Genomic DNA, 68,092 nt, shown 5'->3' with positions numbered 1-68,092 from the left:
CTCAGTCTCAGTCTTACCCTCTGCCTCACCCTCAGTCTCACCCTCACCCTCTGCCTCAGCCTCTGCCTCACCCTCTGCCTCACCCTCTGCCTCAGCCTCAGCCTCTGCCTCACCCTCAGTCTCAGTCTCACCCTCTGCCTCAGCTTCACCCTCACCCTGTGCCTCACCATCTGCCTCAGTCTCACCCTCTGCCTCAGCCTCTGCCTCACCCTCTGCCTCACCCTCTGCCTCACCCTCAGCTTCACCCTCTGCCTCAGCCTCACCCTGAACATGCCAGTTGCCATATGTTTGTGTTAGAACCACTAGCTCCATCAAGACTGTATATTTACCTTACACTAATCTAAGCCTGTTTCATATCTAAGGCTCTGTGTGTGGATGGGGCAGGACATGTCGGGACAGTGGAGTTTGGGGGGGGGGGCATTTTTGGGGCCCTCGACTTGACCTTGTGAGAAAAGCAGTAGACACTCAGACAGTAACCTGATCAGAGCTATGAAGTCATATCTTTATTTAAGGTGGTCAACAACGGCGTCTGGGATATCCCGGAGAGACCGGGGGAGGGGATAATTGGAAGAAGAAGAAGAAAAAACGTTTGAGTGAGATTTCTGAGTAAAAGGTACACGCTTTATTCTCCTTCAAACACATCTAAAAGTAGTAGTGATAGTTGTAGTAGTATTTATTAGCATAGCAGCAATGAAAGTAGTATGTTTAGTAATCGTAGGAAAGTTATTTATTGTGTTTTATTAAGTCATTTTATTCATTTATACAGGGAAAAGCCAGTTTGTTAAAACACGACACAAAATGAACAACAAACAAACACAGGACACTAAAACACAAATAAAACATTCAATCAAATCAACCCATACATAAAAACACATTTATACATACAATATGAGATACAATTCTATAAAACAAGTGCATCGACACTGAGGGTCGTCCTTGACCAGTTCTTTAAAATCATTAAAAGGCACAAAATGATTTAATTTTAAAAGTCTCTGTGTTTTGTTCCACAGGAGCGAAGTTGTTGAAAGCCTTTTGTCCTGTCTCTGTATTGACACGATGGGATTGTGAGATAAAAATGTCCTGAGACCTCAAATGGTGAATATCTGAACTTGATAAATAATCAGGCAAAATGCCAACTTGAGCCTTATACACGAACAAAAGGCCGTGCTGTTCTCTTCTTACATCCAATGATTGACATTCTACTTTAGAATATAGTTCATAGTGGTGAGTTATGTGTTCTTTTAACAGTCATTTAATCATTTTAACAGTTGAATTCTTGATAAAACAGCTATGAACCGTAGTGACAGGACAGACTGGCCAGTATGGTTTGACTGTACAGCCATTCTTGAGGCGAGACACTATACAAGCAAAAAATATTATGTTTTGTTTGTTTGCTCCACTCTGACTGGGCCATAGTATTGGGCCAACGATAGGGTTGGGCCAACGATAGGGTCGGGCCAACGATAGGGTCGGGCCAACGATAGGGTTGCTATGGCCCATTACAGAACTATCAGAATAAACAAAGAATTTTGGTTTCAGGTGAAAATCACAATGTAAACAAAAACAGGACAGTCTATTATGTGACCAATGTGACTATGGACCAGTAGATTCACTCTGTCACTGCATCCAACAGATCAGTTTGTGGATGCAAAACAACTTTCTCCAGCTGAACTCAGACAAGACTGAAATAATCGTTTTTGGCCCACAGAAACAAAGAGAAAGTGTTAGCGGTCACCTCCAGAGTCTCGCTCTAAAACCTACAAACCAAATTAGAAATCTGGGGGTAATAATGGACTCAGACTTGAACTTTAATAGCCACGTCAAATCAATAACATCAGCAGCTTTTTACCATCTAAAAAACATTGCCAAAATCAAAAATATAGTGTCAAAACCAGATTTAGAGAGACTTATCCACGCGTTTGTCTCCAGTAGATTAGACTACTGTAACGGCCTGCTCACTGGTCTCTCCAAACGAGTTGTAAAACAGCTGCAGTACATCCAGAACGCTGCTGCTCTGGTCCTGACCAGAACCAGGAAGTATGATCACATTAGTCCTGTTCTCAGGTCTCTGCACTGGCTCCCTGTGGCTCAGAGAATAGACTTTAAAGCAGCTCTGCTTGTGTACAAGTCTCTCCATGGCCTAGCACCAAAGTACATCTTGGATATGTTAGTGCCATATGAACCATCTCGGACTCTGAGGACCTCAGGGACCGGCCTCCTGCTGGTGCCAGAGTCAGGACAAAACATGGGGAATCTGCGTTTCAGTTTTATGCAGCTAAAACCTGGAACTGTCTTCCTGAAGATGTGAGACAGGCTTCAACTCTGACAATGTTCAAATCTAAGCTAAAAACAGTTTTGTTTAGCTGCGCATATGACTGAAGGGATTTTTTCTTTGCACTCTTCTCTTTTGTTTGTGATTTTATTAGTTTAGAAAATCAGTCGGATTGATAATTTTTAATTTAGTTAATTTTATTGTATTTCTGTTTCTGTCATTTCTTTGTGATTTGAATGCATTTTTCCTGCTGTGTGAAGCACTTTGAATTGCCTTGTGTATGAAATGTGCTCTACAAATAAACTTGCCTTGCCTTGCCTTGCCTATTATCCGGGGTTCCACCCGGTGGGCGGGGCTTACTCAGAGAACTCTAAAAAGCAACTACACAAAAATGTAATTGTACTGTAAAAACTAATTGTAGAGTTACATTTGAGACTACAATTACAGTTTTATTTATTTATTTAAATATAAAATACATTTAAATTAGGATTCTTCCTATATGCTTTATTACGACCGGGCACATGAGCGTGACATTGGGATGAGAGAGAAGGGAGGACATACAGTAAATTGTCAGACAGGATTCAAATTCTCGACACTACAGCAGGTCACACATGCTGGATTTGTATCACCAACATTCAACAAAGAAGACAAGCACTCGTCCACCGAGCTACTGCGCAGATACAATGTTACATTGACACTAATTGTACTCCTACTGTACTACTTGAAAAAAAGTAACTGTATCTGAGTACATGTAACAGAGTAAATGTACCTGTGCAGTAGCTTGGTGGTGGTAGAGCTTGGTGGTGGTAGAGCTCATCTTCTGATCTGAATCCCACTCTCAACATAAAACATCCTTGTAACCTGAATAAAGAACCATGAGTTCTTAAGAGTACAATTACTGCATTAGCTCCAGAGTGCAGCTAAAGTTACTTAATTCGAGTATAGTTACTGCAGCTTTTGTTGCAGCTAAAGAAACAGAGGGAAGCTACATTATACCATGACAGTGCAGACAGCATGAAGAAATAATATATATATATATATATATATATATATATATATATATATGGCCCTATATCCTTTCACAGGTTCTGTAATATTTCAATGAATCACTTCATCGTTCAAGCTTTAAAACACCAAAATAGCATTAAGGAAACTATTCCATTGGCAGACCAAAGTGGCTGCTTCCGTTACATTGATTCCTGACTCTGCCCCTTTCATCTCCAACAGGAATTACACTTGTTTGGAATTTCAGGGAGTTTTTTTGGCACGCTTTATCTTCCGCTCAGTCCCACTGCGGTGCCCTGCTGGCCTCAGTCCTGGGAGAACAGTTAGGCTTTGACTCCCAGAGAAACTAACACACAATGACCCTGGCCTTCCAACAATGACCACACACGCATGCTGTTATGGTTCGGTCCCATGTTGCACCCCTCTTTCCCCTCCTCCTGCTGCAGTGGGACGTCCCGTGATGGATAGCTCCGGTGTCTGGCGTGTGCAGTGGCCTCTCTGGACTCCTGCTGTGGACCTTTGGGATCTGGTCTGTTTTTGTTCGGGCAAAGTCCAAATCTCAAAACAGACTGTGCTTTCCCCTGTAACAGTCTTCCTTAATTCACTGTTATAATCACTGTATTTTGACAAACAATTTATTTAAAAACATGGTTAAAGTTGAAACGACAGGCCTGTTCAGACTGTCCAGCACCAACATACTCGCAGCAGTCATTTTGGCACCAGTGGTCGTTTAACATTAGTTTCCATGGTATTTAAAGGGGGTAGAAACAATTCATAATATTGGCAGTCTTTATGCTCAAATAAGTTCAACTCCATTTTCTTTGTCATGTCTTTTTAGTCTAATTTGTTTTGAGAAGTTTCACTGTTAGTTTTTCTTAACTGTGGGGGTCAGGTCAGGTTTGCAATGGTCAGTCAGTATTATGAAAATTCCAATCAATATGGGCAATAAAAGAGGACTTTTTGTAAATAAACAGGGTCTTCCTACAAAGAAATTTGAATAAAAATGACCCTATTTCCTGCAATTTGATGCATTTTTAAACATATAAAGTATTTCAGCTCACAGTTTCCTTTTGTATTCTTTTGGTCCTGTTCTAGTCCTGGTTTAGTCCTTGTCATGTCCCGGCTTTGTCCCAGATGTGGTGCGTGTTCTCAATAACCAACTGAATGTTTTTGAATGTTTTTTCCTGACATCCAAGAAGCGTCATTATTCAATATATATCAACATATATCAAAGTATTTCTAAATTCAAACTGAAACGCTGAAAAAGCTTTAGAAAGTACATACATTTGGTAACTGTAATAACTGAATTGAATGAATCACTCTTAATAAACTATTTAATTGTATGAGCTTAGTTTTTATTCATGCTTTTTTATACAAGAGTTTTTTTCTAAGAGTTTTTTTCTAAGAGTTTTTTTTCTAAGACTTTTTTTCTAAGACTTTTTTTTCTATGAGTTTTTTTCTAAGATTTTTTTTTATAAGTTATCTGTTTTTTTATTATTATACTTCTGTGCCCCTAATCCGTGTTGTGAGACGAATACAGGTTATCTCATTTTATCTTATCTTAGTTATGACTAATTAAGAAGCAGATATTATAGTTATTATATCATTATGTGGTTGAGTACATTTGTATCTAACATGGAACATCACAGTTAGATTTTCCGTAGCAGTTTCGTGGGTTAAACCAGAAGCTCTCGTCTCTATTTCGGCCTATTTTCATTTCCCACACTCCCCCAGATACCGAACAATCCAGGGGCTGTTGAAACTCCATCGCCTCCTCGCACTCCCCGTGCCAACGTGCTAACATGCGTGCCACGGTGTGCGCGCCACACGGGACAGAGGAGCCGGTTCTCGCTTTCAGGAAGGCCGAGGTGTCACGAGAAGTCAGATCAGTCTCCGCTGGGTGTGCGCGAGCCCTGCATCTGGAGAACGGCTGCTCCCAGAGGCCTAATCCTGGGGCTTTAGGGGGAGACGAGAGGAGGGGGGCCCGCGCTGGAACAACCCTGCACTTGTTCCTTAATAATGTAATCTATTGGATGGGATCTGAAAATAGGGTTTAGGCAATTTGACAATCTGGCAGTGTGTTAATATGACCTCAGGATTTCAGCGGTGACCTTATTTAAACAACTTAAGAAGAGGAAATAAGTAGTAACATTTAAATTGGTCTTTCATTCATAACTCGTTCAAATATCTGATTATAATAAGTATGTTCGTGCTCAATTTTTGTGACATTTAAAGTCTAAAAACTACCATATACATATGTCCCACAGGAGTGCAGAGAGTTGAATTTCCGGCTTGAAATGTCTTGGCTTGAAAATAGTCCGACGTGTAGTATCTTTGTGGTCCAAAGCAACTGGCGTTTGGAATGATTAGATTCTTTAATATGCAAAATAACAACAACAAAACAAGGTAATATATTGTAGTTAAAAAAAGTGTTGTCTTTCTTAAGAGTGTTACAGGTAAAACTAGCTTCAATGGTCTGTGGCAGAATCGAGTTTCAGCAAAAGTAAAAAAAGTTAAAGGTACACTATAGTAGAAAAAGCTTCAGTTGTAGTCATCTGGACTCAGTTAGAAAAAATAGACGTTTCGACTCTCATCCAAGAGTCATTGTCAATAAAAGAATTTAGATCGAGAACTCCGATATTAATACTGTTCTGTGGTAAGACCCGCCCATTGGGCGGAGCCTTCCTGAAGTAGCAAGAGTTGTTTGTTTCAACAGAAACTCCCCCTTGTATCTACCGAGCTAGCCTATTCAGAATTTTAATGGGCTATTAGAATCCTCTGTGTCTTTGTGAGACCCTGGCTCAACCACCCTGAGTACCTGATTAGCATCTAAATGTCCTGGTCTTCTACCTTTCCAGGGGTTCAGTATACCATTATAGATACCAGGAAGATTGAATCTTAGCCCTCCATTCCTGTTTAAAGAAGGTCTTTCTTTTTTAACAAAAATAGCTTCCTTAGCTCCTCTTTCAAACCATCTTTTCTCCCTGCTTAAAACCTTCACCTCACCGTCTTCAAACGAGTGATTAGAGGCTTCAAGATAGAGATACACGGCGCTCTGAGGCCCTGAACTTGTATTTCTTCTGTGCTGATAGAGCCTCTTGTGTAGAGGCTGTTTAGTCTCACCTATGTACCGTTCTTTACAGCTTTCCAGATGACTACAACTGAAGCTTTTTCTACTATGGAACACGCCTGGACGAATGAGGGATTACACCGACAAAGGTACACTATGTAACTTTTGGTCCACCACCTGCTTCTCTCAATGGAGCTATTTTTTTTTTTGCCTGGGATCTTCCTAAGCATGACACTAAACTGATCAATCTTTTTTCTGTGTTTGTCAAAAATATCGTGCATTACTGTGAGCGGAGGCGCCTCTCCACAGATCTGACTTGTGTGGCATCACCTGCTTGTCTCACAAAGGGATAGACTCCATTACACAAGCGTATACAGTTGGTCTTACAGTTACACGCAGACGTAGATAAATGGAATAGTCCGGAGCTGCTGTGACTAAGCGTGCTGCCACTGTCTCTGCCAACCTGACCATCTGTTTACTGTGGGAAACCGACTCACTCAAGCGCAGGCAGAACATGCAAACTTCACACAGTCTGCTATGAGACATGGTTCACCAGCTCACCATCGTTCTGCCCCAAAGCTCTTGCACTCTTTTCCCCCTTCTGTGAGCTTTTCTTTGCCGAGAAGGAGTGTTTAAGGACACGGGACCGTCCTCCATTCGCTTATTTCCTGTTAACGTCGGTTTATCTCCTCGTCTTTATCGACCGTTTCATTGTTTGACTTTCTGTCGGCGAAATTAACAACTTCGCGTAAGCCTGTTTTGACCGCCGCCTGCGAAATGGAAGTGGTCCGCGCTCGTGAACCTGACTTAATTCATGTCGCGGCTCCCGTTTGCGTGCACGCACAAGTTCATATTGCTTCCCTTTGGAGCGGAGCCAGCAGATGAAGGCCGGCGGAGCGTGGGTGGGTGTGAGGGATTCTGACATCATCCCTCCCGCTCTCCCTCTCTCCCGCCTCAGCACTGACAGCTCCTCCATTGTTCCAGCGCTGCGTGGGCTCCCCAAGGCTCCCCATGTGTTAGAAATCATCCACCCACGTGCTCCCTCAGACGGCGGCCCGGGACGCTGCGGCTGCGTAACTGTAGATGAGGAGCGAGTGGGTTTGTGATGAAAGACAGTGAGCGTGTGGGGAGGGGAACACACGCCAGGCCAGAGGCGGAGAAAGCACTCACTCACGCACCAACACAAACACAAGAGCCGTGCCAAAGGGTTAATAACTGCATGTTGTCATTAGGTAATTAGTCCTGTACTTAGAGAGTTTTGTTGGCTTTAGCGCGTGTTTGCAAAGGCTATGTTTGCGATAATAGAACGATCACATTATCACTGACTGCAACCTCGATTGTGAAGATGTATTATGTGTTTTTTTCCAGTAGATAGATGATAATGTTACATTTAGTTGGTATAGAAACAAGCCCATCAACAAAACTGATATTGACAGTTGTTTTTCACTGCAAACAGAAGAATTTCATGTACCCGTATTTTCCGGAGTATAAGTCGCACCAGCCAAAAAATGCATAATAGACAAGAAAAAAACATATATAAGTTGCACTGGAGTATGAAATAAAGTTACAAGTGGTAAAATAACAAATAATATCATATATACACATACTTTGGAGCGACTTATAAGTATAAGTATATAAGTAGAAATATAAGTATAAGTTGCACCCAGGCCAAACTATGAAAAAAATATGGTACTTTTTGTTTTATGTGTTGAAAATGGCTGTGTGACATTTTTAACCATACTATTATTATTATTGAATTATCACGTCAATGCAGAGAAGTGGGCGGGGATAGGGGGCAGGTGAATACGCTTAAGTTCCAAAAGCAGGACAATATAGGGTTACTCAAACAAGCGTGAATCAAGCAAAAACACAAACGTATAAGCTAATGATGAGGAATCACCATTATAACATATGCTGGATTTTACTTTCTGTCTCCTTTAATGCTTATTTCGGTGTTTTAGATCGACTATAATCAGCGGTTGATATTAACTAGTGAAATTCTGGTAAATCATACAGCATCTCCATGTCCAAATTAGAAAATGAATCTGATGTTAGTCTATTTATTCTTCCATTATCATCAAAGAAAAAAATACTTACAAAGAAAAAATACTGAAAAAACAAAACAATTACCTGATACTACAGTGTGATAAAGCAGTGTATCATGATGTGCCACCACATTTTCACTTACTTTCTATTTCTCGTCAAGCACGTTCCTCTGCCAAACGTGGGCGATTTTGTCAACAACATTCGCTTTTTTAGTGTCCGATCCCAAGCTCAAATTTAAAATGTTCTTTTGCAGCACACCCACAAGGAGCATAAAGTGGAATTACAATTTGAAAGAGGGACTATCCGCAGTGGCCAGAGGATGGATCAATACTCCGCACACCAGATGTTGTCCAGGTTGGCAGATGTGCTCGCGGTCTAACACAAAGACACACAAACAGCTCTAAACACGGAGTCACGCTACAGACGGCCACAGCCAGACTCGCGGAGCAGGGCGGCTGAGAGACGGACAGACCACTGGAGATGGATAAAGATCTTGTTTTCTGACCCGACCCGCTTCCTGTTCATTTGACAGATTATTTGTTCGAAACGAACCCCAGACCGTGTTGGACTGGCACAGGTAGGGACTCTCTGGGTTTCGGCCCGACCACAGTCCACAGACAGAACCGAGAGCTGTATATTTTCTCTGGAGCTCGGAGCCATTGTGTAGCTGCATCTGTAATTATTAAAATCATCTGCAGACCGGCTGAATCAAACACAATTTGCAAATATTTGGTAATGCGTTTCTCATTGTTCTTCCAGATGTTTTGTGGATTTTCACATGATTGCAAAATGGATTGAACATGAACTTGTGTTAGCGTGTGGATCCTATGACTTATGACACCATTTACAATCATTATCGTTTAAGGTAGCGTTAATCTCTGACGTAATGAGAGCGTACGTTTGAAAATACGTCTTGATATACAATTTAATCTCAAAGTTGGTTGGTTTGGTGGCTGTTTAAGTGATAGGATTTTATTTATTTGTTTTTTTGTGTGCCAGAGGAGAATTCAGTAATGTCATAACAATTCTAAATATATTTAAAAGTGCATTCACAATACACTTTTGACTCAAATAAGGGGCTGTTTGCCTGGAGAGCCCGGTGCATTTGGGTAAGAGTGAATTTTGTTCTGGTTGGGTTCAATTGGATCCTCTGACGTATTTTTCTTTGACAAGCAAAACGATCCGCATGTGGAGTATGATAATTGAGCAAACTTAACCAATTAAGTTTGCTTTTTGTGTATATTACACTTGCACTATCAAGACATGATTGACAAAAAACAAAGACCATAACAGACGAACAGAATGACGGCCGAGTGGCACTCTGGCTTCACAGCAACAAGCCCTGGGCCTTTCCGTGCCGAGTTTCCATGTCTCTTCCTGAGTCTGGGTGGGTTTCCTCCAAGCACTCCGGTTTCTCCATCAACCCAAAACATGCATCATAGGTAAAATCCTCCTGTCCAAGCCTGGCTCAAGATGTGGAGGTCCCCACTGCTCCTGGCGGGTTGTGGCATTGAAGGATGGAATGAATCTCCCTATGAATCTCCCTCAAGTGGGATAATAAAGTTTACTGCGCCAAACTAATCTGTGTAATCCCTCATTCGTCCAGAAATGGTCTATGGCGTCCAGGAGCGGTCTATCGCATCCAGAAATGGTCTATGGCTTCCAGGAGAGGTCTATAGCTTCCAGGAGTGGTCTATAGCTTCCAGGAGAGGTCTATAGCTTCCAGAAGAGGTCTATAGCATCCAGGAGTGGTATATAGCATCCAGAAATGGTCTATGGCATCCAAGAGTGGTCTATAGCGTCCAGGAGTGGTCTATAGCGTCCAGGAGTGGTCTATAGCATCCAGAAATGGTCTATGGCATCCAGGAGTGGTCTATAGCGTCCAGGAGTGGTCTATAGCTTCCAGGAGTGGTCTATAGCTTCCAGGAGAGGTCTATAGCTTCCAGGAGTGGTCTATAGCTTCCAGGAGAGGTCTATAGCGTCCAGGAGTGGTCTATAGCTTCCAGGAGTGGTCTATAGACGCACCACCACGAGCCGCACGCACCACGAGCGAGCGGCGCCGCTTCTCCTCCGCTGCACCGGCGTTTCCGTGTCCGATCACCGGCTCCACCACGAGCGGCACGCACCACCACGAGCCGCACGCACCACGAGCGAGCGGCGCCGCTTCTCCTCCGCTGCACCGGCGTTTCCACGCCCGAACACCGGCTCCGCGCTCCCGCACCCGCCGCCCCGGAGGTCTGTACCTGGGCGAAGGTGTGGCCCCAGCCCGCCACAGGAGCAGACACGGAGAGCGGGGCACCGGCTCCACCCGGAGAAAAGCAGCCCCATACAACCAAGGTACAGCCCCGTTTCTCTGCTTTCCCCGCTCCACAGACGGGGGCGATCTGGTCACAAAACTGGACTCAAATGCGTCTTGATTGGGCTAGAGCAACGCCGGCGTCTGGTATGTGGACTGCCGCTTCTGTCCCAACGTCTTTGTTTTGTTAGTCGTTTCCATTGTTTTGTTTTGTTCCCGCGTCTCTGTGTTGTCTTCTGTCTACATCCCTGTTCCTTAACTTCATCGGACATTACTGCACCGTCCATCGCTCATCTCCTCCCTCACTCCTGGACTATCTACTGCCCTAGCCGCCAGCTAACAGCTGGCTTAACACCTGCGGAGGTCCGTCATGGTATCGCGGGGCCTCCCTGCCGTGCAGACAAGGTCTGGGGCAACCAACGCCACTCACTCCACCAGCTTCAACACCCGGTCCACTGCTGCTTTTTCACAACTCTCTGCCCACCAGCTTCTAGTTAACCAGCCTCTAGCCACCGCCAACATTCTAACTGGATTACTCTCATCTGCTGCTACGTTCCATCTCCTCCTCGGACTATCACTCCCACGCCTCCAGGCCACCGCTCCACCAACTTCTCGCCTACTCACCTACACCGCTGCTGACCTTCACCTCCTCAACCATAACCACCGTCTCCCAGCTGCTGCTGCCTCTGCAGCTAGCTCAGCTGGGATCCTTCGCCGGCCCCGCTACATTCACAGGGGCTCTGGTCTCTCCCATAACCAACACTCCAACGACGGCTCACCTATCCCCTCACTCTGGACTAGTTTTCGCCCCCCTGTCACCCCCACCTGCCGCACTGCCAATCTCAGCAACCTCCGCCCCCCCACCCCTGCGCCCCCATCCATCTCCGCGCCCCCATCCATCTCCCTTGCACTGCTGAACTGCCGCTCCCTCTCCAACAAATCACCTGTTATATCTGAACTGCTACTGGACAATAACATTGATCTGCTTCTCCTCTGTGAAACATGGCAACAGCCCCTGGACTTCTATGCTCTCAACCAAGCCACTCCCTCCAACTACACTTACACTGCCAAACCCCGCCTCTCCGGGCGTGGGGGAGGTCTTGCTGTTATTCATAAAAAATCTACATCCATCACTGAACTGAACCTCAACCTTCCATCCATCTCATCATTTGAATACCTCGCCTTCTCCCTCCCCAACTCTATCACCGCTATCCTGATCTATCGTCACCCAAAGCCCCACCCCTCTTTCCTCACCGAATTGTCTGAACTCCTCACCATCGCATCCTCTCTCTCTGCCCGCCTCCTACTCACTGGTGACTTCAACATCCACATTGACTGCCCCAACGCCCCACTGACATCCGACTTCCTCTCTCTCCTGGACTGCTTCCATCTCACCCAACATATTGACTTCCCCACCCATACCAAAGGCCACACTCTGGACTTAGTCTGTTCCTCTCTCCTACCCATATCTAAGCCCCACCCCCTCCCCTTCCCACTCTCTGATCATCTCTGCATCCTTTTCTCCGCCCCCCTACCCTCGCCCCACAACCCAAAAAAACGCACCATCACCTACCGCAATATCAAGTCAGTCAACCCCCTCACGCTCTCCCAGCTCATATCCTCTGCTTTCCCCCCTGACTCCCCCCCCTCTTCCCCCGACGACTATGCTGTCATGCTCAACACCACCCTCTCCGACTCCCTTGACTCCCTAGCCCCCTGGAAAACCTCCTCCGTCTCATACATCAACCCCGCCCCCTGGTACACCCCTGAACTCCGCACCATGAAGCAGACTGGCCGCCAACTCGAACGACTCCTCAAAAGAACCCGCCTCACCGTCCACGCCGAAGCTTTCAAATTACACATCTCCTCCTACCGTGACGCTCTCCAAGCCGCCAAATCTGCCCACCTCTCCACCCTCATCAACAGCTCCCACCGGAGCCCTCTCACCCTGTTCTCCACCGTCAACAAGCTGCTCCAGCCACCGGACATCACTCCACCCTCCTCCCCTGACCTCTGCAACTCTTTCCTCCTTGCCTTCAATGACAAAATTTCCAAAATCAACAGCTCCATGACTGCCGTCTCCATTAACTCCATCACCACCCCCACCCCTGCCCCCCCTCCTCTCCCTGACCACCCACCCTTCCCTGCCCTCACCACCTTCTCCTCTGTTAACTCCTCTCACATCATAGACCTCATCACCGCTTCCAAAACCACCACCTGCTCTCTCGACCCCCTCCCAACGAATCTAACCAAGGCCTGCCTCCCTGCTCTCATCCCCCATCTCACCACCCTCTTCAACCAGTCTTTATCCCTCGGCCATGTTCCTTCCATCTACAAACTGGCCTCCATCACCCCCATCCTCAAAAAACCCACCCTAGACTCCGCCAACCTCTCCAACTACCGCCCCATCTCCAACCTGCCGTTCCTCTCAAAAACGCTGGAACGCATCGTCGCCGCCCAACTTCACACCCACCTCCAGTCAAACAACCTCTATGAACCCCTCCAATCTGGCGTCCGCCCACTTCACAGCACTGAAACAGCCCTGGTCAAAGTACTCAACGATCTCCTCACCTCTGCAGACTCCGGGGCCCTCAACATCCTGTTACTACTAGACCTCAGCGCAGCCTTTGACACTATAAACCATTCCATCCTCCTACAAAGGCTGCGCCAACTGGGTGTTGAGGGCTCTGCACTTGACTGGCTCACATCCTACCTCACCAACAGGCAAGAGTTCATTTCCCTCTCCGGTCACTCATCCACCCTCTCCCCAGTAACACAGGGGGTCCCCCAGGGCTCAGTCCTCGGCCCCCTCCTCTTCATCTGCTACATCTTCCCCCTTGGTCACATCCTCCGCCAACTCAACCTGGACTTTCACTGCTACGCTGACGACACCCAGATATACCTCACCACCAAATCCACCCAAAACCCTCCCCTCAGCCACATCGAAATCTGCATCTCTACAATAAAATCATGGCTCACTCTCAACTTCCTCAAACTGAACAGTGACAAAACAGAGCTCCTCCTCATTGGCACCAAATCCACTCTCAATAAAACTGGTCCCTTTTCACTCAGCATCGACACCTCGACCATCACCCCCTCTACCCTGGTACGCAATCTCGGTGTCATCATGGACCCCACCCTCTCCTTCACTCCCCATGTCAGCCACATTGTCAAGACCTCATACTTCCACCTCCGCCGCATCGCCAAAATCCGACACTGCCTCACCCTCCCCGCTGCTGAATCCCTCATCCATGCCTTCATCTCCTCCCGCCTTGACTACTGCAACTCCCTCCTCACTGGCATCTCCTCCCATTCCCTCCACAGACTCCAAATGGTCCAAAACTCCGCTGCCCGCCTCCTCACCCACACCCGGTCCCGTGATCACATCACTCCCGTTCTCCGCTCTCTCCACTGGCTCCCCATCAAGCAGCGCATAAACGTTAAAATACTCCTCCTCACCTTCAAAGCTCTTCACCACCTTGCCCCCCCCTACCTGTCTGACCTCCTCATCCCCCACCGCCCCACCCAAGCTCTCCGATCCTCCTCCTCTCTCACCCTGACTGCACCAACATCCCGACTCAAAACTTTTGGCGACAGAGCATTCTCCCGAACAGCACCCCGACTCTGGAACTCCCTCCCCCAACCTGTCCGCCACTCTCCCTCACTCACAACATTCAAATCCCGCCTAAAAACATACCTCTTCACCCAAGCCTATGACCTCCCCTACCCCTAGCCTCCTCTACCCCATTGCCTACACTTCTACCCCCTGTTACATCTTTTTCTCTCTACTTCTTCTGTCTTGTTCATTTTATCTGTATATTAATGTGTTCTGTACGTGCTGTCCCCCCTGTCTGTAAATACCCCCCCCTTTTTTATTATGTTCAGCGTCTTTGGGTCACTGAAAAGCGCTATATAAATAAAAGTTATTATTATTATTATTATTATAGCTTCCAGGAGAGGTCTATAGCGTCCAGGAGAGATCTATAGCATCCAGGAGAGGTCTATAGCATCCAGGAGAGGTCTATAGCTTCTAGGAGAGGTCTATAGCTTCCAGGAGAGGTCTATAGCATCCAGGAGTGGTCTATAGCAGGGGTGAGCAAACTAAAAAAAAACACGTTTTTTGTTTTTGTCTGGACTTGTATCCTTAATAAATATGACATGAAATGAATTAAATAATATATTCAATAGCCTATATTTGACAGAAAAGTTATATTTTATTTGATATTTTATTTTTGGGATTTATTTTTTTCACACCAATGATCACGGGCCGGCCCTCCGCTACTTGCCTGGATTCGAATATGGCCCTCAGAGGAAAATAATTGCCCACCCCTGGTCTATAGCGTCCAGGAGTGGTCTCTAGCTTCCAGGAGTGGTCTATAGCTTCCAGGACAGGTCTATAGCGTCCAGGAGAGATCTATAGCGTCCAGGAGAGATCTATAGCGTCCAGGAGAGATCTATAGCTTCCAGGAGTGGTCTATAGCGTCCAGGAGTGATCTATAGCATCCAGGAGAGGTCTATAGCTTCCAGGAGAGGTCTATAGCGTCCAGGAGAGGTCTATAGCATCCAGGAGAGGTCTATAGCATCCAGGAGAGGTCTATAGCTTCTAGAAGAGGTCTATAGCGTCCAGGAGAGGTCTATAGCATCCAGGAGAGGTCTATACCATCCAGGAGAGGTCTATAGCTTCTAGGAGAGGTCTATAGCTTCCAGGAGAGGTCTATAGCATCCAGGAGTGGTCTATAGCTTCCAGGAGAGGTCTATAACTTCTAGGAGAGGTCTATAGCTTCCAGGAGAGGTCTATAGCATCCAGGAGTGGTCTATAGCTTCCAGGAGAGGTCTATAGCTTCCAGGAGAGGTCTATAGCTTCCAGGAGAGGTCTATAGCATCCAGGAGAGGTCTATAGCAGGGGTGAGCAAACTAAAAAAAAACACATTTTTTGTTTTTTGTTTTTGTCTGGACTTGTATCCTTAATAAATATGACATGAAATGAATTAAATAATAGATTCAATAGCCTATATTTGACAGAAAAGTTATATTTTATTTGATATTTTATTTTTGGGATTTATTTTTTTCACACCAATGATCACGGGCCGGCCCTCCGCTACTTGCCTGGATTCGAATATGGCCCTCAGAGGAAAATAATTGCCCACCCCTGGTCTATAGCGTCCAGGAGTGGTCTATAGCTTCCAGGAGTGGTCTATAGCTTCCAGGACAGGTCTATAGCGTCCAGGAGAGATCTATAGCGTCCAGGAGAGATCTATAGCGTCCAGGAGAGATCTATAGCTTCCAGGAGTGGTCTATAGCGTCCAGGAGTGATCTATAGCATCCAGGAGAGGTCTATAGCGTCCAGGAGAGATCTATAGCGTCCAGGAGAGATCTATAGCTTCCAGGAGAGGTCTATAGCGTCCAGGAGTGATCTATAGCATCCAGGAGAGGTCTATAGCGTCCAGGAGAGATCTATAGCGTCCAGGAGAGATCTATAGCGTCCAGGAGTGGTTTATAGTGGAAAAAGCTTCAGAGGTCGTACTCTGGACAAAGTTTTTTAAATAAGACATTTCAACTTACTAAATAAATCAAAACTATTCAAAGGACTATCATTAAAACTTTCTACATTTTCCCTTGTACCTTTTTGCCGTATTTCGATGGAGAGGACAAAACATAGGTAACATCACAAGCTCTGTTCAAACAAAACTCCATATTTAGTCCAGTCCAACACACCCGCAGTGGAATTTAAAGCCCCTCTGTGTGATTCTTTCCAAAGTGGAACAGCCCTGGCTCCAGACCGTCCCGTCCACTGCGGGACCATAAGCACTGACCAGAGTCCACCCTGTCCCCCTGTCCCACCACAGCCTCTGCCTCCGAGACCCCCTTTTTTTTTCATTTCTCATCCATCGGAAACTCTTACAGGAAGTCTCTGATAATTTAAAGTTGTCCAGCTCCTCAAGTTTTGGCCTGTCTTTGGGCGCAATGGAAGTGGAAGATTTATAACCCCTTCTGGAGACGCTAATCACCGGAGACAAGAGGAGTTGGCGGGGGAGGGGGAAGTCTCTGGCACCCACAGGTACATGCTATGCTCTTTTGGACATGACAAATACTTCAAGCTAGCATGCATGTTCTGCGCAGTATTGTCATGGGAGGAAGTGTGCAAGACGCAGAAGGCTTCCTCTCAGCTTTCTTGCACTTCGGTGGGTTCTGGACCGCATCTGCATTTGAGAACAGAAAAAGAGATTTGCAGGTGGGCTGGAATAACAATGAGGATGAAAAGAAAGAAAGAAAGAAAGGATGCAAAGAGTGGGTTTTCTCTTGGGGGAGTTTTAGTTTGACGAAGAGCAGTGGATGGGCCATGTTTTGTGCAGGTGACAGAGACATGGATGAAGCAGAAATGAAAGGAAACCACAGCGATGACAAATGACAATAAACAGGCCCAAAATCCTGTATTGTTCCTGTTCTGGATCTGTCTGAAATGGTTTTGCTGACGGGACTTTGAATGACGCTCAAAGTGTAAAGTATTAAGGAAAGCTCAGGTGAACTGCGGACATTTGTTTGACTTGAGATATGACAGTTGGCGTCTGGTTTAATCTGATTTCATCTTTCCTGAACATAAACGTTGAACACAAAACGCAGTCCAGTTTATTCTTCCATAGTTTGAACTCTGCTCCAAACCACACGCTTTCCCCAAAGCAATCGGATCTTGAGTTGATTTTGTTGTTTGTTTTTCTTCTTTTTCTTCTCCTGCTGTTCTTATACAACATTTTCTCCATTGTGCATGGGACAAATAACTATTTTCTGATGTTATCTTAGACACAAGATAATTCTCACGGTATAAACACAAGAATAGTTTGAACATTAGGCAGTGGATAAGAATATGGAGTGAATTATAGATGAATAATCGTTAAATAATGAAAATAACTATCAAAAACAGCGTGAAAAACAATGTGCTTTCATTGCACCAACACAACAGACGTCCACAATCTGTACGAAAAAGTAACAGTTTTGTAACAAGGGCTGGTTTATGTTGGTTTAATATGTGTTATAGTATCATAATTACCTTAAATTCTAACATTGCTCTTGGCAAAAGTGCCCAGTAAATGATTAATCGGCAACACTTATAAGTTTCCTTAGTAAAGTATTTATAAGCTGTTAATAAGCTCTAGTTAATTATAAGCTCTTACAAGGCATTTATTACCATTTACCACTTCATCGTTGGAAATACTTTGATAAACAGCTTATGCAAACATTTATTACATGTTTATTGACACATTATTTGTTATTGGATATTAACATTTATGGTATATAATGGCCTATAACTGTATAAACAAATAAATAAAGCTCATTATCGCTTTATATTTACCGGTAGTTTATTTAGGAACCTTATTCTAAAGCGTTTCCGATAAATCCATGACTTGCCCCTGAACTACAAGAAAATCCAAACATTTTAAACTCAATCCAATTCAAATCTGTCAAACCAATCTAAGCGCGCACGGATCTCATCCAAAACCTTTAAACACATCTAATGAAATTAATTTGTATATTATTTCAATCTATTACTTTAATCTAACTGCCAAAACGACACGTCCATTCAAGCCTTCCCTGGACACACTTCCTCCGGCTCCTTTTTTCTTCAATAATATTATGAAGTTTGGATTATGATCGCCCGTCTCCCAGCAGTGCTCTTCCATATTGGCTTGTGGGCTTGTGAAAACAGTATTTGATGTGACCGGTGCCCGCTGTCCCAGGACAAAATAACACACACACACAGACATCGGGAGTTAGCGGCGGGGTGTGTGCACAGGGCCCGGCAGGAGGACCACCCCATGCCTGGGTTTGTGCGCTCACCTCTCCCAAAATTGACCTTCACACCTCCGGAGATCCATCAAATTGTGTCCCGCCATGAAACTCCAGTCAAAGCAGAGCACGCCGGGTTAGACAAATAAAGGAGGTGGAGTCCAACATGACACGCCATTGATTGAACATTTAGGATGTTTTACACAATGTAAAAAACAACAGTAAGTATTTAAAAAAATACATTTATATATGACAAAGAGTGACATTCAAACTATTCACTAGTTTATGTGGATTATTAGCTAAAAATGCACTAGCTTTAGCATCTGCCCCCTGCTCGTCTCCATGGAGATGTTATTGTTTTGCAAAATATCCCAAAGAATGGCATTTAACTTATTTTATCTACCTAAGGAGACAAGCGGGTGGCAGCATCATACGAGTTACAAGTCAGATCTGTGGAGAGGCGAGCGCACTCTCAGAAAGGACACGTTGTTTCTGTTTTTCATAGATTTTTAACAATAAAGGAATAAAACAGTTTGAATATATGGAATGAGATGCTACTGCGGAATATATCTGGTAAAGAAATAACCTTTCCATGGAGACGAAGAAAGGGGGCGGACCCTCCACCTACCTGAAAAGTTACAGAGTGCACCTTTAAAGTGATGTACAAAAAATGTGTCAAAGTAAAGTAAAACTGCACAAAATGAAAAGTGTGTTGATGAATATAAAACAAATAAACATGTAACAATTAATACAAGAAAAACATGCATTTATTTATTAATGTTTATAGCGTATTTGATACAAAATGCTATTCAATGTAGTCAAATTCTCTTTTATTTGCTTCACAGCTTGTAATAAATGCACATTTGCAACTCGCAGTGGAAATTCTCCGGAGCTGTTTCATCAGTTACATTACTCACCACTGGACGGGCTTTTCAATGGAAACACTGAGGTTTGGCCACAGATGCTTCGCTCCTCATTGCAACATGTTTAGCGCTCTGCATTCATGTCTGCTCGGCTGCCTTTATTCTCTTTTTAACATGTACTTTTAGTGGCCATGCAATACCCGCGTCGACAGCTCATTTTGAAGAATGAAGTCACCAAATATTTCCCTGTGGTTGCACTAGCCGGTCTATTTTCTTATACAGCCCAGCGAGTATTTTTATTTTCACTGTCAAGGCGACTTCGACCACAGGGTGATCCATTGCATAACGTTCCCTCGACATCCAAGAAGTTAATTATTTAATCCGAAACTAATACAAATACACTCGAACATCTGCGTTGACATCTTCGCTCAGGTAAGCGAAAGGCTAGCGCCGACTTTCTGGTTTACGTGGGCGCGTTTCGCCGTCTCGCTTGTCCCAAAATCAAAACGAAATTAAATCTAATCCCCGATCCTGGCCACCCGTGTGCTCTTAAAAGATCCCTCCATGGTGCAAGAACAACATTCCTGCGTCGTTGGTTTACACTGCTGGATATTAATACTATCATTACAATTGGACATGGTTTATTTTGACTACTATTACCACTAATACAATAATAGACCTTAATAGAGGCTCACGACGAGGGGGGCGAATTTGGAGTTGTTCCATCCCCTCGCAGCTGCGCACGGGGGCCCACCGAGGTCAGACGTACAGTAACACTTGACCCCAAACTCGATCCCCCTCCCATCGCGGGACGTCCCAGCAGAGCGGCAGCAGCACTAAAGGGCAGTAACCCCTGAATGCTTTTGTTTGGTCGGTCCGGAGCACATATAGACGCACCATTGTAAAGTCCCGGGACTCCCTTACGCTGTTTTCTTTGGGAAGCAGGAAATTGGATGACTGGCTACCTGCTACAACAACATCCTGCACTTGAGAAGCCGTCTTTTCACCCATACCCACCTATTATTTCCGCTTTCCATCATACGCAAGTGGTCAGGCAGCAGCGAAAGACAGAGAAACAGAGCGAGAGGCGTTTTTTTTCTCCCCCCTTCTCGTCTGTGCGTGGGTTGGTCTCGGTTCCACTCAGGTTGAGATCAAATTGGCCCCATCCAGATGCTTCCGTTGAAAATAGCTCGGGGAGGGCAAATATTTTGCCTTTTTTTTTCTTTTCAGAGTGACTCCACCTTGTCCAGGTTAATAGCCCTTTGTGAGGTGGGGAGACATTGTTTCTGCTGGAGTGCAGCCCTTCAGGTCCACTTACAGCCCTGTCAGTGGTTGTCAGGGAGGTTTAGACCAGCAAAGGTGATGCGAGCTAGAACGGCGGGATACCTATTTCCTTTAAAATATCACTTTATGGAGTGTTTACGAGGTGCGTATACTCCCTGTGTTCATAGCGTACAGTGCAGTGGAGGAAGAAGTACTCACTTTTGTTACTTAAGTAAAAGTGCAGCTACAGGAGCAGAGCAAATAAATACTCAAGTAAAAGATAAAATCTACTGAAATGAAAGCAATGAAGGATGTGTGTTCATTTTACTTTTAAGTATTTTGCATGGCTGTTTTTAGTATATTTTTGATTGCTCAAAGCCAAGACTTGAACTAAAAACCTTTGGGCAGAATGTCACCATGAGGATGCAAAAAAACAGAAAAACATTTAACCATGTGAAAAGTAACACAAAAAACATATAGAAAGTACTTTTTGGTCCTTTTTGATAGAGCAGAAAATACAGGTAACTGCTCCGTTATGTAGTAAAAGTATCTACTGTAAAATTTAAAGTAAAGTACTTTTTACTTTTGTACTTTTGTACTTTTAGAGAGCAGAAACAAACTCGCACAATTTTATACAATTATACAATGAACTTAGCACTTTATGCATTTTATATATATATATATATATATATATATATATATATATATATATATATATATATATATATATATATATATGGCTGACATTTCATTTCAACTCAAAAAAAAAAATCTTGAACAAGTTCCAATTCAATGATTGGAAGCTCAAAAAATGGTCCCAGAAATGTCACCGATGACTTGATGGGACATTTTGACCTGTCAAGCAAATTGTATATTTGGCAAGAAACGTGTGTGTTCCAAAACCAAATGCAGTTGTAGTTTTATCCTGTCGATCCTCATTCCCACTGTTCAAATCCTCCCTTTTTTACTGTGCACCTGCTCTGCCGTTACACCAGATCAAGACCTTTTTTTCCATCATGAAATATAAGACTTCGGAGGAGCATAAGAGTTTCCACATTGGAAAAGTCTGTCAAGGAGACAAAGTATAGTCTATCCTCAATAAAGCACATTATAGCAGACAAATTTAGTTTAGGTTTGTTGTCACTATTACTACTTAAGTTAGAGAACGTTACCATCAAAAATATTATTTTGAATAATCATAAATACAGATATATGGGCAGAGACAAGGGGTAGGTGTAAACCAAGTTTTTCTGGGTTCTCAAGCCTCAAATGCAGGACAACACAAGAATAATCAATCAATCAATCAATCAATCAATCAAAATACACCTAATGTTAAGGGAACATCATAACAACATGGTTAAAAGGTCATAAAATATAAATTATATTACAACATTTTACCTTTAACTCAAGTATTACCTTTTTAACTTTAACGCTCACCTTTTTTGAATAATTTTTTATTTTAACTTAATTAGTCATAAACACTGAATATTCTGTATTTAATGACTATGTTCCTTAGTCGTATTACTATTGCTATTTCAGTTTTTATTAACATGGACAGAAAGGGTAAAAAACCTAAGAAAAAAACAAGATTACAGTAATAGTCATGTAAAAAAGAAAATAAATAATAATAATAAAGTTCGGACTGACTTCCTGTTGAGTACTGTATATAAAAACCTCACCCACTCCTTTGTTGCCCATTAAGCATACACACAGTCCATTATAAATCTGTTATTGCTGGTATAATGTGCTTTAACAGTAAGTGTCCCGGTGGCCTGAGGAGGAAGATTACTCAGATGAGACTTCTTATACCGACATGCAGCTACTGTCCCACATACAACGCTGAAAAGTAGAGGAATAAACTCACAAAAGAACTAATCTTTCTTATCATGAAACAAAACCCACGATGGACAAAACAGATGCACGTGATAAGAGTTACAGCCAAAACCACAAATCAAAACGTCAGTCATTTGTTGCAGTTGAAAGAAATTATCAAGACATTTTCCCCCGTTTTGCAAAAGATGATTTATTCTCTTTGCAGAAACAGACATCTGTATTTGATCACTAGTCAAAATGTATAAAAACATCGAAAGAAGAATCGTAAAAATGGAATAATGAAGGCACTTTGGTTTGGCAATAGTTTGTGCAAGATGCAGCTGGCTGTAGTCACAAAGAAGCATTCAAAGACGTCTGGTTTAATTCCTGTTTAAAATGTCCAGAAACCAGAAAATAATCATATTTACAACATAAAAACATCGTAAAAACTCTCCTTATTTTCATCCAAATCTGGAAAACAGTTCACTTTTATGCCGTAAAAACGTTGCCACCAAACTGTGCGTCTTAGAACCAGAGTTACTTTTTTGGTTACCTTAACAACATTGTGGTTCAGAAACATGAGAGTGGTGCCGCCCACCTAAAGCCCACAGTCGCTGGTATAAATCCCTTTCACTCCAACAAGATTAAGCACTAAAATGAATGCTTTGTACAAATTGTGTTGATTTTTAATTGTCACTGCTCAGCAACGACTAATCCTGGTGAGGTATCATTTTAAAACTGGCCCAAGATTAATAAAAAACAAAAACAAACATCAACAATAAAAACTGAATATTTACAACACATTATAGCAACAATTAGTGGCCTTGATTTCATATAAAACGTCTCTTGAACTTGAGTCCCACAATGGCACTCGGGTGTTGTTATTCGGAGCTGGGGGAGGCAGCAGAGTCTATGTCGTCGTTGTCCAGTTCGTTTGGGGATCCAGACTGTCCTCCTTTGACCCGCTTCCACTTCATCCTCCTGTTCTGGAACCACACTTTCACCTGGGACACAAAGTAAGGAAGCAGCTCAGTCATTTGCAAAGATAATAAAGCAATAACCACACGTTTAAGCACATTTCTGTCATTTTGAATGTTACATTTTTCTCCTTTTGTATAAGGACGCAGAGATCCAGCTTCTCTTTTTTAATACCGTATTTTCCGGACTATAAGTGGCACCTTTTTTCATAGTTTTGGCCGGGGTGCGACTTATACTTATATTTATACTTATATACTTATACTCCGTAGCGACTTATATGTGATATTATTTGTTATTTTCACACTTGCAACCTCATTTCATACTCCAGTGCAACGTATATGTTTTTTTCTTCTCTATTGAGCATTTTTTGGCTGGTGCGACTTATACTTCAGTGCGACTTATAGTCCAGAAAATACGGTATATATATTTGTTGTTTAGTTTTAGTATGTATAATAGCTAGACAAAAAAGAACACAGAACTCGACACAGAGAGAGGGAGTAAAGGATAAATAAAAGACATCCGAAAAAGCTGAGGCAGATGCTGGTCAACGTGAAAGTCCCATTTAGTCCAAAATAATTCAAATTTGTCAATTTATTCCGATCAAGTCCGACTGTGATTTTCTCCATTTGTCCCAGATCACGCTTTTCAAATAATTTCAGGTTTAAAATGTGTTCAGTTGAAATTGTACATGTCCATTTTTCATAAAAAAATTTACCGAATGTGCTTAAAAGTAGTGAAAAATATACATTACATATTTAGGTCAACAATGAAAACTATTTTTAAAGGTAAAGACGATCAACGCACATGTTGAAAGGATCAATATCAAAAAGTATAAAAATGCTATTCTAAAATCAAATTCGAGCTGGGGAGGAATAAATAACTATAGTCAAGGTCAAATTCTTTATAGAAGTATTCAATATCGAGTATTTCTTTGTATTGGATCAAAATAAAAATAACTGGTATCGTCCGTCACTATTTAGAGCTCTTTTTCTCGTGCTGGTTCCCTGATACGTGAGCTTTGTGGAGTATTTAAAACAAAATGTACAACTAAGTCAAAAGAAAAAAAGACGGTTAAACCTCGTCCATCTTCCATTTGGTTTGACAGGACGAGAATGATTGTTTCTAAACGTGTGGGTCAGGACCACAATGCCAATGTCTGTCATGGTTGTTATGGTTTAAGTGCAGGATTGAGGCATAAATATTGCAAAGAAATTGAAATAAATGTGTTTGGGGTGAAGAGTAAAAACAACTTTACGCCAGGAGAAAAGTGGTATAAAGTAAAATAATATTGAAAAACAGTAAAACAAACTACTAAATCAAAGGATTATTTAAGTGTGACAGACACATATGATTACAGATAATGGAAAAAACTATATTAAAATGAATAAAATGAATAAAATGAATAAAATGAATAAAATGAAATTGATAAAATTGATAAATTGATAAAATTGATAAATTGATAAACTGATAAATTGATAAAATTGATAAATTGATAAAATTGATAAATTGATCAAATTGATAAATTGATAAATTGATAAAATTGATAATAAATAAAATAAATAAAATAAATAAAATAAATAAAATAAATAAAATAAATAAAATAAAATAAATAAATAAAATAAATAAATCCAGTTCTTATTTGGTCCTTCCATTTCCAGTTGAGTGAAAGTCTGGCAGGGGCCCAGGACGATGGACGACCCAGACAGACTGCAGAGGGATCTCAGAGTGAGGATGGGACCGTGATTTGGGAATGTTTCGGGAATGTCTGCGTGTCTTTGTGCGCGCGTGTGTGTGTGTGTGTGTGTGTGTAGGTGTGTGTGTGTGTGACGGAGGGAAACCTGGCAAACGCATTTAGGAGCAGACGGCAGTATGTGTGGTCAGTGTGTGCCGGTGTGGCCCGAGACGAGGGGGGAGTATCTGTGGCCACATCCGAATGTTACAATACGACCACGAGATTTGGAAAAGCATAAGTGAAGCTGTGCGTGTATGTAACTTATTTCACTTCATTCATTCATACAGGAGAAGATGAAAACAATTCTCTCATATGATTCTTAACTGAGCACAGAAAAGTGGATGATGAAAACTGTTGAATTGTATTTGAAGATTAAATTTATACTTCTGCATGTTTAGTCAGAGTCAGAAGACGATGCTTTGATTGTTTGCATTTTCTATAATCTTCACTTTCCTGTTTCATGCACCATTTTGATGACTTTTCCCCATTCAGAACATTTCACACATTTTTTGTATTGTTAATTGTTCTGGCAATGGTCCTACTTTTTCCTTCTTCTTAAACCCTTCATACTATTCATACTACAACTTCTAAGTTAATTATCTGTAGTATAAGAAGTCACTTTATCTGCCATTTAATCGGGTCCACATGCTGCACTGGTACATAAGCATAATCAGAGCCACTTATTGAACAAAATAATTTTGCCCTGGCTGCACAGTGTTTTTTTTTAATTCTCCTGCTGCACTAGAATTTCCCCTTTTTTGGACGAATAAAGGTTCTCTTATCTTATCGTAACTGTTATTTGGGGCAAAAAAATGAAAAATGAGTTGTAGGAGAGCATCAACACACAAAGATATCAAAGCAGAGCCAGAGGATTGTCCTTAAACCAGCCTCACTGACCTTCTCCCCTGTGTTTTTGTGTTTTTATGTTATTACGTCTGCTGCCGTAACGTGAAAATGAAACCAAGAACAGGTCAGGAAAAACTGCTACAGACGGTTCAACTCATCACACCTTCTCAAACGATCCCAACACATTAAAATAAGGTAGAAAAAGCCTCTTGTTCACCTGTCTCTCTGTGAGGTCCAGGTTGACAGCGATCTCGTAGCGCCGCAGTCTGGTCAGGTAGTTGTGGTGCGTGAACTCCGCCTCCAGCTCCCTCAGCTGCTCTTTGGTGAAGGCTGTGCGCTCCTTCCTCGCCTTACAGCTCGAGTCCACTTTAAAACTGGAATCCTGCAGATCTGAACAGACAAAACACGATCAATACTAATGTCATCAGAAAAAAGAACATCAGTACTTATGGGAATTGTTGCTTTTCCTTCTCATACTTTTGGTGTAGTTGTAGTGAAGCAATATGTAGTTTCTATATCTATCTATAATATTCAAAACTTACAAATCACTGTTTCTTTTGGTGGAAAGTAGTAGTAGTAGTAGTAGTAGTAGAAGAAGTAGTTGTAATATCATCAGTATCAGTAGTAAAGTGGTTGTAATACTGGATTTACCTCACCGAATACCTTTTGTCAGCATTTTGGAAGTCATATTTTACTTTTAGCAGTACTTTAGAACAATGTAAGTGTTCATAAGTCAACAGTAATAATGGTCAAGTTGAGATAGATGCTAGTAGTAGTAGTAGTAGTAGTAGTAGTAGTAGTAGTAGTAGTAGTAGTAATAGTAGTAGTAGAAGTAGTAGTAACGTCATCACTATCAGTAGTAAAGTGGCTGTAATTATGCTCGTAGTAGTTGTAGTAGTAGTGGTAGTAGTGGTAGTAGTAGTAATAGTAGTAGTAATAGTAGTAGTAGTAGTAGTGGTAGTAGTAGTAGTAGTAGCAGTAGCAGTAGTAGTAGTAGTAGTAGTAGTAGTAGTAGTAGTAGTAGTAGTAGTAATAGGAGTAGTAGTAGCAGTGGTAGTAGTAGTGGTAGTAGTAGTAGTAGTAGCAGTAGTAGTAGTAGTAGTAGTAGTAGTAGTAGTAATAGGAGTAGTAGTAGCAGTGGTAGTAGTAGTGGTAGTAGTAGTAGTAGTAGTGGTAGTAGTAGTAATAGTAGTAGTAGTAGTAGTGGTAGTAGTAGTGGTAGTAGAGGTAGTAGTAGTAGTAGTAGTGGTAGTAGTAGTAATAGTAGTAGTAGTAGTAGTGGTAGTAGAGGTAGTAGTCGTAGTAGTAGTAGTAGTAGTAGTAGTAGTAGTAGTAGTAGTAGTAAGATCATCAGTAGCAGTAGTAAAGTGGCTGTAATATGCTCGTAGTAGTAGTAGTAGTAGTGGTAGTAGTAGTAATAGTAGTAGTAGTAGTAGTAGTAGTGGTAGTAGTAGTAGTAGTGGTAGTAGTAGTGGTAGTAGTAGTAGTAGTAGTAGTGGTAGTAGTGGTAGTAGTAGTAGTAGTATTAGTAGTAGTAGTGTTAGTAGTAGTAGTAGTAGTAACATCATCAGTATCAGTAGTAAAGTGGCTGTAATACTGGATTTACCTCACTGAATGCCTTTTGTTTACACAAGTCAGCGATTTGTACTTTTAACAGTACTTTTACTCCTTCCACCTCTGTCACTAATATATTTTTAATTGTTTAATATTTACGACATCATTTCCGAGCAGCACTCCAAAGACTTTTTAATGAGAGTCCTTGTATAGTAAACGCAGCAGGTTGTAAGTGGACCACCCAATCGCTCGCTCTCGGTCTTTTAACCTTACTTCTACCGCATTTTTGTCATGTATAATCAATAATAACTGTTGCCTTCACCGATTTTTATCACATTTTTGGGTCACGGCGAGCCTCTTCGTCTGTCTCGCTCAGAGGTTCGAGGCCACCGGTCCGGACGCATAGGGAGTACATTAGACGAGGAATGCAGCGGAACATCGTTAAAAAGTCTAACAAAAGAACAAAGGTGGCCGGGATGTGTCCAGAGCGCGAAACTGAGAGAAGCTTGTGCGAGTGTCTCTACGGTTTGTATAGGTGAGTACAGCTTGAAAGACTGTACACGATCAGTGTGTCGCTCAGTATTTGTAGCGTATTTCCAGACTAGAGCTTTAAACTGTACCATGTCAGAATGAGTAATAAGTCAAAAATTGGCAATGTATTACTCTGTCTTTTTGCATTTCTGTCTCTTTCTCTCTTTTGTCTTTGTTTGTTAGCTTGTTTCTTATTTTATTTTACATTCTACACGACACAGCAATGAATGTGATTATCATACATATTGCAATACATACTTTTGCGACATTTTAAAGCTATATTTGTTCACATTTTCTGCTCTCTCTGATCACATTTCCATTCAAATCAGTTTATTTCCTCAATAAGTTAAGTACAAGTTTGAACAGCCTTCCTAGACTTGACGTCCTTCCTTACAGCACACTTTAAAGTGCACTGTACATCTTCATTCAGCGCTATAAATACCAGTGGAAGTTCTTGCTAATGTCTGTCCCCTGCGTCTAAAAGCGGCGCGTTTGGGTAACACTTGGTGCATTGGTAGCGACATGAGCCGCTGATGTAATCGCTCGAAAATGGACTAATTTGTCAAAAGTGAGAAGTTGTGGCGAGTCTTTGCCAGAGCCCCGCGCCAGAACGGGAACTGGGAGTGGAGCGGCTAATCCAGATGTGTCCAGACACACGTGCGGCGGTCACAGGCGTTCCTCTGAGGCACAGCTGCACTTACAGCCACGGGACAGAGCCAGGCACCGGCAACCATTTCTGATTAGAAGCAACGTGGTGGATCGACCCCGCACGGGACAAACGTGATGCAACTTCATACCGGCGGTGTAAGTTTCGATCAGATACCAAGTAAATGCTGTGTAATACAAGTACTGCGATATCGATCTGATGTACTGAAATACGTCCTCTACAAGCCATTATTTTCACTCTACTTCAGCCTTATCTGAGTTAAAAAATGTGATGTATGTGCAAATAAAGATGTAAACAATGTGTGAGAAGCTAAACTACACATTTCAATATACTTACGAAGTTTTTACTGAAAAAGTTTATTTAATTTCCCCCAGTTTCTGACCATTTCTAAAGTGACTTCCTGGTTGGACATGAGCAGCATATGTAAGGTAATTCCACAACTGTTACCTAGCAACCATATTGTAAACAAGGTCAAAAATCCATTTAAATGACACAATAATACTTGATTACACTTTAATTTGTTAAATGATTTCGTAAACTGTCAGAACAATGTGTCAATTGCCGATAAGTTGAAATTGAATTTTTTTTAAACTCAGCACTACTTATGGTAAATTTCAGCTTTTATTTATACATTTTTGCAATCTATGATAAATATTTACTTAATTTTTACTGCATCAAACTAAGTAATAAAGAACAGTCATGAAAAAAGTCAAAAAAGCCTGAAAACCTTTAAGTTATATGCGATTTAAGTGTCGATACTGTCATCATATTTTAGTATCTAGCATGTTTTTAGATGTAGAATAGATGGATTTTCAACACTTTTTCCATTCAAAGTAAACACTATGTTGTCCTAAATCATCATTCTGAAACGCATGGATTATTTAGAAAGAGAAAAATCAAAACAGGATCAGCTCAAAACCACCAGCATGCAAAATATGTGTCACTTCGATCGTAAACCCAGACAGACAATTCGCTTTGGTCAAGCTGCAGGCTTCATTTAGTCACTTTCTGGAGCTAGATGTCTAAAAGAAGGAACAATTGGCATAAAAACAAGCAATTGTGGATTTCATCGAGCAGAGAAGGAGGAAATAGCCCATGAGGTTGTGTTAATGTGGCTGGTATGCAGAAGCAGCAGGTCTCAGGTCCCGTCCAGGTCCCGTCCAGGTCTGCCATGGCGACGGCATTACAAGCTGGTTTTACACATGAACACCTGGCAACCCACACCCTGCCCCTCGCAAACAGACCCCCATAAATATCCCGCAGCACAGCCAGAGTCTGAAGCCGCCCAGCAGGAGTCTCTCACAAACATTTGGTCCTTTTTAAAGCCAGAGCCATAATGTAGTTTGTCTTCATCAGGGCTCAATCAGAACATAATTAGACGCGGTGTAAACGTGTAATGGTTGATGGATTTATGTGGCAAACCAGAATTCCTGCTTCTGCTGTTTTTTTTTCCATGAATAAAAAGTTACTGTACGTTTTAAAAGTTTGAGTCAGGTTGAATAATCTGTCAATTTTGTCTGTTTAAATGTTTAGAGCGACACAATTCTTACTGAGAAGAACAAGAACATTAGACAAGTGTAGATACTCCATGACATGGTGATAAACAGTGGCAAAATTGAAAAAATTACATTTGAAAAATTTTCAAATAATCTCAGACTGTCATTTTTTCAATGTTTAAAGGACAATTTGCCAAATTTTGGACTAGATGGACATTTATGTGAAAAAGTCCCTCTGGATGTCTATGTTTGCTTTTGTTTCTGTTGTTTCTCTGTTGTGTTCTGTGTTTGGTTTAGTTTATACTGTGTTAAAAACTTAAAAATTAAAAAATAAATAAAATAAAAAATTGCTGGTACATCCCTAAGTTTGTATTTAGAGGCCTGATTGTTTTTGTAGATACTCATTGTAATCTTTTAAACTCAATAGTGCAAAGTAACAAAAAATAAAGTACTGTATTTAATTAAAATGTCTTCTTTTTTTAACTTTTATCTGCATTGGATTTACTTTTTACTTTTACATAGTTTCTATATGTTTTTAAGCCTGTTTAAGATGACCTCTGACCTGAAGGTTTTGACTTCAAGTCCCAGCTCAAACAAAAATATATGAAAAAAATGACACCACAAGATCAGCACAATTCTTTATCAAAATCACTACAAATACGTTTCAAAATCAGTGTTAAATAAGTTTTTTTCTCCAGAAGTATAACATAAGTACTTTTAAGTCATACTTTTACTTGAGTCTTTTCTTGCTCCTGTAACTGCACTTTTACTCACATAACTAAGTACTTAAGTAATCCACCAATACATAATAATACATAATACTTTTGGATCAAATGAAACAGAACTAAAATACATTTGAGTTTAAAGTTACTCCTCTGCATCTGTCTTTAAAAAAACATTCTATTTTTACTTCTATCCTGATGTACCTTCAGTGTTCTTTGCCAACTTTTGTAAACCATTTTCAAAACAACGTTATATATTTTGTAGTTAATCGCACACACACCGCTCCAATGCAATCTAATACAATATCCCATACTATACTATAATTTCCCTGTTGCAGCACTTTTGGAAAATTGCGAGTGCAGCATCGCGCCGATATCAGATACTGGCTCTCCTTTCTGTTCTGGCCTGTTTCCATTCACGCCGAGGCCAAACCTAAAGAAGCACGCGCAAGGTATAGCAGCCCATCTGTAAAGTGGGTGCCCCGGGCCATTTTCCTAATTTATGCTGCTCTAACCAAAACCAATAGACCCTCCATGGCAGATTTTTCTTTTTTTTTTTGTGCGCGTCTGAATTCGGGGGCCGATGCCGTGGTCAGACGAGTTGCATGTACTCAGTGGGAGATTGTATTACAGCTTAACGACAGGAAAATGTCAATGGAGAAGAATGCAGGAGGTGGGCTAACAGGCTAGTGATTTTAGCAGACGCGGCTTGGCATGTTTTCAGTGCGCGGAGCGAGGTTACAATAAGGTAAAGGGTCCGAGCGCCTCCCACCCGCCGCTCAATTAGAGCCGTGTTGTTGCAGACGTGATTGGACAAGCTCTGGGTAATCAGTTTTGTTTGTACAATGGGGAGAAATGTTAATCACACGAGCTTTGACGCGCCAGGTCGAGCGGGGAGAATTGAATGGAAAACAGTGTGTATTTGAATTGAAATGTACAGTCCAATATTGAGTCAATACTTTAGAATTAAAATGTACGGTCCAATATTGAGTCAATACTTTAGAATTAAAATGTACTGTCCAATATTGAGTCAATACTTTAGAATTACACATGAGCAGTGTCGGGAAGTCAAAGTCATATTCAGATGACTAATTTAAGAGTAACTTCCGGTACAGTTACTTTCCTTAAATGTCACATAATTTAGACTTTAAACTGCACTGAATTAGTGACGGGGGAAAAGGCCATCACAAAGAAATGGATAATACAAACTGAGCCAACAGTTAAAAACTGGACTGACATTATAATTGACATTTAGAGAATTATATTTGGACTAAATTTGAAAATCGACACATTTTTAATAGACTTTGGATCAAATTGTGGCAGACTGTGGCTGTGTTTAACTGTTGTATGTTCGATCTCTTTCTGTGTCTTATTTTTGTTCTGTGTTCTATGTTTATGTTATAATATATTGTTTGAAAAAAGGAAAAATATAAAAACTTAGTGAGCAGCTCTTTAAGTTGTTGTTGTTGTTGTTGTTGTTTTATGGCGGTTGACATCCGAGTGTTGCATTACCGCCAGACTTTATTCCTTAGACTTTGTCGTAGTCCTAAAAGTTCTTCTTCCAGTGCCTTGACTTCCAGTGCTTTGTCCTCAGACTCTGTCGTAGTCCGTAAAAGAACTCCTTCCGTTGCTTTGGTGTTACAAAGCCCATGAGGTCATGATATGTCTTTGTGACAAGAATAGTTGTTGTTGTTTCAGAGAAGTCTGGCGGTAATGCAACACTTGGATGCCAACCGCCATAAAACAACAACAACAACAACCGACCGGCTTTATTCCAGGGAGACTCTTCTTCATCTTCCTCTCCTTCTTTGACGTTCGGTGCTTCCACCGTACAGCTTTATTCTTTAGGCTTCATTCTATAGGCTTTAATATGTCCACTGATGTCGCTGCTTGGTAGCCGTGCGTCTACGAGACTGGGCGAGGACAGGAGACCACCCCCACCCCCATCTCGTCACTCTGACCACTCTGACTCCCCAAAAGCAGACCTTAAGTGAGTGTATGTGCAATTTCTCCTTCACTCATTTGTGATAAAGTTCAAAGTAACAGAAGGTGTACTTTTTAGTGCAGGTATATTCAGTATTCTGTTTCTAAATACATTTTCAAAGTATTCTCATATATATCTGCACATGAGTGACAGTTAATGATTATTTTGCATTGAATCGTGATATTAAAATCGATGGGTTATTACCAACAATATTTTAAATCTTACTTTTAACTTTTTCACATGGATGTTTTTTTTTTTTAGGTTTGGAGGTGATGGATAAATAAATAGAAATACTTCATTAATCCTTTTCAGGAAATTGCTCAGTTGCAGCAGCTCATTTGTACAAACATACCAACACATAAATCCATCCACACCTTTAAAAAAGTGCAAAACACATTAACTTTGAGTCCATTACAAGTGCACGTTTTCACTTTCAGCAAATGCCTCTGCCATCTTTATAAAGCTTTCAATACCACAGTAACATTAACTCATAAAATAATAATAAAGTATGTTTACATGTTAAATTCTGTAGTACATACATATGCAAGATCACGTAATAATAAATCCTTTTTGCTTCTGTTTTAATTGCCACAAAAAGAAACGTTTTGACTCCACTGTAATGAAACAATAGCGTGTATTTCCAGATTCAGGCCACAGATCGATGTCTCATTAATCACGGAATGGTCTGAAAGCTTTTGAACAATAAAACGATGCAGCGGCTGCTTTACGTGTTCAAATACGTCGCTTCGCTCTCCTTTAACACAGAGATCTGCTGCTGTGGAACTTCACTAACGACTTGTAATTTCGGCACTTAAACTCTGGCCTGTTATTAGTTTTAATTTGATGACACTGCGTAAAGACTGAGTTCAAAACGTTATATTTGGCAGTTAAGTAAATGTTAGTATTGGTAGGTCTCATCCATCACACTGTCAATCATGTAACGAGATTAAGTCATCATTATTGTTGAATTAACTGATCATTTAAAGCAGAGGATCTTACAACATTACCAAGTCACTACATTTTTAAATCATGTCGTAAAGTATTTGAAGGTTGTTTTGGAAATCAGATAATTAAGAATATGGGGAATATAGTGTATAATTACGACAGTATAAAGTGCATAAAAAATAGAAACAGCTAAACAAGGGTGTTAAAAAAGTAATATTTCTGCCTTTTTGTGGTGGATTTTATGACCCAGTTTCACATTTTAGAACATTTTGGATGGAATGTGTAATTATTGTATGAATATTCTTAACTAGATAATGCAAAATAAATAAAAAAGTTGTGTCTATCAGAACAGAATCATTAATGATGCACTTTTATTTATATGTATGAGTGCAAGATATTCATTCCCCCACTCAAAAGGAACATGATTGAAGTGGCTTAAGCAAATCGATAGTAGTTTTTTTTTGCAGCTCTATGGAAACAGCATTTACCCCTGAACTAAAAATGCTTCATCGTTTTATTCTGCCCTGGTTAAATTCTCCTTCATTCTTCAAACAGACTCACCTGTAGCGTCTCTCTTCCGTTTATTGCTGCTCTTCTTGTCCGAATCGCCCGACGCCACGCTCTGCGGCGAGTACTCTCCATCCAGGCATCCCGCCGGCATCCTGTCCACGCCGTCCACCATCTCGGGCCCCATGCTGCCCCCCGAGCCCACCCCTGCCACCCCCGCCACAGCCACGGCCACCGCTGCCACTGACGGTGCCACGGGCGGACAAGCCTCCGGACCTCTGGGGCCGAACTGCCACTCCGCCACCCTCTGGTACCCCGCTTGGGCGTCGCTCGGGTAGAGTCTGTCGTCCCGCGGGTACGGGGTGGGCACCAGGCAGGCGCTGGGGGCGAAATCCGTGGCGTAGGCCAGGAAATCGGGCTTCTGGTGCAGGGAGAAGGGCGGCTGAGGCTGGTAGGGCGACTGCAGGTTGACCTGTCCAACTGGGTGATGGGGGTTACGCATGCAGCCCCAGATCGGGCTCCCAGGATGGGCGCTCCGCATGCAACTACTGGCCGGCTGATCCATGATGAAATACTATTCAAATGTCCCTTTTTTGGGAAAATCTTCCTAAATTTTGCTGCGATTAGAATCTAAATTTCCAGGTTGAGAACACTTTGCTAAGCACAAAAACAGCAAAGTCTCATCCAAAAAATGTTTCAAACTGTCACTTGTCATCCAAATTTGAAAACCAGCGCGTTGCCAAGTTAGAAGCTAGATTTGTTTTCACGTCATCCAAATGTTGACGCCAGGTTGCCAGGTTGTGAAGGGTGTCAAGAGTCCTCAATCCAGCGCTCTCCTCCCGCTCGCATGGCAGACTGCAGAAGTGTTTTCACTACTTTCCCAAAGCCATTCTTGACAAGCGAGCACCTCCTCCTATTTAAACACATAGGTGGGAAAGAGTGGCGAGTTCATGGGGTGTAACTGGATCCGTCCGGGAGGTGGGAGGGACCGGAGGCGGGGCTAAACCGGGCTGGACCACATGTTGCTTGGTGGTATACCCTCCAAGTAACTCTGCATCAACTATTAATCATTGGGGAAATTTTATATGCACGTCTAATGGGCTTTCCAGACGCTCCAGGCGCTTTTTTGTTTAAAGGGACACTGTCTGTAAAATTAATGTTAGAAGAACCCACCCAGGAAAGAATTAAAGATTTACGGATCCCCCTGGTTTCATTTTGACACCCAATTTAGAGACGTTTTTGACACCTTTTCGAAGCCACGTTAACCCCACCCCCGTAACATTGCACCTTTGCTCCCCGTCCGTCCCGCGCAATCTACAAAGTCCTCCTTTTATGACGTTTAAGAATGGTGTGTGTGTAGTTTTGTTTCACACCCGGACCCACCTGGCTGGACCTCTCGTGGCTCAAAGGTGACGGGAGTTTTAGACTTTTCTGAGGTTAGGCTTTTGCAGCCCAGGCGCCCCGCTCACACCTCTGGAGGGCTCACAGCAGAACGGGACACCCTATACAATTTCACGCCAAACTAAATGATCGGCTTGTGTCGTTGAAATATTATTTCAACGACACAAGCCGATTATTTAGTTTGAGAAATGTGTGAACTCTTCACGCCGTATTTCATAGACACAGAGGGTTCTGGTCATTTTGAAATCTTAAATACACAGTATAAAAATGTGTTGGATTATTGTATTGTATTGAGTCACTTCCTGGTTTTAAGTCTTCTTCAAAAACACACTTTTTCTCTGAATTTTTCACACGCGTATGAAATGTTGACTTTAGTTTTTGACATGTGTTTTATTGTTCTGTTGTTTTACTTTTGCTCGTGTGTCGACTTGGTTGTTTTGTACGAATAAAGTTGGACTGGATTGGAGAGAAATCATAGTTTACAACCAATAACGCTCAGAAATATGTAATGATATGTCCAAAATCAGCCAACAGCAAATTCTAATAATCATAATGACACATGTACATATTTAAAAGCAAAATGTTGAATAAAAAATAATAAAAACGCCATTTTCTTACTTTAATGCTGTGATGCTTTGTCTTAAATGTTCCACATTATTGCATAAAACTTATCCATCACATTTATTGAATTCTGGGTGTTTTTATTGCTCAAAAAGGGCTGGAAAGACATATATTCTTACTGTGAGTGCGCTCGCCCCTCCACAGATCTGATCTTTAACTTAGTCTGATGGAATCACCAGCCTCTCTACATTGAAATAAATAATATAATAATACAAATAATGATAATAGGGAACAAGCGGTAGAAAATGGATGGATGGATAATAAATAATATTTTAGTGCCATAGAATACAATAACATCCCCATAGAGACAAGCTCATGATGTAAACTTCACCAGAAAAGTTACACAGTGCAACATTAAAATTAAAACATTAATTTCATCTTAATTCTTTCAATTAAGATGAAATATTTACATCTGTAGATATTATTGATTTATTTAAAGGAAATGTTTCTTTTTTAAAGTCCTACTTCCTATTTCCTTCCCAAATGCAACATGTTAATACGCTGTTGTAGTTCCATTGACAGGGAACAACATACTCTAACTAGGAACTTACAATGTCAATACAAATAAGAGTCACAAATTGTCAAAACAATAAGAGTGAAATATATAGATGCTAAAATAAAGGCGTGTAACAATGAATAAAATAGGTTCAACCAAAATGTATACTTTCAATTTACGTGACATATTTACATGGAATACACAAACATTGTTGATTTATTTTCATTCTACATTCGTTAAAGTGTTAGAAATGCTACTTTGAGCCTTTCTTTCACAAAAGCCACATGTGGATCCACCAGTTGTACTTACAGTTGACCACAGCTCATAGCTCTGCCTCTGAATGAGCGCAGACTGCAGTGATAAAAGCCACTTCCCAGTGAAGTCATGTCTCTAATACCATTAAAAATCCATCGGGCCAAAACCAAAACGCCGACTCCACTTTCGGCGTATCCTTTACCCCATAAACCCACTCAACCACACACTTTTATTTTTTACACAAAGCCCCCTCCTCCCGGCGCGGCTCTGTTCCTCCCGTGTCCTCGCGCTGCTCCGAACCCTCAGAGGGACAATAAAATGGACGTGAATCACACCTCAGCTTCAGGAGAAAACACAACGTAAAATAAAGAGTCGGACGTTTATGGAAAGAGGAAGAAGTTTGTCTGATGATTTTTAGTCAAGATCCAATGTTTTGAGTAAGCTAAGTCTGAAATCTTGTGAATCATGTTGCATAAAACCTTTAAAGAAAAACTAATTCAAATTAGTACTTAATTAAGAGGTATTAAAGGGGAGATATTATGTACAATTAACTTGAATTAACGTTTAACCCTGTTACATCACTGTTTCCTGCTCATTAGTTTCCTCAAAGTTGTATGTTGATGGATTCTTGCATGCAATCCTGTATCGAGGCCAGAGTGCTCAGAAAATGACTGCTTTCACCTATCCCCTATCCCCGCCCACATGTACTTTGTCGTGATTATTCTCCAAGTGATTTATGTGGGATCTAAAATGTCACGTAGCCACTTTATTCAGCAATAAGAACACGGATATGACAATTTGCTGCTTGTTATGGTGAAATGTCACTGTGAAGAGGCGTAGCTTATCAGTTCTGCAGTTTTGAACAGGAAGTCAATGGACCCGTTTCTATCAACAAGCCGTTTTAGTTCAAAATTGCGGTTTACAATGAACAAAATGTAAAATGATGACCTACTTATGTTATAGTTCGATGTAATATGTCTCCTTTAATTATGTAGTTACTGAGCTTGAATCATCCTTAATCAACTATTTGTTCATTATGAATTAAGTCTTTGTTAATGCTGTATTTAGAATCATTAAAGTACAGTTAATACAAACTTTTCTCATGCATTAATCATACACAATTTCATTCTACCTACGATAGGCGAGAGATTTGAAGAATTTCTACTTTTAATACATATATGTTTTAATTGTAGTATTGATTATTATATGATATGCTGTGGTAATAGTTTAGCACAAGTATGTGAACACTCATGAGTTTGCGGTGTACAATAAAAACCTTCTCGGTTCATTTTAGTACGATTTAAGTCAGACACTTTCACTTCAGTTTGTGGTAAATGAAACACTACTCTCCTTCACTCCAACACTGTAGTAAAATGCTAAGCTGTAACTACTTTGGACTGAAATCCTTTGGGCAGTGAACCCAAAACGCATTCGACAAACAAATAAAGCTGAACACAAAATATGAAAGAGCCTGGAGGCGAAAGTACACAACGGCAGAAAGCGCCAGAATGTATTTCGAGGTCACACACAAACCATTTCCATTCACACAGCGAATTGTTGAGCCATGAAGCATCCCTGCGTTTTACTGGCAGTCCCGGACCCCCTCTTCACCCTGCTCACCCCCGGCCCCCCTCGCACCGCGGGGCGCAGGGGTTACACTGCATTTGTGGCCCATCTGTGTGTCAGGCCAAATTACTCACTCTGTTTGCAAAGTATAGGACTTTGAAAAATCTATTTAGGTTGGGGTAAAACTTCAACTACTTTCTAATTACTTTCACTGGAGAGGTTTTAATTAATGTATTGTAAATGAAAAAATATGAAGGAAAATGAAGAAAAATGAAGAAAAGTGAAGAAAAATGAAGAAAAAATAAGAAAAAATAAGAAAAATTTGATTAATTAGATACAATAACAATAGCGAGTGCATTCAAAGTACATGTAGTAGTAGAAAAAATGAGTACATTTAGCATAACCACTCACAATAGCAGTAGCAATAAGTAACTATGGCCTTAACCTTTAGTTGCTCCCATTAATTAAGGTTGTAGTCGACTAAATAAGTTCTCTGCTGACTAAATATATGACTTGTGTGTCGATTAATCAACTATAAGAGAGTGTGGAGCTTAGATACAATAGTAAAAAACCACAGGAAACTGCATATTTGTAGAGTGAACGCAGAATTCTCGTCCAAATCTCGCTGAACTCTAATGCATTCTCCTTTCTGCTTCAATAATATCAGTCAAAATGTGTAGACTTATTAAAATGCTGGTTAATTAGGACACTAATTGACACCAAATAACTGACTAAACATAAATATGTACGGCCCTATACTGGCATAACCCTTAAAATATTAACAATAGCACTTAGTAAAATAGGTCCAAGCACGGCATAACAACTAACAGTAATAAAAGTGAGCCATAGTTCAGTAGAGAGAGTATTATATTTGTACTGTACATATTAATCAATGTGTAAACACACTTAACTCTAGTAACTCTCACCATTTAGCAAGACTTATATATGATGTATGTATTTATTTGAGCATCAGTAAAATGAACAAACATAAGAGCGTTCATACACAGATCGTCATCATTTATAATACTTTTATTGAGGTCATGATGCTCAAAAGGAGTAGGAAGTTTTATCCTTTTGTAATGTCTAAGATGTCTTTACATAATAATGATCAATGTCAACAGCACATTTGGATAATCACAAAATGGTCCGAAATGTGCCTGAACTGCAACTAACCAATGACAAGAATGTTTAAACCAAACAAATTCTAATTTATTTTAAATTTAATTATGTCTTAACATCAATACTCAAGCTATTCTGCAATTTTACACCACAGATGGGAAAGTAAAAACTCACTGTGTGTATTTTTCTCATATTAAAATGATTTATCTTCCCTTCACTTTCACTTGATGTGGTATTGTCATCAAAATAAAAAACTAATGATGTTTAATCTCTAATTAACTCTTGAGTTTGTATCGTAAAAGGCCAAAATGGACATGCACACTCCAAAAATGGTGTCAAATATTCAAATATGGACAGCTTGTGCCATCACGGGCTCAGTACAAACGTGGGAAACACTGGATAGAAGTAAAAGTACTCGACATTTACTTGGAGTTCTTCTTCCTCTGGACTTGTGCTAGCTCAAAGTCAGAGACAGCAAAGATTTCAGAAAAATGACTCACATCTGGAGCAGCTTTCCACAGAACCTGTTGCCGTCACTCAAATACAGTATTTGTTGTGGAAATAAACAGTTGTAAGACAAGCTTAATCTTTGGTGGGAATTTGAGACTGTTTTCTCATCAGCAGCAGTAGCAGTTGTAGTAGTGTGGAGCTGTGGAGCCGTGTCTTCATCTTTGGTGGGATACGATTAGAGCGTCCCATCAGTCTTGTGTGATTGACCCTTGACCTTGTGACCCTGAGTCGACCTAGGGCGTCCCGGGCTATGGGAGCTAATTACCTCTGCTGCTACTGTCCCGGGACAAAAGAGGCACAAACATGAGGAGGGAGAGTAAACAGAGACAAAAGGAGGGATCACAATCATGTCTTATCTCACTTCTTCAACACATTTCCTATTGGAGGCAGAAGAAATCCGTATTTTACCGTATTTTCTGGACTATAAGCCGCACCTTTTTTCATAGTTTTGGCCAGGGTGCGACTTATACTTATATTTGTACTTATATACTTATACTCCGGAGTGACTTATATGTGATATTATTTGTTATTTTCACTTCTCTATTATGCATTTTTTGGCTGGTGCGACTTATACTCCGGTGCGACTTATAGTCCGGAAAATACGGTAAGTAAAACCCACTTGCCATAAAAAACAGATGGTGGTTACACTGAATTCAAATTGTTTTATGCAAACTATTCATCACCATCAACATCGTCATCTTCATCAACAACAACAACAACAACAACAACAACAACAACGCCATTTTCCACTTAGAAGAGTGACATAATTTCTCTTGCAGTATTTTCCATTGTGGTTTCTAGACCTACAGTCCGACTCTAAAATATCTTCATGTTGTATTTCTGTGTTTTCTGTCGTGTCCCTTGGGGCTCTGGTCTGCTGTGGAGTTAGTGCATTTTTCTTTCCTTTGCCTGGGTGAGTTTCCTCTGCGCACTCCACTTTTCCCCATCCTAAACACGCACGAAACTCCTCCAGCCACAGTCGTCCTGACCGAGCCGAGCACGACGATCTGGAGATGAGTCCCAGGGCAACAAAAAATGCAGACTTCTTAAGTATAAAAGTGATTAAAAAACAAAACAAAAAACTATTGGCTGTTCCTTTTTGCCGTGTGCTTTGTTTCCTTGTTGGTAAAGGCTGTTATATTTCACCCTGGTTTGTTGCAGATTGTTGGCTCGGATAAAGCTCGATTTAAGTGAGACTGATAATTGACATAATTCCTCTCTGGATGTACATGGAGGGCCGTAATAGGGCCCCTCTGCTGTGTGTCAGGGGCAGGTGCCGTAATCACACATGAGCCTATGATTGGACTCAGGTGTTGGACCAAATCTGGGCCTATTGTGTGGAATATTACTGCTCTACCAGGATCTGAACCTTCAACCCCATGATTCCTGATAGTGGACCTGTTTACCATTTTCCATTGTTAAATTTCAGCAGGAAAGACTCTGAATGCTGTATCTGTGAAATTGAGTGGTCAGGCCATCCAAGTGCGCACAGCCAACTGTCAGGGGGAATTACAGTCAGCGGATCAGGAAAGTGAAACGTTTTACGAGGGCTGGAATACAAAATCAGATATGTAGTTCAACAATATGATTCCCCAAGTTTAGAAGAAACTACAACATACAAATAATTAAAAAAATATGTGACTTTTGTCAGACTGCGACAATGGCTTAGGTGGTTAAGCAACCTTGCAAAAACCAGAGGGTTGGTGGTTGAAATCCTATACCTTTCTGGTATGATGTCACCCTTTAAGTAATATTATTACTTCAGTTCCAAAAGTACTTTGATGTGTTTGCTGATCGCGCAATGTCATCAGTTCAATTCTTATAAAGCCCTCGGCCCTTTTTAAATGTATTTCTAACTTATAAAAAGCATGTTCAATTTGTAGTTATTTAACCACAGCCATAAACCAAGTTGTATTTGTTTGGTTATTATATATTATTCTATTAAAAAAAAAGTTGTTATTGTCATTATTTTACAGTTTTAAAACACAGTTTTTAAATGTTTCTTGGGCAGTAACTGTAGTAAATTCCATAATTTGACATAGTATAACATTAGATTACTGTGTTACTAAAAAGGAATCTGGTTACAGTTACTGTGTAACGCTGATGGTGTGTGAGGGTAATTGTGTGATAAGTAAAGGTCAGAGAGACTGTTGACACAGATCGGTGGCCACACTTCAGTCAGTCTTCTTCAGGACATCTTTGGATATTTTTCAAATGCCATAATTTTGTATAACCACAATTAGTGAAGAAGAAAAAAAAATCCAAATTCTATGTTTGTAGCAGTAATGTTGTAGCTCTGAACATCTCTCCTCCATCTCAAACGGCTCTGTTCATTCCTGTGTTCTCCTGTGCCCTGACCCTGATCATGTCTGTTTTATTCAGCCAGTTTATTACAACAATAAAAGCCGCTTCACTCCACAGCACTCAGACTCATTTCCCTCTGCCACAGAATTACCACACCGCAGACCAAATGAGCTACTGATTTTACTGGCAAAAGCTCCAGCCACATCCAGGCCAAGGGAGCAGAGCCTCTGAAGCTCTGAACATCTGTGGAAGAGCGCCCTCTAGTGCTCAGCGTGAACAAACTGTGCGGTGAAGAGTGTTGATGCTGTTGTAGTAGAACAATGCATGCGTCACTACTAAAATATGAATAGTAATTATTTAGCAGTGAGAGTTACAGATGAATATTAAGTCTCCAAGGAACTGTGGATTTAGGGAGTGATAGATTTGAGGAAAAGGGAAAAAAGTGTTTTATTTCCATTCATCGGTCCACTTTCTTTACTTTATTTATAGGGCACATTTGCAGCAAGCAATTGTTAATACACAGTTCAGCAAATGTACTACAAATAATAAACACAACCAACAAAATACATGCAATACTAAAGATAAATTAAAAGCAAAAAAATTAAAAAAATCTAAAATCAGACATAAAACAAGAAAAAGAGTTATATTCCCCTCTCTCAAATTTGTGCCATTTACTATGTTGTGTTTGATCTAGTCCTAAATTAATTAATAAACACATTCATCGATTGATTGATTGATTGATTGATTCATTCAGTCATTAAAATGTATTATTGTGCTTTAATAACCAGCTTATACCAGAGAAGATCAAATACATGTTTAACCATAACAGTAATGCATTAGTTTACTTTAATTCCCCAGTCACATTATGTATAAATGTGGCTGTCATTCTGCGCCCGCCATTCTGTGGAACTTTCACAGACAGAGGTCACAGAGCGCTTCACAGTGACGTCAATAACAACAAGATGTTTGGTCATTGTGGCCCTGAGCTGACGGGATCGGGTCGCTTGCTCAAAAAGAAAGGTTTCAGCTGTTTTTTTTTAAGTATCCACGTTGTCTAGAGAACCTAAGTAGAGAGGTAGTGAATACCAGCGCTTTGAACGACCTGTCTCCGTTTTGAAACATGTCTGAGGAACCATCAACAGATTTTGGCCAGCAGAGCGTAGGCCACCATCAAAACTAATCTTCACCTACATCTAATCGTGCACAAAAAAAGAAAACGAGGAGCGAGACAAGATTGGAGTGATATCTCTGTCTGCAAGAAAAACGAAACAAAAACTAAATAAATAAATATTGGAGTGATGACACATGTGTGGGTCAGGAACCTCGAGTGTTTGGTCAGGTCTTTCTTACTCAAACATGTAAACTCTAAACTGTTGCAGTAATCTAAACTGTTTTTGTGTTCTTGGGCAAGACATTTCCATCTGGTCTTGTGGGAATGTGGTGTTTGTGTGTGATTTGGGCCGGTTGGAGGGGCAGATGGTGCAGATTGGCAGCACCGTTTCTGTGTCAAGACAGACACTATATGAATCAAATGCATCTACACCAATTATACAAAGTGTCTTGCCCAAGGACACAGAAACCTCTTGCGTATGCTGGCATGGGTGTCTTCTTCTTCTTCTTCTTCTTCTTCTTCTTCTTCTTCTTCTTCTTCTTCTTCTTCTTCTTCTTCTTCTTCTTCTTCTTCTTCTTCTTCTCCTTCTCCTTCTCCATCTTCTTCTCCTTCTTCTTCTTCTTCTCCTTTTTCTTCATCTTCTTCTACTTCACATCACCACCACTTACTGTTGTCGTACGTCTTACACTTCATTCAAATCTCTAACTGAACAACAACTACACCTTGAAAACCTACATAGTTACATATAGTTACATATTTATTCTGTTCCGTGGAGATCGTGACCACATGGACGCCACTCCTCCAGCTCAAAACTCCACGACCTGCGCAGTGTCAACGCGTGCCTCTCGAACAGGAAACCGCTGTGAGGTCCGAACACGCTATAAATCAGAATAAACGTCTCTGGGATGGCAGCGCTGTTGATGGCAGGAACAGTGGAGTTTGTGGGTGTCAGGAGGGACCGTCAGCATGCGCGCGCTGACAGTAGCTGGCCGTGTTCGTGAATTACCTTCCTTCCTGTCGAGCGTTCGTGTTTCCAAGCGGCGGGGTTTGGACTTCCTGCTCCGGGTCTTTGAAGAGGCCTACTGAGCGCACTCCCCGGAGACCTGCCGTGAGGAACAAACACCTCCGAAAGGGCAGAGCGGAAAGGGGAGCGCTGGTTCTTCAAAGGAAACAGGGCACGGGGGGCGTATTTACAGCAAACAACCGACGAGACAATTGTGTATCAAAATAATAAAAGAGACTCCTTCAAAATAAATGACGTCTAACAAAATGATAAACACGACCCAAAGACAGTTATAGATTATGTGGGGAAGTTTTTTCTGTCCAAATGCAGTGGCTGGGACTCTTTTCCAGATTGTGGTCACGTGTACTTTTACTGAACGATAAATATAATGTATATAGATGTGATTATTTACGTTTTTTTTCTCTTTGTACAGTGTTTTTAATGCTTCATTTCCGGTTATGTAAAGTTTTTCTAATCACTTTGTGCACGAATTGTAAAAAAAAACGACAGGATTAGACACTTTTAAGTGTTGTCCTACTGACTCCGCACACCAGGGGTCAGTAAATGAACAAATGATTGATTTTGGTTTGAACATGTAATTGTTTAGTGCTTCTGCGGTTTAATCAGCGCCTCTTGTGCTCTTTTTAGTATTTAGTATTTAACTCGTGGAACATATATTTACATTTTGTTCATTGTAAACTGCAATACTGATCCATTGAATTCCTGTTAAATCTGAACAGAACCTCTTTATTGTCACATTTCCCTGTTTTATTTGTGTTTTTATTGTTGAACCCCGACATGTATTATCAAGAGTCTGATTTGAAGTCTTTTTAAGCATATAAGTACACAGCAGTGGGTAGAGATAGATGAAAACAAAAGTATAGGACTACTCAAACATGCACTGAAACAACAGTAAAAGTAACAGTAATTCAACATCTCACTTCTGCAGTCAAAAGTCCCTTAGTTAAAGTGGGTGTAACTTTCAGGAAAACATATTAAATGACTTGTTATCCTGGACAATAAAGCGTGTAATGTAATGAGTAACAGTGAGCGAGAACACCTGCCAACATGGCCAACATAGTTCTTCTGATATAATTATAAACTGGTTTCTTATGAACAAATACCCGAAACGCACTCACTAGACTGTCAATCGGGACGAGGGGGCATATCGACTATCCCACACCTGGAAAACTGTTCTGAAAAAGTCGGACTGCAGATGGCACTGTTGTCTGACCGCTGCAAGTAGGAAAACGGCCAAAACCAGTATAAAAGTATTTGTGATGGTTGTATTAGTGAAATGACACCAGTATTAGTACGAGTCATGGAGTTTCCCCAAAAAGTTACAAAAAAGTCATAAAGCGGCTGTTCTGTGGTAGTTACACTTTTTATCGCACCATTTATAGCAACTCTTTTACATATTTTTGTCTCTTTGCATGTGTCTAACATTTCAAATCAACAGCACTTTCATATCGCCCTCTTTACGATGACAATATACATTTTTGTCGGCCGTATTGTATGTTAACCGCAGCCGGGCGAGTCGAGATAGGACCGGCGTTTGTACCGTTTGAAATGAATTGCCAGTGACAGCCTCCATTATGACAATTACTCCATCTTATAGGAGTTCAGGCGGCGGTCAGGCTCTGTATCTCGAGAGGGAATAATGTATGCACGCACGGCAAAACAAATGTCTATATTTAGCTGGCCGGCACTTTTACGATGACGGATACTTCACCGAGAGAGTCGGTCCTCGATCAGGACGCGAGGAGAGAAATACCAGATGTCAACAGTAAAGTTTGTCCAGTTTTTTCTTTTTTTTTCTTTCTTGAGCTTTGTGTACCTGCCCCTGCTAAAGACATTACAGTCCCATCTGCCCCAGCGCTGCACAACAAAGAATTCTCAGAAGCAGTTTGATCATCACAGGCAACGCAAATATGTATGTGCAATAAGCCAAATGCAGCGGGTCAGTTTGTGAGAATCGTTCTGAATTAATGACTGCTGTTCAAGGCGTTTCTTTTATTAAATAGTTTGTTTTCTGTGTAAAAAGAAGAAGAAATGCCTTGAACAGCGCTTTAAAATATACACAAAACAACCATTTAAAAAGGTAAGAAGTATTTTTTCAAGCCTAAAAACACTCTATGTTTAATTGTAAAATATATAAAAATATAAAAAATCCTTCACTGAGAGAAAGTTTCTGGTGGATCTCATTTCATCTATGTTAATACGTATGTTTTTAGGTGGAGGTGGAACGTCCGAAATGTTCTTTTCTACTTGGAAATGTTGTTTTTTCTGGAATGTTCCACACAATTACATAAAACACCAAACCAAATATTTTCGGACAATCTGATAGAATAAATGAAAGATGGATGCCATTCTGAGTAACAATTTCTATATTGTTCAGCTACAGTATTCCTGATCAAAAACCCTTCAGATTCTGGAGACAGGTTAATTCATTTTAAATATTGAAATTGTATTAAGTACACGTTTCTTTATAGCACCATGTCAAAATGCTCATTATTTAAAGGGAAATGTCCTGTTGCTCTCAAGTTTTAGAGACAATTCATGACATCACCATCCCACTGGATTTCAGGACGATGCATTTGGGCCTCAGGACTCCTGCCGTGGACACAACCAGCAGCTTTTCTGGAGCATCCTCCTGGTGCAGGAAAAAATGCTCTCATAAAAAAAATGGAGGACACAAAATGCACCAATGACCAAAGACTGGACTAACTTTATATCAGACTTGATTTGAAAATGGACAAATTTGACAGACTTAATGAGACGTTTTCTTAGACTTCTGTGGGCCATGAGTTTTCTTTCCTTTTTCTTCTTCTTTTTGTTGTGTTTGGACGTGTACTTATTTCGGTTCATCTATTTTCTCTCTGGTCTCGTTCTCTATCTCTCTGCTTGTTTTTATATGTATATAAATGTGAAAATCATCAATTATCATACTCATATTGTCAGCATTATCAAAGCTTGTCGTTTTTCCGAGGACATTTTCCACACACATGTCCATAACGTCCTGTCACATGTAAAAAACTTGAGGATCACATTATGGTTTCTCAAATCATCGTCTTGTCTGTGAGTGCGCTGTTTAGTTCAGCTCTCACCTTTGGTCTTCTCATGGCAACCGTTCCACCGCAATTGACCTCCTCCCGCCCCCGTCCTGTTCAGTCTGCAGTGTTTCCATGCTTTGTGGGGACATTGCATTGACCAAACCTTAACCTAAATCAACCCATTTCAGGATTTATGAGACCTGATTAATGCCCCACACAAACAAAACTAAATATTTTACCCTTTAAATGGTCAAAAGTCTTCGAAACACCATCTATAACAAGAATTTGAAAAACATGAATACACATTTCAATCCCCGAAAGTGCTAATAACCAGTATTCACACACACATTTACCAAAACACTGTCCCGCCAATGACAGGGGTCCCATCAAGTTCACTTTGTCTTGAACCGAAGCAGACGTCATAGGCTGAGTGTTGTACAATGCGAGGATGAGGTCTTCACCACAGAATGAGAGACGACTGCCAAACAAGTCATTAGGAATATGAGAGCAGCACGCTGCCATTATAGGAGCCGGCGAGACACGTTCAAACACATTCAAACTAATCACACGGACTTGGCTGTGGAACATTCAAGATTAACTTTGAGAATATTATGAGAAAAATATCTGTGCAAACACAGATATGAGTCAAATGGAAGTATTAAATCAGAGGTGTCCAAACTGTGGCCCTGCTAGGTTGGCCCAAACAACAAAAAGTAGTGCTTTTTACTGTAAAATTGGAAAAAATTCAAACATGTTTATGTCATACCAATGTAATATTAATGTTCCAAGTCGTATTAAAGGTGTGGAGGTTCATCGAAATGCGGCCCTCATTGAAAAAAGGTTGGACACCCCTGCATTAGATGATCACTGCCACTTTTCATAGCATTTTTACCACTTTGCTGACTCCTGGTGGTGAGACTTGGTATTTATATATATTTATATCTAAAAAAAAACACAAAATTCCCAACTGAACAACCTGAGCTTGTCAATATGCTTTTAGTTATACAATGAAAACTAACAAGAATGGAGATGTATTCAAAAATAACTCATTTCTGTGGTCATAACTTTTATACCATGTACGTTTTTTGATTAGTGGTCCTTCTCCTGCTTGACAACATGGTGTTATTGCTTTATTCGGACTGTTCCCTTAACGTTTCTGGCATGCATTTATAAATGATGGCATCGCCTGCTTGTCCCCATGGAGATAGAATTGAATAGGCAATAAACAATAAAGCTTGAATGTTTGTCCCCTTGGAGTTGTAATGACCTGGCCAGGTGTAGTCAGACATGTTCAGGAGTAGCTTGAGCCTTCTTTGTTTTGTTTTTCATTCAGATTCTTAAATATGCTACAAATTGATTGCAGGGGTTAGGGTTAATTGTCAGTCTGTAATAACTATTTGACGGGATATTAATTTGCTTTAAAGGAATGGAAAGAAGGAAAGACATATTTCCCTACAGGGACAATAAAGAAGACCTTAACCTCAAGACATTTGTAAATATAGGTTAATGTAATGGTGAACTATAACCACAGAACTAATAACAGATTCAGAGTAGAGTATAGTATAGATATCTGAGTTCTTAGACCAGGTCAGCAGATTGAGAATGACTTTGGGATGAAAGTAGAAACGTCTTGATTTTCCAGATGACTACAATTGAATCCTTTTCTACGATGGAACCCTCCTGGGCGAATGCGGGTTTAAACAGACTAATTAAGGAGTCGTTATTATGATGTGGCACAGGTTTTCTTGCCTGGAAAGTCCAGAATGATCACAATATTTTTTATGCAGATCGATATCAGGCTGGTCACTGGTTTTATCTCCCTGAGTTCAGATGATTGACAGATGGATTAGCCAATCAGGGACACACATGGTTCATCTGTATCAGAACAAATATGGCAGCTATGGCACAAATTGATTGCTCTAAATGATCTTAATCTGAGGTGAAAGAAGTTTGAGTTAGTTCTAAATTATAGATGACCAATCAGCTCATTCGTTTCACATGCATCTGATTGCACAGTTCTGCTTGAGTTTGGCTCGTGGCTTTGTCATTGTTAAACCAGTGACGTTTAATGCCATGAACCATTGTTAATTACCAATAGATGTGATTTTTTTATGAAATCATATGTTTTATATAGTGTTTTTCACATGACTTTGACGTCCAAGAGGAATTTTCATATCTTCTCCAACTTTAACTTCTCCAGCCACTGTTGTTTATCGTTCCAATAATAAGGTTTTTGGTTCCCCTAAAACAATACCATATATTTCCCTGTCCCGTCTGGATCCATGTCAGTGCTCAGTGCACTCAGCAGCACAAACATCCTTCCTCTTTGACCGCTGCTCACTGCCTCCTTCATCGCCACATCATTATTCAGCACAATAAACGCCGGCACTTTCAGAGATAATAATGTCATATGTCTGTGGTGTTTTGTGAGCTGCAATAAACACCATTCACACTCTGAGGATAAATATCTCCTATGATTGGCACGCTGAAGCAACAATGGGATTTTACAAATATGAAACATCCAAGGTTTTGTTTTTGTTTGTAGGAACATAAAGTGCAATGCTATAGTGAACTGGAGAAAAGCAAAATATTAAAAAAGAACAGTTAGTGACTCGTTTATGAAAGTCAATTTTTATACAATACTGACTTAACCATGTGCAATACGTCATATTCATGTGCAATTACTTTCGTACTCACACGCAATAATGTCACATTCATGTGCATATAACTGATGTAAATAGAGTGCTTATTTTACCATTATTATTAGTACTATTTTGTCTTACGCCAGCTGTTCTTTATTTTTCCCCTCCATTCCTTATTAAGAAACTAGAGGTTCTGTCTATAGGAGTTTTTGTTTATAAAGAGTTTTGTTAATAAGAGTTCTTCTATTAAGAGTTATCTGTCCTTTTCCTCTGTATCTACCTGCGTTGCAACAATGAAATTTCCCCATGTGTGGACAAAAGGAATATCTTATCTTATACGTTTTATATTACAATAACAAACATTTTAATTGTGTATCTTTAATTTTTAAGAGCAGTTAATGGTGAATCAGTGTTACGTAATCAACATCTGCCGACAAATAAAATGGTGAACTAATTCGACATAGAGAGACATTTTGAGTTTTTATTTATGTATGTACAGACATCCTCTTTCTTATTATTATTTTTTTTAATATAGCAAACCAAATTCCAGGAATCACACATTAAAAAACACGAAGGAGACTTTGGTGGACACTTGGGATGAAAACACTGCAGTTCTGTCTAGCGTCTCTTTCTAATTCATTTTTACTTTCCCTGTGAGGACAGATCTGACAGAGCAGAGGCCGGACACAGACATAAGGAACAGCCGTTTGGAGAGCGGAGTTGTTCTGAAGCCAAAGCCCAGTCCAAAAAAGTGACCCCTCAATCCCACCACAAGTCAGAGAAATAACCACAAGTCAGAGAAATAACCACAAGTCAGAGAAATAACCACAAGTCAGAGAAATAGCCACAAGTCAGAGAAATAACCACAAGTCAGAGAAATAGCCACAAGTCAGAGAAATAACCACAAGTCAGAGAAATAACCACAAGTCAGAGAAATAGCCACAAGTCAGATAAATAACCACAAGTCAGAGAAATAACCATAAGTCAGAGAAATAACCATAAGTCAGATAAATAGCCACAAGTCAGAGAAATAACCACAAGTCAGAGAAATAACCACAAGTCAGAGAAATAACCACAAGTCAGAGAAATAACCACAAGTCAGAGAAATGACCACAAGTCAGAGAAATGACCACAAGTCAGAGAAATGACCACAAGTCAGAGCAAGTACAAGTCATTCTTTGACTACTTCTGCTCTATAGTAGCCAAACAGACGCCATACGAAAAGTACTTTTATTTGTGGTATTTCTTGCTTTAGTTTGAACAAATTGTGGCAGTGGGCCAGTCGTACTCGTGATTATACAGATTCTTTTCAAGATACTAACAATGAAAACTGCAAGACGAAAAACGGATACGCTATTTTCTTCAAGACATCTCTCATATTTGAACTATTTGGACCCGGACGTGCACAGATTTAACTGCTGCTCCCACTTCTCCAACTCCTGTTCTCACCGCGGCGGTTGCCAGTAGAATCATTCAGAGGTGCGTTCACTGACCCCTCCGCGCACTGACTTGTGAGCGCTCTCCAACAACAACATCTCGCACACGGCACCAGGAGAGGAAGGAGAACGCACCGGCAGGGACTGAACCTGTCAGGGAAAATCAGAAGGTGGAAGAATACTTCGGCGCGGAGATCAGATGGATTCAAAGCGCTCGACTGTGCAAAAAGCGTAAAGTGCAGATGGTTTTCTCGTTATTGCTTCCTTTGGTGTGGTGGAAGCTGCGGTAAATAGTTGTCATAGTTTTGCCAGTGACGGTTTGTGGAGAAAAAATGCAAAATAAAAGCGGAAAATGCAGAAAGTAGAGCTCTTTCTATGTCGTCGTTGTCATCAAGAAGCAACGTTCCATCAAAAATGCAGGGTAATTTGCCGAATTTGCTTCATAATTTGCCAGAAATGGTTAATAAAGTGATCTGTCAGTTCGCTGGTCATTTAGGTTCATAGAGTTTGTCAAGAAAATGTCATATTTTTGGTTTTTCATAAAGAGAAAACACAACAAAATTGAAATATAACACTAAAATCAGTTGACTTCTGTGTTTCTCTGCACCGATCTATTTGGTCAAGTTTATTAGCAGTTAAATATATACTTTACACCAACGTTTAGCTCATATTTAACTTCAAATATACACGTATGACGCTAAAAGCCATGATAAATGTCAGCAAAATTGTTAATCTGGGGGAAAACGAGGCCAAATCTTAAATATAATCATTATAGTTTATAGGGAAATGTATAGTCTAACTTGCCATATGGACTTTAAATATAAGAAATGTAGATAGATTGAAGAATGTGTTTATACCTCAATTGGTAGTAGTTGTAGTAGTTGTAGTAGTAGTGTCAGAATAGTGTAGTATATGTTCTGACTGTGTGGGAATAAAACAATGCTTTGAGTAGTTTCTATGTGATGTGGAGGCCTGTGTCATTATCATTCCCTTCTCTGTTGGACTAACCACAGCTCCATGTGTGAAGCAGGTGTGAAAACTCTTAAAACTCTTATTAGAAATACACAAGAGGGTTAAGAACTACTGATAATGGCCCCGTAAAAAGGAACGCACATGTGCTGCATCCTTTCCCCAGGTTTCGCACAGCAACACAATACGCTACTGATCATTTGGACGCGTTACAGTGAAATAAAGGCGCTGCAGATGACATTGTTGTGCCATGCGGAGTATTTGACTTATAATGGAATAATAGAGAGCATGTGAAAATGATCGGAGTGCACATTTTGCACAACAAGGCTGAAAAGAGCCTTGAAAAGAAGAAAGAAAACATGATTATTATGGTTTCTTTTCTTTTCTGGGAAGTGTTGTCGACCTCCACAATAAAACAGATGCATTTGAAGTTTTTTGAAGTGTAGTTTTGAGAGTGAATCAGTTTAAAAACTTTGTCCAGACTAAATTCAACTGTGTTTAAACTGCGATTAGTGATATATTGATACTGACAAGGTATCGATATATAGAGTCTTATACAAAAATATCAATATACTACTTAAATCTGGGGTTAACTGATTTTCACACCACAAAAAAATTGTTTTTTAAATCTATCTGAACTCATCCACAGAATTCTCAAACCCGTTGGTACAATATTCATTTTCATAAGGATTAATATTCAGGCTCACGCTCGATTTTTAAAGTAAGACATCAAAGTGAAGCCGGGATGGACCACCCAAGCACAGCCAATCAGAGCGCAGATAAAACTCTTATTTCCGGGCACTGTATACAAGACATAAAATACACACATACTTCACAATTTACTCATTGAGGGAAAACACAAAATAGACTCATCTAACATTTGAAATGTTTTAAAATGTTAATCAATATTTGCCATACATATATATATATTTATTTTTTATTGATACATATTATTTTATTTTTGGATTACTTAAAATTGAGGTGGAGCAAAGATTTAATTATTTGTAGTAGAGGTGTTTCAATGCATTTTAATACAATATTGCAATACTTGTCATGGTATCACACATGACTTATGGAAAACTAAATATTGACATTGATTTTGGGTATAAGTGATTTTAGTGGCAGTTTGAAATGCCTCGTGAATTTGCATGCGCTCCGTCCCGTGCGTTTGACCCTGCCTTCTCCCCCTCTCTCCCTCCCCACATCTGTCTCCACTCCGCTGCCGGTCGACCGAGACCTGACCACTCATTAAAATAATACACCTCCAACACTCACACAACACTCCAGCGTCACGTCGTTTATGTCCAGGCCGCTTGGACAACAAGCCGGCAGAAAAGACCCCATTGTGAAACACTTATACAGATTCATCTGCAGAGAAAGTGCCTCCCTGAAGAGCTGATTAATAATAATAACACTACTTCTAATAATAATTACCACAGTGACTCTCATAGTTTGTAGAGCTGTTCATGCTCAGAGGCTGTGGTGCCAGAAGTGACCACAAGTGGGCACTGTGTGACTGCAATTTGGACATTTTCTCTTTTTAGTTTTCAAACAGGACATAACTTAAAATGTTAAATAATGAATAAGTGGTTATTTTTTAGGAAAGCAGCATGAGTAAAACATTTTCAAAAGAAAATAGGCAATTTTATATTTTATTAATTGAATAAACATTTGAGTAAGACATTTTTTTTCAACGTTTTTAATTAGAAATACCGTATTTTTATATATAAGTCGCACCTTTTTTCATAGTTTTGGCCGGGGTGCGACTTATACTTATATTTATACTTATATACTTATACTCCGGAGTGACTTATATGTGATATTATTTGTTATTTTCACACTTGCAACCGCATTTCATACTCTTATGTATGTTTTTTTCTTCTCTATTATGCATTTTTTGGCTGGTGCGACTTATACTCCAGTGCGACTTATACTCCAGAAAATACGGTATTCATAGTAGCAACAGTCATAGCAGCCCAGTAGTAGTTTTCTTTCACTATTATACTATTAGTGAAAGTACAAGTGTATTTTTGTCATGTAAATAACAGTTTCAACGTTACATTTTTGAGCAGTTCTATCACATGCCTGACCTTCTGGTGCGTCTTCTCGTGATGATCCGTGACACACAGCAGAAGGTTGAGTTGAACCAAACATGACGTGGTGGAGGTTCTGGTCCTCGTCTTTGTGCTGCGCTGACACGGTCCACACGGAGCTGTCTGTCTGTGATGAGGTCCAGTCTCACATCACACTTCTCCTCGGCTCTGCACGTGCAAACACAAGCGACAAATAACACTCAAGTGCACCACGGGGCAATGACATCTTTATATTCAATGTTTGGTGGGAAAACCAGAATATATTTTAGGTCAGTTTATGTTAATATCATAGTCTGTAAGCACTTTGAAATACTGGTTTCAAAAGTGCGTTAGATGTAGAGTGATCATATTGTACAATCTGGTGTGTTGACGTTCATGTATCAGGCTATTAACATGCGCTGCTCCAAATTAATATATACATAAATAAAACATATACAGGTGTTTTAATAGCTAAAAATAATATATATATTGAAAAACATGCATTCTTGCTGTGTTGCCTACATTTTTTTGTGTGTGAATAAAGACCTTTAAATTAGAAGAATTATACACATTTAGTCTAATGTGGAACAATAATATGTCATTTTTATATAAGATTTAAAAAAAATGGTTATTCACCTCCATTCTTGCCATTCCAGAAACGCCCTTTTATCATTGATTTGTGAAGTTTAATGCCACGCTGTGCAACATTCCAGGCAAAGCAATAACATCACCATGGAGACAAGCAGGTGGGAGTCTCCAACAGACAAGATGTGTTTTTTAAAGGTTGAAGGATCACTTTAGAGATTATAAAGACATTTTTCAAAGTACAGTTGCTTCCGTTTCATTTTTCTTACCTAAAACCATTGATTTTACTCCATTCACACATTACAATTCATACAACATTTGCATTAGCCTGTATAAATTAGCATGTAGCGCGCTCTAGACTGGCCTGTTATCCTAAACCCATGTAATAGCTCTGACTGATTACATTAATATTATTCTTTCTTAAAATGGCCCTTTTCCGTTCCGTTTGGTGGTTGTTTACTTAGTTTCTGCCGTCCCGCAGTCGACCCCTTGTCCATCGCCTTCACTATTAGCGAGACAATTAAGTGTGATTAGCTGCCAGTCCGATGCCCCGTGTGTCCGGCCGGTCTGCGAGGGAGATGTTGTGTTTGTGTCGACTAATCTTCCAGACAAATATTTTAAAAAGAATATGGGAGTCATGGGAAACTAAAGCAAAGACAACAAATCCACAATTATCCACATTTTGATCTGGCCTATCTGTCAGCAAGTCGTAAAGAAATGCATTTGTTTACAGGGGGCTTTGTTTGAAATAATACTGAACCAGTAATCCTCGTAACAAAAATGATTTGTAGACGTTAAAAGGGTTTGTTTGGCTTCGCGATGTGATGTTTGTTCGGATCAGGGTTCTTGGCCGCTCTTGAAGGGGACATCCTCAGATAACCCGGAGCACGCCGAGAGAAAACGAAATGGAGATATGACAGGAATTCAAAGTCCGCTGCCAATGCGCTCTCTACTTCTGCTGGTGTCAAGTTCAACAGAATATTACTGAAGGGTTTAGGCCAAGTTCAGCGCTCTGATTTGGTCAATCAACACTAGATGGCGCTGTTATGTATGAAACAAATGGCATGAGCTTGCAAGCTTTGTGGAATAAGAGATAAGATACATGATATAATATACATTAAATTAACAATATTCAGTCATTTATGAAAACGTTATTTACCGTATTTTCCGCACTATAAGGCACACGGTCAATGAATGGTCTATTTTCGAAAATGTTTCATATATAAGGCGCACCGGACTATAAGGCGTGTTAAGCGAAACAAGTGTTCCACACAAAATCGCTTGGAGGTCAGTAAGCACAACCAGAATTAATCCATATATAAAGCGCACTGGATTATAAGTCGTTTTTTGAGAAAATGAAAGGCTTTTAATTGCTCATAACTCCATCTACTGGTAGAAAATGATAAATAAGTGGTGCAACGTGTTTGTTGTAGTTGTAATATATGGTAAACTTACTTATTCTCATATATATTTTATTTTATTTTTTCATTCAGCAGGTCAAATTATATAACGCTTGTCACAAACTTGAGGAATAGTAACATGTAGAACAATAATGAAAGAATAATGTATTGTATTTGTATGTATGTATTTTTTATCACAATAATTCTAACACTAACATATTGTGACATCCCTAGTCCTAACTCACTTATGGAAAAAAAAATAGTTTTCTACTTCAAAAATAAATGCCAGGTTCTTAAATATAGATACAATTGTAACTTGTAGTTGACAGAATATAATGCTACAAACAGTCCCTTATCATTCAATTCTTCACAAATCAATAAACACAGCGAAGAGTCTCTTGAAAAATAAAAAAAATGGAGAAAAAAAAGTAAAGGAGGGAAACTGAATCGAAGCCCACACCAAAAGATCTTGGCTGACAAACCAAGGCCACATGGATTTGTCGATTCCCATCACAAACTGCTCCGCCCGCTCCAACAGTCGTGACCGAACGTCCCATACAAAGACGTCCAGTTGACAAGCTCCTTGATTTTGCGAGTCATCAAATCTTTTATCACTTTTTGAGCCTCCTCTGAACCGCACTAACAGGTGTTTGTCTGTTTTGTGAATCTGCAGCAGACGGGCCACATCAGAGGAACACTCGCCTTAGAATACTTCAACATTGCTTCATAACACATGGCACTTTCAAACGTACATACTGATACTTTATAGAGACAAGCTGTTCTGATTTTCCCAATATCTATTTACCCAAACTTGAGACCTTTTGCATCGTCGAGCCTGGGAATTGGGAACATTCTTCCCCCTCCTCCTTATCGTAATCCCATCAAAATCCGCATTGATTTATGATGTTTTGGATTGCGCGCTCCTCGTTGGGCGATGTCATTGCTCGGAGGCAGAGCTGTTTCAAAGATCATCGCCGTCGCTTTTCCCTGCGCGGGCTGCCAAGACGCATGGAAGGGACTTAGGACATAAAAAACTCCGCAAAAGAATGTGAGCGAGGACGTGAATTCCGTCGCAGTGATTAGTCAAGAGGTAATGGCGTACGTCTGATGATAAAAGGAGGTTTGTTTGTGCACTTAAGAGCATCCGTCTCAATTTACATAGGCCTTGGGAGACGTTGTTTTATCTTTGATTAAGGATTTGGCAAAACAATGCGCAGTGACGGGGACAAATAGATGGACGCACTGAAGAGGAACAGATATCGGAGCAGCAGATTCGCTTCATAGTCGCTCCGGACACAATGCCAAGGCAAGAGGCCAACACTAACTTTGGCTATTAGAGAAAGACATTCAAAAGTTTAGAGAAATGGTGGCACGGCGTCTACAATAGCGGCGTATTGATTCTTTCGGTGATGCATTGCACACTAATTGTCGCACTGAGCGTTCACTTGAACTCGTCTTCCATTACGCAACGGCACTATTTAACGTGATGTGACAACGCAAATGGTGAGAACGTTTACCGTGGCACTCGGTCAAAACCAACAGCGTTGCTCAATAGTCTTCACCAGGATTAAATATACTATTGTGAGAACAAATGGTTTCTTAAAATAATAGTTCAGCAATTAAGTAGGAATTTGTAACGTCACAAGTTAGAGATTTGATAGGAATACATTATGCAAGAAATTACAAGCACATAAGCTGTTTGTTTTCATTACAGTTTTATTCAGTACTACACAATATGATGCTATATGATGCTATATGATGTCAATGCATTGGCTCAGGTACTATTCCCTTTGGCACAGTTATAATTAATGAGTGTAATTCCATGCTCCAAACATAACAAATGTTTTCTTAGTAAATAACATTTTAATCGTTCCAGACCGATATTCTTTCATCATAAGGGTGATGTCAGCAATTCCCAAAAAGACGTTAAGTAATTCCAACTTTGTGGCACAGTGAGATGTGGCTAAAGCTAGGGTCAACTGGAAACTACTGGAAACAACTGATGTTGCACGATGCATTATGCACTGAAAATATCATATTTTAAATCTTAGTGTGAGTGCTACACATCAATAAAAAGGAGCTTGTTCAACTTTAGCATTGTTTTGCAAAGCATGTTGGTTTGACATGAGTCACCATCACTGGGAATGATCAAAATCAAATCATTGTCTGTGTTCTCTCTCGTTCAATCATCTCACTGTAGCTCCTTATGCCAGGTTTGTACTTTTGAGATCCTACAAAAAGTCCAAAGACGTTAAAATCAATATGTGCTGTTACACTGACCTGGCATCACTGCAGGTGCGGCCACACTGCAGCGCACAGGTCAGACTGATCCGCCCCGCCCTGTACTGCTTCCATGGAAACAGACTTATCATAAACTTTGTATACACTGATATTGAAAATCCCCTTCAATCCTCTAAATTTTACATACAACAGGAAACTGAGACCCGTTTCCTGTTGTATGTAACATTTTGAGGATTTTTTTCAAAGTCAAAAACAATGCATTTTGTATTTTGTAATTGTAAGTCGCTATGGCAACGGTCGTACATTCTCATCATGTTCTAACCCATGGATAGGCTATTGAATGTCTGCTGTAATTCCATTGAGTGGCACAAAGTCCTCAAAACTCTTGAAAAGTCCTGCATTTTTCTCCAAAAACATAATAATGATAGTTTTAATTGAATTCTGCTTATTTTAAACGCTTTGAACCATGAAATGCCTTGAACGCTTCCAATAGTTGATTTTCCAGGATGCAAATATTTATGCGCTTGTCAACAGTTCTGACAGGTGCTTTTGTGGATGGACTATCGGGTCAGTGCCGTGGCCAAGAAAGTTACTGCCTGACATGACCAAAAGGGATCAAAAATGTCCCTGAATTTATCTGCCATAAACTCAACAGAGCGATCCAGGCAAACCGATCGAAAAGACGTCGAGCGCGATCGCGTCGACCTGCGTGAACCTGAGAGTATTACAACGGGGTCAACGGTTTCAACTGACTCAAGAGACCTATGACATCACCCTCTCTTCTCTGTGCAGATAATGTGCTGCGTGTGTTGTGCGTGTGGAGCGGCATGTACGGAGGCCCACAGGGGACGTCTTCATTCAGCTAAATTGTGCCAAGCTTATCGCTGCGGCGTTATCTCCTCTAGTGATAATTGCTGACTTCCAATCACGCTTGTTTTGCAGATATAGAGAGGCCTTGAGTTCACCGTGACTTCCTTTTTTTAACAGTTATACAATGAGTGAAGCAGTTCTGTGCCCACCACTGCCACGCAAGATGTCTGGACCCTGTGAGACCGCTCAATCTGGGGTTTGCTGCTGTTGGATAGTTTGTATGTTCTCTCTGTGTCTGTTAAAGCAATAGCATTTACAACGGAACTAAAATAACTAGTTGTAATTCATGTCTAAAGGCTCTATATCGTCCATCTTAATTCAATGGGGTATGGCATTATGGCATATATTATCAAATTTGTCTGCACAATACAAGATTTCCAATCTTGGGGAAGATATTACCGTATTTTCCGCACAATAAGGCGCAATGGATTATAAGGCGCACTGTCAATGAATGGTCTATTTTCGATAATTGTTCATATATATAAGGCACATTAAGCGGAAAACAAAACGTGTACCACACAAAATGGCTTCGAGGTCAGTAAGCACAACCAGAATTCATCCATATATAAGGCACATTGGATTATAAGTCGTTTTTTGAGAAAATTAAAGGCTTTTGAGTGCGTCTTATAGTGCAAAAAATACGGTATGTCGTAGATCGAAAACAATGAGACAGGAACAAAGATTTAACTCGAACCACCAACTGTGATTGATACAAGCGTGATATTTTTTAATCTTGGTCACGGATTGAGTCCTTCTCTCACGTTTACGATCAAACTCTGTCAACAACACAAACGCTCTGTCAAACAGTAACGGAAGAAAAACTCAGCCATAAACTGGAGACTTCCCCATTTCTCTTTCATTTGCTACTTTTTACAAGCGCAACAAAAATTCCTTTAGCATGTAGCGCTAGCCTCAACCAACCGAAAACACTTATGACCACCTCCAGAGCCTGAAGTTCGCTCGGAAAGACTTTGGTCGTATCCACAATTGCTCATGTGAATCCGTGGCGCCTTGAGACTTTAAATTCCAAACTGTGACACCCAAAACCCTTTCAAGACCAAACCAGTGGACTACAGGCTTTTTCGTCTCTCTTTTCCGTGAACTCGTCTTGAAAAATAAGCATAAGTGTTTTTGTGAGGTTTTCGAGCATTGATTTACACAAACGCACCTTCTGTGAAACATCTGCCAATTTGTCACTCCCCATTTTTCCATCTCTCCCGCTGAATCAAGCATCCACCACCACCATAGCCCGTTTTCCCCTGGCAGAGCTTCTCAGCCAGCACACAATCTCAACACCACATGTTCTGTCGCGGTCTACCATGAGTCTACCACTTGAAAGCGGCCTAAATCATCTTGAACTAATTCTCTGGTTTTTGAAAGTGCGAAGGGGGGGGATAACCTGTGGGCCGCAGATATGTTCTTCACGGCGGTAAGCCTCAGACGGGGCCCGCGTCCCACCCTCAAATCAACCGGTATCTTCAACAACACGGGAATGTCAGAAAGAACCATCGAAAACAAATAAATTCCGCTGGAAGAATTTGACACAGGCTCTTGCTTTTTGAAGTATTTACAGATTGTCTTGTCCAAATAACAAAAAAAAACGGACCACCCAGTATTTTTTGAAGCGTGCACATTTCCCTGCAGTTTTAAGCATCGGAGCCTGTGTAGCGTTTCGGAAGAGGTTGGGGAGGTGATGGCAAGTGTCTGGAGATCGACCACACAAAGATGGAACAATTGACTTCGTCTGATTAGTTTGACGGCGTGGCCATTTTCATCCGTCACCGTGTTTGTTTACATGAAGGAGAAAATCAAAAAAATGCGCCCGACAAAGACAGATAGAGGAGGAAATTCAACACAAATGGATGGGATTTCCGTGTCAGTGATGCCATTTGAGACTGGGATGATGTGTGGTCCACTACCATGGTTTCGGAGTTACACCCAGAACAAACAAACAATAGACATTTTGGGCAGTGCGTGTGTCAAGAGGTTAGATGCGGTTGGGTTTTGGTTTACACGCGCGCAGAGTCGTGCAACAAGTGAAATAGATATCGACACGCTCGTCTCTGGGATGGATTTTGAGGGCGAGTTTGCTTGACGCGCCGCTTCAGCAAGTTCGGCGGTGGCGATACGCTTCATCGCAAGTCTGGGTGGAAAATCTGCAACCGGTGACGCACAAATTAAACACGCCATCGCTGCACGACACGGGCCCAAGTGCCAAGATGGTACCCGAGGATTTAGAATGTCTTCCTCAAAACTGGCCCAGAAATAGACGCCCAAAGCAAGAGGAATATGCAGTTTAAAGGTTCAATTTAGGGATTGAATTGATGATTGAATATGCAAGTCCAGACTGAATTTATTTGTCCCCTTCTTGTTTTGGTTAATGCTCTTGATGTACAGTATAAGAAGTGATATCTGCATTTTAACCAAGTTGCTTTAATGATAAAAAAAAGTAATTATTTCTGAAGTATTGCTGAGAAAGTCCAAAAAATCAGTAAGGAGGGTCAATGATTTACTAGAAATGGTCAATTCTTTTGCAACACAAACAATGAATACAGATAAATCAACCTATTATGAGCAAAACACTGATTTTGAGAGAGATAGTGACACAAACCAGTTACACTGACATTTTCATACTGTATTTTGCACAATTTGGCTTTAATATCGAGTTGGGTCTTTTTGTTCCTGTTTATTTATCGTTCGTCCAACTATTTTATCTTCTGAAAAGTCACGCTCCTACACTTTCCTCCATTCGCCTTCTAAAATCTGGGCTGAAGCCAATTTCACCTTCACACCCTCCTTGGCTCAACAGTTCAAGTCTTACATGACGAGCCGCCTCTGTGGAGACGTGGAGGGAACGCCGGTGTGAAAGGCCTGTAGACGGAGACACAATTAAACAAAAGGTGGTTTCTTTGAGCTCGTTGTCAGGAACATGTCACGTCGAGGGCCTCTGTCATCACCACCGCGGGCACCAGCAGCAGGGTCCATAGGGGGCTGTATGTTCTCATGCTCCCGCTGAGAGGAGGGAGAGCCGGGGTCGCCTCGGGTCAGCGGCAGGCAGAGCTGGAGAATGTGCGGATGATGGTCCAGACACAGAAAACTGACAGGGTTCAATTTAGCTTGAAACATGTTTTCTTTGGAACGCGGACCAAAAAATCACCCCGAAATTCAACGTGTAATCACTTGGGAGGCAGGATGGCACAGTGGTTAAGGCTTCCTCGCAGCAAGAAGGTCCAGGGTTTGTTTCCAGACTTGGTGAGGTCGGTCTGTGTGCAGTTTCTAGGTCTTGTCGCTCGTAGGCTTTATTAGACAGGAGAAGACAGTGTGAAATGGGGATGAGAGAGAAGGGAGGACATGCTGTAAATTGTCGGATTCACGACGCTGCGGCCGACTGCACTTAGGGCCTGGCCTACGTGTGCTGTGACTTAACCACTCGACCACCGGCACAGCACCTTTCATCTGATCTAAACACGACTTTGTTCAACAACAACTTTACCCAACATTTTTCTTTCTTGACACAGTATTCCACTTTGACAAATCTGGACAGTATGTAGATGTGTGAACAGAAAAAAAGCATGACATGTGATCAACAGATGATAAATGGAATCAGGGCAGCCAACAACATTAAACCCCACTATAAACGGTCACAATCTGTCACTTCCTCTGGCCTCGTGCACTTCCGGGGTGAAGATACACCCATTGTTTTGGTGCTCTGTTCTCTGTAACCGATTGCCATAAAAATTTTCATTTTGCAAGCAATTATTATTGGATTTGGTTCTAAATTGGTCTCCTCACAGAATGGTAATATGGTAGTAGTACTGTAGATCGGGCATGGTTTTCCGATGGTCTTGTGGACGGTTCATGTCGTGCTTCACATTCAGCCCCAAATAAGCACATGAGAAGACCTAAAATGGGTACGTGACCTTTCAAGGGGCTGGTTTGGTCGGCAGGGTTAGTGTTTTAACATGACGTATTCCTCTTTTTAGGCTCAAGCACAACACGCCCTGCTGCTGTCCTGTCTTTTACTGACAAACTGTTAACATGTCCTCTTCCATGAGCTGCTGATGAAGAAACATGGCCCCTGGTTACATCTGTGTCAACTGTAAATCATGAACTGAATTGTGTCGTGCTGCTTTGCCCTAACAAAAAATGCATTGACATTGTGTTGACAAAATGTATACACCTCTTCACTCAATGAACGTTCCTGTGTCCTGCGTTTAGTTTATTTGATTTGGTGAGTGTTAGTCCACATTGGCAAAGCTAGACACCACTTGGTTACAACTCCAAAACTCCATCTTACACGTAACGCTATAGGACTAAAAGGTAAAGGTTAAACGAGCTGGACCCAGCACAGGAAGGGACCTTAACAAAGTCTGTAATATGCCTTTTCCCCTCGAGAACGTGTATTGGATGCTTTCTAAGATAAAGTCTACCCAAGCGCCAAGATTTCGTGAGACTTTATGTCATAATGCTATGCCTGATTAACAACACGAGAAGCAATGGCTGTCTAAATAACGCCCACGTATGAGCAGAGTGTTACGTGGGAGTAATGGGAACGCTGGCTCCAGCTTCTACGACTTTTGTTTTTTATTCTCGCTGAGGTCGGAAGTGTTATTTGGGTTAGGATCCACAGAGCTGACTTCTGTGCGATGGGAACTGCCTCGCGCACTCTTCTTGGCTCCGCGTTTGGCTTAATGCAGCATGAAGGCGAACAATAACATGATGATCGAGTGAACTTTGCGTATGAACTTGCACAGACTGCATCGCTAAATTTGGCTCGGTTCAAATTGGGCTCCAAGGTGAACTCAAGTGAGCTATTAACGTGTGGGAGAAAAAATGTTATGAGCATTGAACAGCTTTATTTAAATAAAACAAAATAACAGACACATTTATTGCAGAAATGTTATTAGATAAAGTAGCACCATTGCCAGAAAAGGCCAGACACTTTGGCACAATTGGTTGGTACTTATAGAAATTTTACAACCTCTTTTTAATTTGGGGAAACGAGTCGCTTTCACGCTGGACTTTAAAGTGAAATGCAGTAGTAAAAACTTTTCCTCCTTTTAAATATTACGTTTTTTGAATATATTTCTCTGACGGTTGAAATCAGGTCACCTCTCAGTAATAGCCTTGTGATTGCAAATGAGAAAAGGTGCTCAGAAAGACCATTAAGAGAGTCTCGCCGCTGCCAGGACCGTAACTGAGGGTTTAAATGAGGTACAGGCACAGGTGAGGGCAGCTGTTCCCATAGCAACTGTCCCATCCTCTTCCATATAATACTAGACTTTGCCATTCGAATGCAAAGTTCTGTTCAGTCCACTTTAGTACATGTATTTAAAAGATTTGTACTCAAGGTTAAACTATTATTAATGCAGATGTGAGCTTCAGTTCTCAGAGTTGTTTAATACATTCATTATTCCTTATGCTTGAGTCATGTACTTTAAAGTTAAAGGTACACTTACCCTATTTTTCGGAGTATAAGTCGCACCAGAGTATGAAATGCGGTTGCAAAATTGTGAAAATAACAAATAATATCACATATAAGTCGCTTGCAAGGGAAGCCAAAAGAAACCCATCCAGACTTGGGGAGAAAAATGCAAACTCTACACTGGAAGTTTTATCAGTCTGGAACCTTCTCGCTGTGGGGCAAGTACGATACGCCACCATGCTGTTCTTCATTGTAACAACAGTTATACAGAATAGAGTCATCACACCCAATAATAAACCAATGGAGATATTACAACGTTAACTCCTGGAAGCGTGCGCACAGATATTTTTATCTTTATTTATTTTTCCCCTCCATCCCTTGTTGGGAAATGGGAGGTTTTGTCTATGGGAGTTTTTGTTTATAAGAGTTCTTCTATTGAGAGTGTTTTTCAAACTTCCTATACGTTATCTGTTCTTTTCCTCTGTATCTAACTGTGTTGCAACAATGAAATTTCCCCATGTGTGGACAATTAAGTAATATCTTATCTTATCATATCTTATATGACCCAGCACCTTATCGTGTTGTTCTTTTGTCTACTTTTCTGACTCAGATTGTTTAGCTAATGCATATGGTGGATGTTTGTCCATAGATCAGTATGTGACATATTGACACGTTCCACTAAACATACAGCATATAAAACATAACATAACAAACAGTTCTATCCACATGTGTTCATTACAATAATAACTAACAGGACATTTCAGCACCACTCTCTGTTTAGTCCTGATGTAACGCAATTATCCCAATCTGCAATCAATACAACGAATAGACAATGTGTAAAAGCATAATGTTTAAGCAAAAGTTCAATGATATTATCTAAAATATACATACATACATACATACATACCCACATCCTTCTTATCAGCAAACCGCCCAAATACTCAATAACGGTCAAATCCAGCTCTGGTCCAGACATGTCACTTGGCCACAGCGATAGGCATCTCTTGTGGGCTTTTGTGTGTGTGTGTGTGTGTGTGTGTTTCTGTGTGTGTGTGTGTGTGTTTCTGTGTGTGTGTGTGTGTGTGTGTGTTTCTGTCTGTGTGTGTGTGTGTGTGTTGGGGGGGGAGTTTACCCAGCGGCAGCAGACATAAACAATGCAGCGCCCGCATACGTGGAGGAGCGTTTAGTCTCACCAGCCCCATTAGTTTGTAAAGGGTTCAGTGCCTGTGTATCCAGTCAATGCCAGAAGAACAGGGGTAAAAGTACACAGCAATTATAGTCGACAACAAGCACGGTAACGCAAGAGGAAATGGCCGAGGAAGCAGAGGTGGAGTTCAGCTGTCAAGAAGTCGGCCATTGGGATAAAGTTGCACTAAGAAAAAGGTTTCAAACTGCCAGGGGGCTTTGCTACGTTAGCTCTTTTGTGCGTTAACATCACTGACACTCGGATTCAAGACTGATAAAATGTCTTCCTCTCAAGTTCAAACAAGCAAACCCCATCCCAGATCGGTCCAAAGAGATAGCGTTTGATTTTGATGGGCCATGACAAATTTCAAGCTTTCGTAACTTTTGATATATTCGCACACTTCGAGTAGACGGTCAGTGGTTTTTGTTGTCAGTCATAAATTTAACATCACATCATCGCTCATCTTTTTGATAGAAACGTTGCGAGCTCGGCTGATAGTGGGAGCAAATCCATGGCTTTAAATCTCTGCTTTGAATGTCAGATATTTCACAATAAGAAAATCCACTTCAGGTGCTCCTGATCCCGTCCTAAATTGAAGATTAGGGAAACTTCTGAGTCGTTGACTGTTCTCCAACGGCAATTATGAAAAACCGTTTGGAGCAGATTGTGCAAAATGTAGAAATGGAAGCAAGATGGTTTGTGTGAAAAAAAATACAAATCGCAAAAGACGTTTATAATGTGTAAATTAAGATAAACAGAACGCATTGCTCCAATTGGCATTTATTTTCAAAGGAGGAGTTGGCATTATCCTCCAAACATCACGAGAGCTGTTTTAGCAATCGACGACCACACGTGAGCCCTTTTAAAAAAAGAATACCGTGTGAAGAAGTGCTTAGCTCGTTTATTGACGCAGTGATTGGTGTCGTAGAAAGCATCAGCGCAAACAACCACATTTCTTACAACTTCACGTGATGCGGGACAAATCACACCAAAGAGATCGCAGTTTCATCAAGCACCACAACTCAATAAAAAAAGCTAAATAAATGAATGGACATTGAGCTGAGAGGAATTATTGACTTTTATATATCAGACGTACACATGCTTTCTAAAGAGTCTATAAAAGAGTCTATAACAGCAGAAGGCTATGCAGAACCACATTTTTAACTACAAATATATTCATTTTCATTTATTTAACCAGGTAAGAACCCATTGAGGCCGAGACCACTTTTTCGTTATAAATCATATTCAACTATTTAGAGCAGTTTGGCTTGTGTACGAGACAAAAAGAGCGAGCCAGTCCAGTCACAAACACATGTCGTGAAGTGGTACGTCCTCAGGCTGCTGTGGCGTCTGGTGCAGTTGATCCTTGAAGGAGCCAGACTCTACTTAAGGACTGCAATGATTCGTCGCACTCGCATAATCAGGGAAAATGGTAGAGAGAGAGATGATGGAGAGA

The 68,092-nt window shown here is 40.7% G+C and overlaps 1 protein-coding gene across 1 annotated transcript; it reads right to left on the bottom strand.

Annotated features, from left to right (window-relative positions):
• Nucleotides 1–22,601: 22,601 nt before the first annotated feature.
• meox1 (mesenchyme homeobox 1) lies at nucleotides 22,602–35,290 on the bottom strand. The gene is made up of 3 exons (XM_072456705.1): nucleotides 34,426–35,290; nucleotides 26,183–26,355; nucleotides 22,602–23,413 (listed from the first exon to the last, which is right to left on the bottom strand). Exons 1-3 carry the CDS (start codon nucleotides 34,934–34,936, stop codon nucleotides 23,291–23,293), a joined length of 807 nt encoding a protein of 268 aa, XP_072312806.1. The 5' UTR covers nucleotides 34,937–35,290; the 3' UTR covers nucleotides 22,602–23,290.
• Nucleotides 35,291–68,092: the final 32,802 nt, after the last annotated feature.

The sequence above is a fragment of the Eucyclogobius newberryi genome, unplaced genomic scaffold, assembly GCF_026437365.1.
Source record: "Eucyclogobius newberryi isolate DKJ021-1_F unplaced genomic scaffold, fEucNew1.0.hap1 SCAF_20, whole genome shotgun sequence".
NCBI classification, from domain to species: domain Eukaryota; kingdom Metazoa; phylum Chordata; class Actinopteri; order Gobiiformes; family Gobiidae; genus Eucyclogobius; species Eucyclogobius newberryi.
This window is presented reverse-complemented; position numbering and strand designations above follow the sequence as displayed.

What these genes read in the sequence shown, in the direction of transcription:
- meox1 (XM_072456705.1), bottom strand. Translation starts at nt 34,936, where the DNA reads ATGGATCAGCCGGCCAGTAGTTGCATGCGGAGCGCCCATCCTGGGAGC. An exon ending in ACGGAAGAGAGACGCTACAG is followed by an intron (nt 26,356 to 34,425) that starts GTGAGTCTGTTT and finishes TTGTCTGTTCAG; the next exon opens with ATCTGCAGGATTCCAGTTTT. An exon ending in TGGACCTCACAGAGAGACAG is followed by an intron (nt 23,414 to 26,182) that starts GTGAACAAGAGG and finishes TTTGTGTCCCAG; the next exon opens with GTGAAAGTGTGGTTCCAGAA.